The sequence below is a fragment of the Enhydra lutris genome, unplaced genomic scaffold (genome assembly GCF_002288905.1).
Source record: "Enhydra lutris kenyoni isolate GAN:26980312 unplaced genomic scaffold, ASM228890v2 scaffoldscaffold9, whole genome shotgun sequence".
NCBI classification, from domain to species: Eukaryota; Metazoa; Chordata; class Mammalia; order Carnivora; family Mustelidae; genus Enhydra; species Enhydra lutris.
The window spans coordinates 55,451,362-55,523,450 of record NW_019154093.1 but is presented as its reverse complement, the minus strand read 5'-3'; the positions used below and the strand labels follow the sequence as shown (position 1 = coordinate 55,523,450).

At 40.2% G+C, this 72,089-nt stretch overlaps 1 protein-coding gene and 1 pseudogene across 2 annotated transcripts in view; both read left to right on the top strand.

Moving 5' to 3' along the window:
- The window catches only part of LOC111143293 (guanylate-binding protein 6-like), a 20,494-nt gene extending 15,617 nt beyond the window's left edge, over positions 1–4,877 (top strand). For both annotated transcript variants that reach the window (XM_022496935.1, XM_022496936.1), the window contains 5 exons: positions 26–306; positions 1,011–1,223; positions 2,685–2,787; positions 3,092–3,285; positions 4,521–4,877. In XM_022496935.1, the coding sequence (XP_022352643.1) occupies positions 26–306; positions 1,011–1,223; positions 2,685–2,787; positions 3,092–3,285; positions 4,521–4,748 (1,019 nt within the window). In that variant the 3' untranslated portion in view covers positions 4,749–4,877. The remainder of the gene's footprint in view (positions 1–25; positions 307–1,010; positions 1,224–2,684; positions 2,788–3,091; positions 3,286–4,520) is intronic.
- Positions 4,878–19,209: 14,332 nt separating this feature from the next.
- LOC111142915 lies at positions 19,210–64,896 on the top strand (annotated as a pseudogene).
- The last annotated feature ends 7,193 nt before the right edge of the window (positions 64,897–72,089 follow it).

Genomic DNA, 72,089 nt, shown 5'->3' with positions numbered 1-72,089 from the left:
CCTTTCAATATCCTGGTTCATTCAGGGCTGAAGATTCTGGTGGTGACCTATGTGGATACCATCAATACTGGAGCAGTGCCTTGTTTGGAGAATGCAGTGACAACTCTAGCCCAGCTTGAGAACTCTGAGGCCGTGCAGAAGGCAGCCAACCACTACAGTGAGCAGATGTCCCAGCGACTGACACTCCCCACAGACACGCTCCAGGAGCTGCTGGATGTGCATGCAGACTGTGAGAGGGAAGCCATTGCAGTGTTCATGAAGCATTCCTTCAAGGATGACAAGCAGGATTTCCAGAAAACTCTTGTGGTAATGTGTCTTAATATTTATTCTTCAGGACCCTTTCTTTTGAAGAATGAAGCCTAGAAGTGCTTTTATTGACCCATGGGTCATCTCTTACTCAAGGATAAAGAAATCTGGATTCTTATGTGAAAGAGAGTTTCAAAGGACTACATTTCTTTGTTTTTTTTACTCCCCAAACTGAAGCACGTTATCTAGTAATCTCTCTGATCTCTGAAGTAAAATCAATATAGATATCCTCCTGATCTTTTAATACATCAATGAATTCCAAGCCTGCCCACAACACCCAAAAGTCATTCCTAAGCATGGTTGCTTTCTGGAACATACTCCCATTGTCACGAAGCAGATTTTCTCTTATCAGATGCTCATTCCAGGTCATTTTCAACTTATATTGCTCCTTGTTGTATCACTGTATCATTGACGATGAAATCACTGAATGCTCCAGTGGCAAGGAGCCCCAGAGATTAGGCAATACAACTCCAACATTTCAGAAGAACCAGGAAGTTTAAGAAACTTGCCCAGAGTCTTGCAGAGAGCATTCAAGGTTGTGAGTAAATCAAGTCTTGTGATTCCTGTTTTATTCCATGTCCTTCTCCAGAAGAACACTTTTCTCATGAGGACCACAGTTAGACCAATCCTTCTACCAGATTCTTTGGAATAGTACTGTTTCTGTTCCTTTCTTCAGGTGACATTTCTCTGCTTTCCCCTTGTAGGAACTCATAAAGGATAAGCAAGAGCATTTCTTGCAGCAGAATGAAGAGGCATCCCTTAAATACTGCCAGTCCAGGCTTGATGAGATGTCACAGGTCCTAATGGAAAGTATTTCAGCAGGAACTTTCTCTGTTCCTGGGGGATACAAGCTCTACAGGGAAGCAAAAGAAAGTATTGAACGGAAATATTCACAAGTGCCCAGGAAAGGAGTGAAGGTGAGGAATAGGGGAGCATGGGGAGCCTACATAATAGAGTCTAAGCGGTCTCCAAATAATCTGAGAGCACAGCCCCTGTTGTGGGTGACAACAGCATGGGGATATCATGACAGTTTTAGCTTCTGAGGTCCACTATTTGCTCTTTACTCCTGAGAAGAGTGGAAATGCCTATTCCCCCCAAAAGAGTATGGATTTCTGAAATCCACAAGAGACGGAACAGAAATTACTCATTTCTTCATCCAACAACACAGCATTGACTATGCCAAGTGCTGACAATTTACAAGTTAGAGTCATTGTACTTAAGTATGATCAAAAGTAAGAGAGGAAGTCAAATACACAGACAACTGCATACAAAATTATAACTCATATCAACCTGTGATGATGGTCTCCATATGGTGCACTGTTATGCAGCCATAGAAAGGATGTGATCGTGCCATCTGAGACAACATAGATGGACCTAAAGGATATTATGCTAAGTGAAATAAGTCAGACTGAGAAAGAGAAATACCATATGATTTCACTCATAAGTGGAATATTAAAACATACACACACAAATGAATAAGCAAACAAAAAGAATCAGACCAATAAACACAGAGAACAAACAGGTGGTTGCCAAGGGGTGGGGGTTGGTAGAATGGACAAAATGGGTGAAGGGTGGTGAGAGATACAGGTTTCCAGTTATGGAATGAATAAGTCATGAGAATGAAATGCACAGCATAAGGAATACAATCAACAAATTGTGATAGTGATATAGTGAGCTGGATGGTGGCTACACTTGTGGTGAACATAGCATAATGTGAGAACTTTAGAACCACAATGTTGTACACCCCAACCTAACATAACATTGTGCATCAACTATACTCAAATTTTAAAAAGTATAATAGTAAAGAAATAAATAAGAAAAAATGGGCTACATAGGTTGAGGTACAAACATAATAATAAATAATAATGCAACTAATATATATTGGACTCTTATTTCTTATAGGCATAATGTAAAGCTGTTTCCTTAGACTCTTAAGTTTAATCCTTCAAACAACATTAGAAATGTCTATATTTATTGTCAACATTTTATAGATCTGAACTGAGAGGCACAGGCAGGTTAAAATAACTTGCCTAAAGTTAAAGCCAGCAAATGACAGAGGAGAGCAACAGTACAAATTAGAGGCAACATTTCCTAGTGAGAAGCCAAATATATCAAAGAATCAGAGACTGCGGATTTATAGAACTGAACATATTTCTGACTGGTTGGAACCTAGAGTAGGTAGAAGGAAGTAGCAGGAAGGGAGGGAGACAGGAAGCAGGAGCTATGGAGAGTCTCTGGTCACACTAAGGAGCTTGGACACCTTGTAGGGAGCAACTGTAGAATTTTAAGCATGAAGCAAAAATTATATGGACATACTTGTTTTTGCAGCACTAATCTCCATAGTGGAACTCTAAGGTCTTTGCTTCTTGGTTCCTCAGGCGAATGAGGTCCTCCAGAGCTTTCTGCAGTCACAGGCTTCAATAGAGGAATCCATCTGGCAGGCTGATAAAGCCCTCACTGATGGGGAGAAGGCCATAGCAGGTATGGGGCAGGGCTTGGCTCACAATGGGCTGGGTATAGCCCTCAGGCAGGTGTGAGGGCAAAACAAGGAGCTCCCTCTTCTTGGAACAACTCTGCTAAGTCTAAAAACGAGGAAAGTTATGATTGTATGTCAGCTAGACAGGGACTTTCCCAAAATATTCTGAAATGTGGTTCCGATGGTGAGGACATGAATGATTCAGAGGTTTTCCACTTTCCCTTCCAATTTGGTTTTGTCTCTGAACTTAGAAAGATAGATATCAATCTTGCTTAATTTTCTTCCCTCTCTAAACTTTCCTTGGGGCAGAGGAGCGGCTCAGCAAGGAGGCAGCTAAGAGAGAACAGGAGATGCTAAAACAGAAACTGCTGGAGCAGCAACAGCAGATGGAGGTGCAACAGAGGAGTCTCCAGGAAAACATAGTCCAACTGGAAGAGAAGATGAAGAAGGAGAGAGAAAACCTAATTAAAGAACAGAATATGATTTTGGAGCATAAGCTGAAGGTAAGTCTGCCCATGGCCTTGGTAATGCTTGGCAGTCCTTCTTCTGGTACCTCAGGAAAGGATGGGTGAAGGTTACAGGTATGGAGCTCATAGAAGGAAGCACCATTGCCATTAAATGCTTGTGACTTATTAAAACCTTGAGTCCTTTGAATTCTTCTCCCTCTCCCTACCCTTCTGCCTCTCCCTCCTCTCCTCTTCCTCCTCCTCATCCTCTTCCTGCCCTTTCCCCTCCTCCTTCTCCTTCTTTTCTAAAAAAGGCTTTGAATTCCACTCTAAATATGTAGACTCTAGAGAGTTGAGGATGTGTATGGCACCTCCAAGCTCTTGGAGAATATAGATAGCATTTGAATTGCTATTTTGGGGATTTTAAAATGGTTTCATGAGGCTTGAGTAAATAGATATTCCAACCATATGTATTTTTTTTTAATTAACAAATTTTTCCCCAAGTTTAAGAGTCTTTTATGGTTTGTCTCCCTCTCTGGTTTCATAGTTTTATTTTTTCCTCTCTTCCCCTATGGTCCTCTGCCTTGTTTCTTAAATTCTGAAGATCCATATGTATTTAATACAAGCAGCAAGTGGTATGCTTTATCAAGATCACTGACAATTATCAGAAACTCTATGGCTGCCCAAAGACTGTAAGATAGATCTATGCTGACATTTAACTATCAGAAATGTACAGACTTAAAAACACAGGGAAGTGACAGCTTCTAAATTTGCTATATTGTCTCCAGGTGTGGGTGGTTTACTCAAGTTATCAGATGGCACAGGGAGGAATTCTCTCATTATCTTTCAAGACATGTTTATGATAGATTTCTAGAAGAGCTTATAAGTTCCCATCATTTCTACTATTTGGGTGACAATACCAACCCAAGTGGGACGGGACTGAGTGTGATCAAACCAAGGCTACCTTCCAACTGTTGTTTTTTTTTTTTGTTTTTGTTTTTGTTTTTGTTTTTTTTTGATGGAAACATGTTACCTTTGTCCTCATATCAGGCTTAGCATCCTGGAAAACCTTAATGATGTGTGAATTTCAGTAAGTTTTTAAATTATGTTTCTTCTCAATGTTTAGGTCCAAGTCAGGAAATATTCCTCAATACAAAATTCTCCATTCTAGATTTAGCAGAAACAATTTTAGGACTAAAACAAAGATAGTTTGACCACATTTTTATATATGAAGTACAATTCTTGAAAAAAATATGGTAATTTAAAAATTTTACTTCTCACTTTCTGTTTAGGTCCAACGTGATCTGCTCAATGAAGGATTTAGAAAGAAATCTGAAGAGATGAATGAAGAGATAAAGCAGTTGAAATCTAGGGTTGAAGCTACTAAAAATAATGATTCTCCCTGGTTTTCACAAGTCTTGGAGAAATTTGGCAATGAGATTGTTTCAATATTTACTTCTCCTGTTAGAATGTTAGATAATATTGTGCATGGTGTGACCTCATTACTTAAAAAGAATTAGCTCTCCTTTTAAAGAAATTAAAGAATGTGGCTATATATTGTGACCTAATTTTGATGCATATGTTTTTCACTTCTATTCATCAAAGTTTTAAATATAAAAAGTGCTTGGGGGGCTGCCTGGGTGGCTCAGTGGGTTAAGCCTCTGTCTTCAGCTCAGGTCATGATCTCAGGGTCCTGGGATCGAGTCCCACATCAGGCTCTCTGCTAGGCAGGGAGCCTGCTTCCTCCTCTCTCTCTCTCTCTCTACTTGTGATCTCTCTCTGTCAAATAAATAAAATCTTTAAAAAAAAGTGCTTGGGGTGCCTGGGTGGCTCAGTGGGTTAAGCCTCTGCCTTCAGTTCAGTTCATGATCTCAAGGTCCTGGGATCAAGCCCCACAACAGGCTCTCTGCTTAGCAGGGAGCATGCTTCCCCCTCTCTCTGCCTGCCTACTTGTGATCTCTCTCTCTCTCTCTCAAATAAATAAATAAAAATCTTTAAAAAACTATAAAAAGTGTCTACAAGAGGATATTAATGCCTGGCCCACATTAGATAGAATAAACTCATGTACAGTTTGATATAGCATGTTAACTTTCGGGAAATTTAGGGCACCTGGGTGGCTCAGTGGGTTAAAGCCTCTCTGCCTTTGGGTCGGGTCGTGATCCCTGGGTCCTGGGATCGAGCCCCGCATCAGGCTTTCTGCTCGGCAGGGAGTCTCCTTCCTCCTCTCTCTCTCTCTCTGCCTGCCTCTCTGCCTACTTGTGATCTCTGTCAAATAAATAAAATCTTTAAACAAAAACTTTTAGGAAATTTATATGTGCAAAATTGTAAATATTTATAAAATCCACTGAGGCATCACTTTAAATAATGAAAGATTGCTTAATTTGATTGTTTAAGTAACTATCTATATAAAATGGATAATATAAATTGAACATGGGCTAGTATGAACACTGGAATACTATGTAGCCAATAAATAAATTGACAGCAGAACTCTATTTGTACAAATATAGGAAATCTTGAAACTATATTACAAAGCAAAGAAATAAGGAATAAAACTGTGTATAATGTGTTCACTGTAAAAAAATTATTATGTGCAATCATACCTATCTATGTACCCATAAAATATCTCTGGAAAATTTGTTGAAACTAGTATCATTGGTTCCTTCTGAGAAGAACGGAATGGCATCAGGGGTAGGAGGAACACAGCCTCTTCATTATATAATCTTACCTTTTGACTTTTATAGAGAAATCTTGAATTACCATTTTATAATAACAGAAAATATGGAGTAGAATGCCAATAATGATAATCATAAAAAAATATAAAATTGGCTATGAGATAATGAAATTGTTCACTATTTCTAGAAAGGACATTAGCCTACTCAATGAGGGGGTCTAAGACTAAGATCAAAGTACCACGACACATAAAATTCACATCTTAATCTTATATTCATTTTGGCATTGGTTTTAAATCCCTTGTATTTACTTCAAAACTAAGGTATAAGCTTTCATGTTGCCCTCTGAAGTCTCAGCTAGACTAGCCTCTGCTTCCTTTATTTGAGTTACACATTTTAAGATGTTAGAAGTAAATATAACTTATAATGTTTATAATATATAAATGTGTATGAATAAATCACATATTAACATATGGCATCAAAAACAGAATCAATATAATTATGTGATTATAATATTGTTATATTAATTATTATAATCATATTAATATTTTATATACTACATTTTATAAAATGTAATATTATTCAGCCATAAACAAGAATGAAATCTTGCAATTTGCAATGACATGGATGGAACTAGAGAATATAATGTTAAGTGAAATAAGTCAGTCAGAGAAAGACAAATACCATATGATTTCACTCATATGTGGAATTCAAGAAGCAAAACATGAGCAAAGGGAAAAAGAGAGAGAGAGAGACAAACCAAGAAACAGACTCTTAACTCTAGAGAACAAATTGATGGTTACCAGAGAGGAGGTCGGTGGCGGGTTAGGTGAAACAGGCTATGGGGATTAAGGAGTGCACTTGTGGTGATGAGCACCAGGTTATTAAAATATAAACTTTAGGGATGCCTGGGTGGCTCAGTCAGTTAAGCGTCTGCCTTCAGCTCAGGTCATGATCCCAGGGTCCTGGGCTTGAGCTCCCCATCGGGATCCTTGCTCAGTGGGGAGCCTGCTTCTCTCTCTGCCTGCCACTTCCCCTGCTTGTGCTTTCCCTCTCTCTCTCTCTGACAAATAAATAAATAAAATCTTAATCTCAGGAAACAAACTGAGGGTTGCTGGGTGGTGGTGGGGTGTAGGGATAGGGTGGCTGGGTTATGGACATTGGAGAGGTTATGTGCTATGGTGAGTGCTGTGAAACGTGTAAGCCTAATGATTCACAGACCTGTACCCCTGGGGCAAATAATACTTTATATCTTAATAAAAAATAAACAAATAAAATAGCATAAAGTAAAATAAAAACTTAAAAATGAAAATAAAAATACAACATCAAAATTTGTGAAATGCAATGCAAGTTGAAGGAGACTTGTAATATTTTCCTTCATATGTAATCTGACAGTGTGTGAACTAAATTTTGGGAGAGGGACTAAGGAGACACTAAGTATCTGGGTGTTTTTAAAATACATCTAATTGTGTAAAATATCCACTGTTCACAATTAGTCTTCTCAGCCTCAGATAGTTGCTTCTGGGGTCCCTCAAGAGCCCCCAATGGAGGGTTACCTAAAGGTTGAGTGACTATCGAGAGTGGAGGGGCTGGTGTGGGAAGGGAAAAGTCTAACATGGGTGGATTGAAGGCTGGAGTATGTAAGAGTTTTGAAGGGTGACATATTAATAGATTTCAGGTCTTTTAACAGCCAAAATGAAAGTGTTGAATGGTCAATAAGTAGGAAACAGAAGTCCCTTATTTAGTAATTCCTGAATTACTGGCCAGGTCTCTCAAGCCCCTGTTATAAATTATATTGTAGTATCCTGCGGAGTGACATGAATGGATCTTTCTCTACCTATTATGGTGTTCTATCATGGGTTTCCACATCCCATGAATGCCTGATATCAGAATTCCTTGCCCACAAAAAGGAGAAATCCTGTCCACTGGTTGGTTTCAATTTTCAGTAAGATGAGTACTAATACTAAGGGGGTCAGACAAAGACATTAAGGGACACAGGTATAAGGGAGATGAATATGGGGACTTGTGAAGGGAGTCCTTCAAGGTCACAATGAATTCAGTATCCCATCTCATGAAACTTTTGGGATAGTTAGGCTAAGAAGGAAATTGTGTTGATCCTTAAGAGATCCTATAAAGATATGGAGAGACTGGGAGGCAAATTACGAAGAAAAAAATTTTTAATTTAAATTGTACTTACTTAATAACAGTGCAATATTGGTTTCTGGAGAATTCAGTGAATCATCACTTACAAACAACACCCAGTGTTTGTTCCAAAAAGTGCCCTGCTTAATACCCTTCACCCATCTATCTGATCTTTCTTCCTCCATCAACCTTCATTTTGTTCTCTATCATTAAGAGAAGTGTGGTAGGTGCCCTTTGACTCACGAGGATAATATAACCTTGTGAATTTAGAGACAATTAAGGGCATGGAAGGTCTACTTCCTCAGAGCTGAGTTAGTATTCCTCTTGTGAAGAAGGAATGTGGGTCTTTTCCCTCCTTTTGAGGGCTGGCCATCTCCAAACACAATGGCCTTTTTCTTTATAATATCAGCAAACATCCTGGTCAATGGAGGCCTATATTTTGGGGGCCTAAGTTTTTCTAATAGATTTAACTGTAAATCCATGAGTTGGGTTGTGTATTTTCTACTTTTGAAAAATACTATTCTTAGGCACCCGGCTAGCTTAGTCAGTAGAGCATGAGACTCTTAAAAATACTATTCTTACCATGCTAGGCTAATGTCTAAAATTCAAATATCTCAGCATTCTATCAGGAGAATTTCTTCCTTCCTTCCTTCCTTCCTTCTTTCCTTCCTTCCTTCCTCCCTCCCTCCCTTCCTTCCTTCCTTTCTTTTAATAGTGTTATGAAGCACAAGTCAGTTCATTCCAAAAGCCTGTAGTAGAGCAAAGGTTGTTTGCTAATTAAGTTCAAGCCCTGAGTGCTTTTTCAAAGTAGTTTCTAATTGGTGTTGATAATTTGTCACAATTTCATCCTTCAGTTGTTTACAATTTTGAATACATAACCAATTAATAGGATAAAACTCAGAATGGCTTCAAGTAGTTTTTCCTTAGTTTTTTCATTATCTGACTAGCTCATCAGTAGCTTGAGATCCCTTAAAATCTTCCAAGATCTTTCATTTAGCTTTCCTAAACAAAAGAAGGGCATCTCTGGGTCCCACAAATAAATGGATATGTTTATATAAGTTGGGGAGTCTCAGAGAGTAAGCACACAAGACCTCCTAAACTGTTCAATAGATTTCCCTTTCTTTTTTAAAATTTTAAAGATTTTATTTATTTATTTGAGAGAGAGACAGAGAGAGTGAAAGAGAGAGAACAGTAACAGAGTAAGGGACAGAGGAAGGAGCAGTCTTCCCACTGAGTAGGTAGCCCCAGCAGGGCTTGATCCTGGGACTCCAGGATCAGGACTTGTGCCAAAGGAAGACACTTAACTGACTGAGCCACCTAGGCACTCCTAGATTTCCCTTACTTTGGTGGGAACTGGGAGAATCTTTAACCAAGACCAAGGTTTATATGTTACTTCCTCAGTTTGGTCTTTGTTAGGATTAGGTTGTGGGAGTGGCTTGAACATCATGTACAGAAGACAGAGATCCAACAAATTAAGTAGTCAAGGGAAACTGAAGACCAGGAGAGCATTTTGAGAGGGGAAGGAAAAGGGGAAGTGAGGATATGGAGGCACCGGAGGATGGGATCTAGGGGACTGTGTTTGGAGAGGATGAAGAAGGGTCTTAAGGTCTGAATCAGTGACCTTGAGACTTTTTGCTCCAGGGCTCCTCTATGGTGCAAGTAGTCAGCAGGGATTCAAGAAGGGGGGGGAGGGGTCTTCAGTCTACTGCAAAGCTACCATGTTCTAAATCAGTGGTAAAAAAGAATTCTGAGGTTCTAACCTAGTTTCAAGAGTACACTCAGACCCTTAAGAATCAAAATTAATCCTAACCATACTTTAATGGACTATCATCTGAAGCACTGGATCACAAGTCAGACTCACCAATGGATCCCTGATCAGTCAGTCAGGAGTGGAGGAAAAGGTCTAACCGATGTGTTTTTGGAGTCTCAGTTGAGAGTGCTGGAGGGATAATGATGAAGTTGATTTTATCTGAGTTGCAGCACCAGAATATAAAAGAAACATACTCTGACACTTATTAAAATGGTAAGGAGGGCTTTACTCAAGACTATTGCAATAGGTGTCCAGGCTGTTGCAACAGAAGAGAAATACTGAGCTCAATTCCAAATATAGCAAAGCCAGCTAGGAATATATAGCTGACAAATAGAGGGACAGGTTCTACAAATGGAAAGGTACTAAGTAATGAGGGATGGGAGAGTCTTGCCAAACTGGCTTAACAGGATTCTTGTTAAAGACAGCAAGGACTTAGATATTAAGACTCTTAGCCACTTTGAGCTGGTATAACATAAATACCATAGACAATGCATAAACAACAGAAATTTATTTCTCATAGCTGTGAAGGCTAGGAAGTCCAAGATCAAGGTGTCAACAGCTCCCGTGTCTGGTAAGAGCTTGATTCCTAGTTTACAGATAGTTGTTTTTTCATTGTATCATCACATGGCAGAGACAGAGAGAGATTCTGTTTCATCTAATGTTTATAAGGGCATTAATTCCATTCATTAAGGTTCCACTCTCATGACCTAATTACCTCCCAAAATCCCCACCCCCAAATGCTATACATTGAAGATTTAGGTTTCAACATATGAATTTTGGGGAGACACACTCAGTCCATCACATTCTACCCCTGGCTCCCCCAAAGTCATGTCCTTCTCATGTGCAAAATACATTCATTCCATTCCAATAGTCTCAAAGGTCTTAATGCATTCTAGCATAAATTCTGAAGTCCAAAGTCTTGCCTAAATATCATCTAAATCAGATATGAGGGAAATTTGAGGTTAAGATCCATCCTGAAGCAAAATTCCTCACCACCTGTAAACCTATGGAACCAAACAAGTTATATGCTTCCAAAATACAATGGTAGGAGAGGGTAAAGATAGACATTCTGTTTCAAAAGGGAAAAATAGGAAATAAAAAAGGTGTGAGGTCCCAAGCAAGTCTAAAACCTAGCAAGGGAAACTCTATGACATCGTAAATCTCCAGAACAATCCTCTTCTTCTTAATGCTCTGCCTTTTGGATCCCCTGGGGCAGTGGCCTTGCCTCTACAACTCCGCATGGGTGGGAGTGTGTGGCTGTGGTTCAACAGAGTGAGGTCATGTCTCTGCAGACCCTTCACGGGGTATTGCTCCTACCCTTTGAAATCAAGGTAGAGGCAACTATGCTCCCTGCTGCTCCCAGGCCCATGCACTCTGGGCCTGTGATGGGAGTGTCAACCCTGATAGTCTCTGAATCAAATCAGGGTCCTACTCCTCTTGTCTGGAAGAATAGCACCCATTAGCAGGAGAAGAGTGCTATGGTCGTCTGTTGGGTCTAAGATGTCTGAGAAGTGCCTTTTATTGAGATGGCTGTTTACATTTGTGGTTCATACCCACACTGACCTCCTTATCAAATGGCCCATCTGCCACCACACCTTTTCTGTTCTCTTCTGAGAACATTTTCTTATGTTTTTGTAATGTGAAAAGCCTGAGAATTTTCCAAATCTTTAAGTTCTGGTTCCTTTCTGCTTAACAAGTAGTGTTCAATTTCTTTTCCCTTCTCACATTTTACTATAAGCAGTCAGAAGGAACCAAGCTGATCCTTTAATACTTTTCTTAGAATCTCTTCAGTTAAATATCCAATATGATCCACATTCTACAAAGTTCTAGAATGTGAACAGGATTCAGTAAGATTGTCACTTTATGGAAAAGATCATCCTTCCTCCAGTTTCCAATAGCATGTTCCCCATCTCTGTCTGAGTTCTAACGAGAATCACCTTTCCAATTCTCTTCACAGCAATATTGGCATTTTCTTCAAAACATACTTCAAAACTCTTCCAGCCTCTATCCATTATCCAGTTCCAAAGCTGCTACCATGTTTTTAGATATTTTTTAAAGTAGTACCTCCTTTCTTGATAAGCAATTCTTTCTTGGGAGGATGTAAGCATTTAATCCATGCTATTAAGAGCTGGTGATGAGGAATCTTAACAGATAGCAAGGGTGGTAAAATCTCAATAAACTAACTTGGCAAGATTATTACTGAGGTTGGGCTAGGGGCACCTGGGTGACTCAGTCAGTTGAGCGTCCAACTCTTGATCTCAGTTCAGGTCCTGATCTCAGGGTCATGAATTCATGCCCCACATGGAGCCTACTTTAAAAAAAAGAAAAAGAAAAAGTTGGGATAGGCAAGCCAAGGACAGGGACCAAGGTCAAGGCCTGGTTGAGAAGATAAGAGAGCTCAAAGAGACCCTTGTTAGGGTCCATGATCAAAGGAATGAGACTGACACAAAGCAAAAATCAAACAAAGCTTTATTTCACTCCAAGCATCGAAAATCAAACCGACTGGTCGGTGCCATCTCTTACGAAGAGGCGACGACAAAGAGGATGCCACTCCCAATGACAAAGAGGTGATGACAACGAGGACGATAACACTGCTCCAAGGAGGCCGCTCCCCAGACGAGGCCACTCCCCGGATGAGGCCGCTCCCCGGACGAGGCCGCTCCCGACGATGAAGAAGCGACGACGACAGTGAAGACGACGACCCCAACAACACAGACTCTGCTCCCCGTGATGCCACTCTGACAAAGCCGATCCCTGGATGATGCTGCTCTGGACGAGGCTGCTTCCCAGATGAGGCCACTCTGGTGAGGCCACCCGCAGCGGGCTGGGCTCGGAGGCGGGCCTGCTCGTGGCGGGGCCGCTCCCGAGGCACTGCTCCCAACAACTATTACCTGTCGACTATCCTAATGGCTCCCAATGACTATCACTCTGATGACTACCCTAACAGCTATCCCAACGGCTACTCTAATGGCTATCCCAACGGCTGTTCTAACTCCTCTTACTACTCCCCCCACCCCAGCCTCACAGACTAACCTTTATAGAGGCGGTTGAGCCTGGCCCACACACAGGTGGCCAATGAGATTTCAACTCACCACAGTAAATATATGTGCGCCCCACTGATTGGATGTCTCCATCTGGCCTGGCCCACCCCTATATCCGGGGTTTGCAAGTAAATTCCTCTGGAAGGGGCGGGGTCAATCTATGTTTACAACCAAATGGCTCCCTCTGGCTAACCAGGCCCCTACATTTCCCCCTTTTCTTTGGAATTTAGTCAAGTCCTTGAGTTTTCAGCCAGTTCTATGTTTTCCTATTGTAAGGGGTTATATTGAGCATGTAAGACTAACATTTTTATCGCTCCAATTTTCTTTTGTACAAATGACATTAGGGCGCTTATACTGCAGGGGCCAAAAAGTAACAGTAGTGCACAGTCGGCTGATGAGTTAGCCATGCAACACTTTGTATAACCTTTTCCATTTTTCCTAATTCCTTTCATCTAATTTCCCACCTATACTTTACATAAACAGGTAACAATAGGAGCAACAACAAACTCACAGTTTTTTAGTCTTAGCTTTAGTCCATGGTCTGCAGGGTCTGTGGGCTGCAGCTTCCATCTCTGGGGGGGCGTCTTCATCCTCGGCTCATTTGACGTGACCCACATGAATCCAGGCCCTAATGCCTTCTACTTTAACTGCCATGGGGGTGGTCAGGATAACAGTAAACTGTCCCTTCCAGCGAGGCTCCAAGTTTCCCACTTGATAGCGACGTATCCAAACCAAGTCCCCGGGTTGGTAAGGATGTGGTTCCACCTCCATCTCCTTCCCAGTGTGGGCAATCTGGATCCCTGCATGGGCTTTTTTTAAGACAGACTGTAATGTCTGCAGTGACTGGAGTACAGACTGATCAGTCATTTCTGTTAGAGCAACCTCTTGTAGCCAAGGACAGAGTGGGAGGGGGGGTCTCCCAAACATTATTTCAAATGGGGTCACCTTGTTTAAATAGGGTGTACATTGTGCCCTGAGGAGGGCGAAAGGAAGGAGATCCACCCATCCACCGCCAGTCTTCAAAATTAACATTATCAAGGTCTCTTTAAGAGTCCGGTTCATTCTCTCTACTTGCTGGGAACTCTGGGGCCAGTAGGCACAATGTAGTTTCCAATTAGTGCCTACGGCCTTGGCCAATGCCTGTGAGACTGAACTCACAAATGCAGGGCCATCATCTGACCTGATCACGAGAGGCAGCCCAAACCTAGGAATTATTTCCTCTAGTGGCTTTTTGGCTACCACTCCTGCCATCTCGTGTTTGGTGAAAAAGCCTCTACCCAGCCTGAAAAGGTATCTACAAAAACTAACATATACTTGTGCCCATATTTTCTGGGTTTCATCTCTGTAAAATCTGTTTCCCAATAAATTCCTGGTTCCTTACCTCTTTCTCTTTTCCCTCTTCCTATTCTAGTTCTTCCCACATTAACTGCCTGGCATTGAGCACATCTATCAACTATATCCTGAACCATATGCCCTAATTTAGAAACCTGGAACTGCTTGCCTATAAGCTCCTTGAATTTGCGTGTCCCCAAATGAGTACCCTGATGTATCTGGTCTACTAACTTCTTACCTAGTCTTCGAGGAAGAATTATTTTTCCTGTTTTAGTCTTAGCCCAGTCCCCTTCATAGTCCAACTTAACCCATTTTGTAAATACTTTAAATCTTCTTCTGAATAGGTCAGTTTTTCTGGTAGGGCTGGAGCCAGGAGTGTAACCAGTTCTTGCACGGTTTCTCGGGCTGCTTGCTTTGTGGCTTGATCTGCTAAGTGGTTTCCTTTAGAAATCAGATCAGTCCCCTTTTGGTGTCCTGGGCAATGCATAACTGCCACCTCTTTTGGGTCCCAAATAGCCTGGAGGAGAGCCAATATTTCTCCTCTGTTTTTAATTCCTATTCCTTCTGCTGTTAATAGACCCCTTTCTTTATAAATAGCCCCATGTATATGGAGAGTAGCAAAGGCATACCTGCTGTCCTTATAGATGTTGGCAGTTTTACCTTTGGCTATATGCAGTGCCTTAGTGAGTGCAATCAGTTCCACTTTTTGTACCGAGGTTCCGTGTGGCAGGGCTGCTGTCCAGAGTTCCTGCTCAGGGGAAACTACCACAGCCCCCGCATACCTCTTTCCATTGACCATGTAGCTCCTCCCATCTGTGAACAGCTCGGCATCCAGGAGGGGAATGTCTCTGAGATCTGGCCTTATTCCTGCGACTTGGGTTAGGACCTCTCCACAGTCATGTGGATGGTCAGCCAGCTCCTCTGGCAGCAGTGTGGCTAGATTTAGCACTACCAGGGGCTGGAAGGTCACTCTTGGTTCATTGAGGAGGAGGGCCTGATACCCCGTCACTCAGGCGTTTGTCATCCATTGGTCTGGTGGAGTCTGGAGAAGGCCCTTAATAGCATGGGTGGTGGTCAAGATGAGATTTTGACCCAAAGTCAATTTACTTGCGTCCTTGACCAAGAGGGCCGTGGCAGCAATTATGCAGAGGCAGGAGGGGGAACCCAGCTGCTACTGGATCTAGTTTCTTGCTAAGATAGGCTACTGGCCTTTGCCAAGGCCCCAGAGTCTGAGTCAAAACTCCTTTGGCCACCCCTGCTTTTTCATCCACATACAAGTGGAAGGGCTTGGTAACATCTGGGATGGCCAATGCTGGGGCACTTAGTAAGGCTGTTTGTAATTCCTGAAATTCTTATTCTGCCTCAGCTGTCCACTCTACCATAGTGAGCCCTCCTTTTGCCAGTTCGCAGAGAGGTCGGGCAATCTCTGCAAACCATGGTATTCATAGCCTACAGTAGCCCACTGTCCAAGAAACTCCCTCACTTTTAAGGACGTGGTGGGGTGGGGATATAAGGTGATCACCTCTTTCCTGGACTCAGTGAACGCACACCCTCATGGAGATCAAAGCGTAGATAAGTGGCATGGCTCTGACAAAGCTGTGCTTTCTTTGCTGACACCCGATACCCCTATTCCTTCCGAGTCTGTAAGAGAGCACTTGTCCCCCACAAACATGACTCATAGTCCTCAGCGGCTACTAGCAAGTCATCAACATACTGTAACAGAGTGACTCCTGGGTTGGAGGTTCTGTACTCATGCAAATCCTTGTGTAGGGCCTCGTCAAAAAATGGTGGGTGAATTCTTGAATCCTTGGGGAAATCTTGTCCAGGTGAGCTGGCCTTGGAACCCTTCCTGTGGGTCGGACCACTCAAAAGCAAAAAGGGGCTGAGACTCCCTTGCTAAAGATATGCAGAAAAATGCATCCTTGAGATCTAAGATGGTAAAAACAGTTCTTTCGGGGCCCAGGAGGGACAGTAGGGTATAGGGGTTAGGCACCATCGGGTGGATATCTTCAACCCATTTATTAACTTCCCACAAGTCCTTAATGGGTCGGTAATCCCCAGTCTCAGCCTTTTTGATGGACAGCAAAGGTGTGTTCCATGGAGATTTGCAAGGAACTAGGATCCCATCTCCTCGGAGGTGGTTAATGTGTTTTCTGATCCCTTCCTTTGCTTCCCAGGGGAGGGGGTACTGCTGAACATGAACAGCCGTAGCTGTTGCCTTTAATTGTACCACCACTGGAGGTTGTCCCCTGGCCAAGCCAGGGGGCTTCCCTTCTGCCCAGACCTCGAGAAACTCAACCTGTAAGATTTGGAGAAGGCTCCCCCGCTTTGTCTCCTCTGGTTTTGAGACTGGCTTGTAAAGGAAGTATTCATCTACTGCTGCCATAACCACCTGTACAGTGGGTTGTCTCAAGGTTACAGTCATGTCTTCTTCCAAGAACTGAATGCCAGCTCTTAACTTGTGGAGGAGATCTCTTCCCATCAAGTTATGTGGGGCATTAGGGAGGACCAAAAATCGATGTTTAACTACTCCCAAGGCCAAATTTAAAGTCCTTTCTGTTGTCCATTTATGTCTCTCTGTGCCATTTGCTCCTTGTATCTAGACTTCCTCTCCAAGTAGTTTTCCCATAGGTTTAAGTAATGACGAAAATTGGGCTCCCATGTCCACCAAAAAAATCAACTGATTTCCCCTCAACTTTAATTTTTACTCCGGTGGCCAGCATTGCCGTCTTCTTTTGGGGGCACTCCCTGGCCCAATGTCCTTTTTCCTTACAGTAAGTGCACTGATCTGAATCTAAGTCTTCCCTCCTGCCTTCTCTGTGTTTAGGATTTTCCTTCTATTTACTATCCCCTACCTGTCTCCTCCCTGCCTCATGTATTGCCAAAACCTTAACCAGGTTTTTTGTCTGTTTTTCATCCTCTTGTGCATCCCTGTTGTTAAACACCTCTTCTGCTATTCCCACTAACTCAGTCAGATTCTTCCCTTCAAATCCTTTGATTTTCTGAAGTTTTCTCCTTATATCTGGGGCTGACTGACTGACAAATGCAAGATTCATTGCCCTCTGATTTGGGGGTGCCTCAGGGTCGATTGGGCTATACATTTTATAGGCTTAAATTAGCCTTTCTAGAAAAGCTCCTGGGGGCTCATTCTTACCTTGAGTCACCGTACTAATTCTGGTTTAGTCCAAGTGCAACTTTTACTTCTGAAAATTCAGTTATAGGATTTCAACATATCAAAGACTTGTATTTGTTCTGAAAGTCTCCCATATGAATTTCCTTTAAGGCAGAATTCATCTTACAAGAGAATTAAAACAATTACAAATGACAAAAAACTCAGAATAGATATGGTTAAATATCAAATAATGACCCTTATCAAAACATTAAAACTTTAGTAAATGTATAGAACCTCTGGAGTAGTTACAGCATTTACCCAAATGTAACCCAAGGTTTATCATTGATTTAGCAGTACTTCCTGAGTAACTTTGCATATCAGGGAAAAGCCTTATGAGTCAAAGAGATCTCATTTACAATTCTGGGTGGACAAAGAAAACCATTTACATTTTCTTAGAAACATCTCAATCTCTAGTGAAGACTAAATATTAACCAATTTTAAACTGTTGCAATAGCAGTTAAGCACAAAACATGTTTACCAACAGATTTCAAAAGCACAAACCTAGTTCCAGCAACCAGCGCCCTAGCACTTCTTCCCACTTGTCATCCAAGCAAAACTTCAAAGCTTCAGGTTACCAAAGACTCAGAAAGCTACTTTACCAATTACCCATTAAAACCCTGAGACAGACAATTAATCAACAGTTCAGTCATCTCTTTGCTAACAGACCTCACGTTCCACCTGGGCCCATTCCACTTCAGACGCCATGCTTTCCCGCCAGCAAGGGGGAGGGCTAGACAGTCCACGTCAGGCCAGAGAAGGCAAGGAATTCCCTGAAACAAAGGGAGTTTTGGCAGCTGCTTGGGAATATTCCTTAAAGTCTCTGTCCCAAGTTAGACTAACCCCAGTTGGCTCCAGTTATAGCCTTTAACACATGAAATGAGTGAGGAAGAAGCCCCACATCTATTATGAGGAATGGAGAGACGAAAGTCAGAGTCCCCTTACCCTCTGCTTGCCCCATTCCTTCAAGCACAACAAACAACACAACAGACAACAAAAAGACAACACAAAGACAATCGCAGACTCAGCAGTCCTTACCCAGAACCTGCTGCTGGTGGGGATTTTCTCGGTCCCTGGAGACCACTTAGGGGGACTCGAACCCCTGGAGACCAGCCAGGGGGACTTGAACTCCCCGCCAGGCCCCTGACCGCCCAGGGGGACCCGAACCCCCCAGCAGGCCCCTGACTGCCCATGGGAACTCGAACCCCCCAGAAGGCCCCTGACCGCCCACGGGGACTCAAACCCCCTGGCAGGCCCCTAACTGCCCAGGGGGACTCGAACCCCCCATCAATCTACCAGCAGAGGAATGGGGCATCCCCGCATCCACTCCAGCCCTGGGGATCATGGCTGCATCCAGCTTCTCCCCAGTGGGCCATACCCTGGAGCTCCAACCAGACGGGACAAGATCCCAACACCTCTGGAGGCTTTTCCCATAAATTCTGATGCTGGCTCAGGTCTCGTCTTTTGATCCCAGATGAGCCCCCAGTGTTAGGGTCTATCATCAAAGGAACAAGACTTACACAAAGCAAAAATCAAACAAAGCTTTATTTCACTCCAAGCATCAAAAATCAAACCCACCAGTCGGGGCCATCTCTTACGAAGAGGTGACGACGACAAGGATGCCACTCCCAACGACGAAGAGGCGATGACGACGAGGACGATAACGCTGCTCCAACGAGGCCACTCCCCTGCGAGGCCGCTCCCCGGACGACGCTGCTCCTGACAACGAAGAGGCGACGACGATGGCGAGGACGACAACCCCGACAACACAGACTCTGCTCCCCATGACGCCACTCTGACAAGGCCAATCCCCGGACGATGCTGCTCCGGATGAGGCTGCTCCGGACGAGGCTGCTTGCCAATGAGGCTGCTCCCCAAACGAGGCCGCTCCGGTGAGGCCGCTCGCGGCAGGGCCGCGGCTCAGGGTGGTGAGGCTGTTCACGGTGGGCCGCTCCCAGCGAAGCTGCTCCCAACAACTATTACCCGATGACTACCCTAATGGCTCCCGATGACTATCACTCTGATGACTACCCTAACAGCTATCCCAACAGCGACTCTAATGGCTATCCCAACAGCTATTCTAACGGCTATCCCAACAGCTATTCTAACTCCTCCTACTACTCCCCCCACCCCAGCCTCACAGACTGACATTTATAGAATTGGTTGAGCCTGGCCCACACACAGGTGGCCAATGAGATTTCAACTCACCACAGTAAATATATGTGCGCCCCACTGATTGGATGTCTCCATCCAGCCTGGCCCGCCCCTATATCCGGGGTTTGCAAGTAAGTTCCTCTGGGAGGGGTGGGGTCAATCTATGTTTACAACCAAACAGCTCCCTCTGGCTAACCAGGCCCCTACAACCCTCACTAAAGATTAGAGAAGAAAGACATCTTTGTCTATGGGTACAAACTACATGTGCTTTCCACTCAATTTTTCTATGAACCTAAAATTGCTCTAAAAAATACAAAGCTCATGGGCAATTAAATTAATTTTTTTAATTAAAAAACATGGGCAAAATTCTTGAACAGATGCTCCACAAAAGAAGATATACAAATGGCCAATAAGAACATGAAAAAATATTCACATATTTACGTAAGTTAAACTACCATAAGCTAAGAATATATACCCATCAGAAGGGCTAAAATTGAAAACACTACCAAATGTTGGTGAGGTTGTGGAATAAGTGGCACTGTTACATATTGTTGGTGGGAACATAACATACTACCTCTCCTTGGAAAAAATTACGACAGTTTTTTTTTTTTTTAAGATTTTATTTATTTATTTGACAGACAGAGATCACAGGTAGGCAGAGAGGCAGGCAGAGAGAGGAAGTGAAGCAGGCTCCCTGCTGAGCAGAGAGCCTGATGCGGGGCTCCATCCCAGGACCCTGGGATCATGACCTGAGCCGAAGGCAGAGGCTTTAACCCACTGAGCCACCCAGGCGCCCCACGACAGTTTCTTTTAAACTAAACATACACTTACCCTATCACCCAACAATTCAGTTCAAGCTACTTACCCAAGAGAAATAAAAACATGCATCCAAAGAAAAAAATGATAAGGAAATAAAGTGGGACTGGACAAGAGAACCAATATGTTCCTGGAAGAACCTGGCAAAATCCTCACTGAGACTCAAAGAATCCCATAAAATATTGATACAGAAAAAAATAAAAGCAGCTCACACTTAAGTTCACAGTATAAAGATGCACTATGAATAGAAAGGAGCAAAAACAAAGGAAAGTAAGTAGAGACCTTCAAAGTCTTTAGACATAGAATTATCCAAAGCATATTAGGAGCACCTGAGTGGCACAGTCAGTTAAGTGGCTGCCTTTGGTTCAGATCATGGTCCTGGGATCCTGGGATAGGGCCTCAAGTGGGCTCCCGGCTCAGTGGAGAGCCTACTTCTCCCTCTCCCCCTCCCCCACTTGTGTTCACCTATACACTCTCTCTCTCTCTCTCTCTCCCTCTCTCTCTCCAATAAGATGAGTAAAACCTTAAAAAAAAAAAAGCACATTAAAAAAGCTTAAATTCTCTATGCTTAAAGAAATAAAAGACAGGGGTGCCTAGGTGGTTCAGTCAGTTAAGCATCTGACTCGATTTCAGCTCAGGTCATGATCAGTAACCTGATTAAAAAAAAAAATCTTAAGGAAAATAAATAAATAAAAGAAAAACTTCAAAATATCTGCAGGAAATGATGAACTACAAGATTACATAATGTACTTGAAAATGAGCTTATAGAAATTCCAAAGCAAAAATTGAGTAATTTTTCTGAAAAACTCAAAAGATGGCTTTAGCAGATTAGACCCTCTCTCTAGAGAAAATAAAAGTAACATGATCCAACCCACTGATTCCCCCTGTACTTCTTTGGGTCTTTGTTTGTTGTTGCTTTACCAGTGGGTGAGGAAGTGTGTCCTAGTTCATTAAATGTTTTCGGTATTTTGTCCTGTTATTTTTTATTCAGAATAATGTTATGTAAATAACTGAAATCAAAATAAAAATCCCAAACTCTCAGTAATAACATAAAAGAAATCTAAGCGAAATCCCTCAACTGCCTGGGTTTTGTATAATACATTTGTCTCTTGGACAGAGTGGTTTTTTTCTGAGTCACAGACCAATCAAAGCAAGCCTAACGTAGGTGACAGTGATCATGATGATGACAGCAACAAATACAGTGCTGACAAGAGCTCAGCCTCCTCAGTTCATGTACTGTGGACTGACCCTGGATTTTTCATATATTTTTCATATATTTTTTGCAGCAAGCAAAAGGCACTGTGTAATCCTGACTGACACCAAGGTGGGCACTTTTAAAAAGGACTGCATTTAGTCCCTTAGTGACGATGTACTGACCACTTGACCACGTGCTGGGTGCTGTGGAAGGCACTGGGAAGGCATTCTGTGGTTGGCATAATATCTGTGGTCCCTGTGCTCATGCATTTTTTAGTTCAGAAATCAGACATTAAAACAAGTGACACCCACAAATGTAATTCTTGAATGTCTGAGAAGCACTGTAAAGGAATAATACTGGGTGCCTTGAGTAAGTATAGAAGGGAGACCCAATTTAGATTAGTCAGACAGCCGTCTTACCCTGACGAAATGAGGGAAGATTCATTTTTTCACTAAAAGCGGCATTAGGGAAGAAATGAGGGGAGAGATTCCAGGGAGAAGGAGGGTTCGTGTGCAAAATTCCTGATTCCACAAGAGGTGGGTGTGTTCGGTACGTAAATAAAAGTCCATGCCCTAAAGTGGAGAGAATTGTGATGGGAAGAGGAGCCAGCAGCAGGCAGATTGGAGGACACTGTGGTCCCAGAATGACAACCACAAGGTTGTATGAAGAGTGACATGACTTACTTCTTTTACAAAACTCACTATGATGACTGGGTGAAAATGAACTGAACTGAAACTGAAAATGATCCCTGGTCATGCTATCAGCCCTAAAAATAGGCTTTTTAAAATTACTAGCCCCTCTGTAAAAGATTTAAAATGCTAAGTGCCATACACTTGCTTAAAAAGAGAGGTGCAGGAACTCTTAGCCGTAACGTTTTCCCCCTTGCTTCCTCCAAACTGCACACACTTCCAGCCACTACTTTTTTTCCCCAGCTTTAGCAAAATATAATTGACACAGAACATCTTGTAAGTTTAGGGCAAATACTAATTAGGTTTTAAAATGTTCTAATATGAAGGGTTTTTTACCCAGAAAAATAATCTCTGAGGTCTGTTAAGGCCCTTCGAAATGGCATTTGCTGTGAATATAGTTCAGATTGCAACTCAAAGTAACGAAGAGATACTTTCATAACAGACTTCTTTGCAGGAAACCAGGTATCTTTCTGTATGCGCAAAACAAGAGGCTATTTTTTTTGATCATCTGAATCTCTAGCAAAATGTGTTAGAAGTGTTCCGTTAGACCACTGTCCCAAATGTGCTTTTGCGCGCTCTCTTTAGACACCATATTCTTGCACTAAGGCTACCTGCATTTCACTGGCCAGAAGAAATTCATGAACTAAAGGACTGCTGCTTGGCTGGGAACTTCACCAAAACCCCAGAGTGGTGTAATCCAAAACGTGTATTCAATTTAAACTGTAGGGCTCTCTTCTTCTGTGATATATCTTGCTACCGAGTTTCCAAAGCAAAGGTATCTGGGTGCTATCTGAAAGCAGAGCCTTCCGCACACCGCCCTCCTTTCTTGTAACAGAACAGATATAGGATAATATAAAAAGATAAGGATTTATTAAACATCTGATCCTCTTGATAGAGAGACAGATGTGCATTGTAAAAACTCACTGACGTGCCATTGGAGCAGAGGGGGAGAATACAAGGACGTGAAAACCACGCAATAAAAAATGGTGCTAAATTGCTTTGTTAGATAAGTTTTAATTTTTCCTAAAAGCAAGGTAGAGAGTAAACAGAAGAATAAGAAGATGCAGAGGAAGGCAGAGCCAGCAAGGTAGAAAGGGGCTGGGCTTCAGTGAAGTGAAATGTTCATGGTTCCCTTCAAGCTGTGAGAAGCAAAGAAATCTTAGGGAAAAAAGACGTCCTTCCTGATCTTTAGTAAAATCTGTTACAACTCATATGAGCTTCATGGATAGTCTTGCATTTGGCAGTGGGGCTCGCTCTCTGATTGAATTACTATCTAAAAGGAGAGATGTCAGCTTCCCCAAGACGGCAAAAATTATGTTGCCAAGAATCAGACAATGACCCAGTGTGGTCTCTGATAGCCTTTGAAACTACCCAAACATTACAGGAAAATAAAGGGAATCACTCCTTAATATGCTTTCCCCTTTGGGAGTTTGTATAATTTGAGCCAGTAGGTTTGAATTACATAAATGGGTTTTTATTCCAATAAATGATCTTAGCAGAGAGAAGAAGTTTACCATGAACTAGCAAACAAAAAGAGTTCTGAAAGTGAATTCCTAGGGAAGGGAATGGAAGTCCATGCCACATATTCTTGGACTGTTCTAAGTTCTTCACTATATCTAAAACATCAAGACACAATGACCTGGAGACTGGCTTACATGCACAAGATTGGCCCTTGGTGCTAGAAGATAAGCTACAGATTTTGTGCTGCCCGAAACTAGGAGTAGTCTCTGAAAGGGTTGAAAAATTAAAGCAACTAAATGTCTTTCAAGTGGATTTCAATCAAATCCAAAAGTTATATACAAATCTATTTAAGAATCTACTCAAGGATACATTTACTAACACACAAGATCTCAAAAAAATTGTGTGAAAAAAGAAATATTAAAAACATACTATATGACTTCATTTAGTATACTAAATGACTTCATTTTTTAACAAAATCACTAAAGGATATCAGACATTCTATAGACATATGAAAAGATGCTCAATTGTATGAGGCATCAAAATCACAATGTCTTAACAACACACATCTGCCAAAGGAAGGATAAGCCAACAATACCAAGCATGATGAGGATGTAGAGAACATGGAATGAGCTGTGTTGCTAGTGCGAATAGAAATTAGTATGACTATGAAAATAGTAGTATCTGCTAATGTTGAATGGCTTTACAGCAATCTTTTTCTATGTATAGACACAAGAAGAATGTGCATGTAAATGAAAAGATATATAAAATAAAAATTCTTAATAATCAAAAAACTAGACAATGCTCAAATGTCCATCAACACTTGTGTCAATAAATGCAGCAATTCATAGAATGGAATACTAAAAATGGCGATGAGAATAAATGATTGACAGATACACACAAAAATATAGACTTATCTCACAAGCAAATATTGAAAAAGTATACTACTAAAAATTGCATAGTTTATGATTCAACTTGAATATAGTACTACAGCAGGATAGTTGTTATCCTTGGCTGAGAGAGATGTGAGGTGACAGAGCAGACTGGCAGGGTGAGGAAGACTTTGGGAGTCCTGTCATGATGCAATTATTTGTATTTGGGGGCTGGCAATGTGGAGGTGCTTAGTTTGAAAAATTCTTATGTGTACACATGTTTATAAGGTGTGCACTTTTCCTTATATATATTTATACTCAAGAAGATTATTTAAAACATATCCGGGGATCAATCTGACAAACAGATATAAGAACTATACATTGAAAAGTAGAATATTACTGAGAGATTTCACTTTTTTTTTTAAAGGTTTTATTTATTTGACAGAGGGAAAGAGCACAGGCAGGGAAAGAGAGAGAGAGGGAGGGTGAGGCAGACTGCCCGTTGAGCAGGGAGCCAGATCCCAGGGCCCTGTGACTATGACTTGAGCCAAAGACAGACACTCAAGTGACTGAGCCACCCAGGCACACCTACTAAGAGATTTTAAAAGGCCTAATCAATGGTGTAACATAGAAAGAGCATGGAAGACTCATTATTTCTTGATCCCCAAATTTATCTATAGAATCAATGTAACTCCAAACTCCCAAAGATCTATTTGTAAAAAAGGCAAGCTTATTCTAACATCTATATGGAAATGCAAAAAAGCCGAGTACAGGCAAGGCCATTTTGAAGAACAAAATGAGAGAAGTTGCTCTATCTATATAGAAACTTATAAAGTTACAATACCTAAGGTAGCATGGGACACAAAGGAATAATTACACAGGAATATGCAGGAAAAATATGCAGCATAAAGGAATGGATAGAAGCAACAAGCTAGAGAGCTCAGAGACTGACATGGGGACAGAGTGGTGATTCATGTCAACTACTGGGAATACTATAGTCTTTCCAGTGAATGGTGTTAGGTCAATGTTATATCCATTAAAAAACGTTAAACTTTTCACTACATCTGTATCTTTGGGGTAAATACCCAGTAGTGCAATTGCAGGGTCATAGGGAAGTTCTATTTTTAATTTCTTGAGGAATCTCCACACTGTTCTCCAAAGAGGCTGCACCAACTTGCATTCCCACCAACAGTGTAAGAGGGTTCCCCTTTCTCCACATCCCCTCCAACACATGTTGTTTCCTGTCTTGCTAATTTTGGCCATTCTAAGTGGTGTAAGGTGGTATCTCAATGTGGTTTTAATTTGAATCTCCCTGATGGCTAGTGATGATGAACATTTTTTCATGGAGCACTGGGTGTGGTACAAAAACAATGAATACTGTTATGTTGAAAATAAATTTAAAAAATTATTTTAAAAAAACGTTAAACTTGATTCCTATATCCCACTATTCACAAAAGTCATTTTTACATGGTTTGTAGATCTAAATGTGAATGACAATACAATAAAGTTTAGAAAATATTACAGAGATTATTCTGTAATAATAATCTTTATTACAGTCCTCCTGGTTTGGAAATAGGACACAAAAGCACTACCTATAAATTAAAAACTCAGGGGTACCTGAGGGCTCAGTCAGTCGCCCATGGACTCTTGGTTTCAGCTCAGGTCATGATTTCAGGGTCTTGACATCAAGCCCCATATTGGGGTCCCCACTCAGTGGGGAGTCTGCTTCCCTTCTCTCTCTTTCTCTGCCCTTCCTCCCACTTGCATACTCTTGCTTTCTCTAAAATAAATAAAATTTTAAAAAATAAATAATTGAAATGAAATAATTAAAAATTTTAACTACTTAAAATTAAGATCTCCTGTTCATCCAAAGACACCATGAAAGAAAGAAAAGGCAAACCAAAGACTTCTAGTATAAACATGTATGTTTATGTACACGTGTGTGTGTGTATATATATATACATTATTATATATGTTTATATGTACACAAATACAAACACACACAAACTCAACCTCAGAATATATAAAGCCATCACAGGCACCCATCAGTAGGTTAAGCATCTGAAAATTTTTGATTCACGTCATGATCTCCAGGTCATGAGATTGAGCCCAGCTTGGAGTCAGCTTGAGATTCTCTTTCCCCCTCCCACTGCCCCTCCCCCAGCTCTCACTCTCTTGCTCTCTCACTCTCTCTCTAAAATAAATAAAATCTTTAAGAAAATAAAGCAGTCATCAAGTCAAAGGAAAAAAAAAGACACACAACCCATTAGAAAAATACGTAAGACAAAGGCTATCCCAATAAATAGTAGATGTGAATCAACCTCCTATTTATCACTATTAAAGAAAAGTAAATTAAACCTGATTTAAAACTACAAACTCACCAAAATGACTAAAATTTTGAAGTCTGGCATTTCTACATGATGGTGAGTCTATGGAGCACTGGAAATTTATACAATGCTGGTGAGAGTATAAATTGGGACATTTATATTGAAAAATGATTGGATATTATCTATCATAAAATGAACAAATGAACACCACAGGATCAACTAATTTCAGTCTTAAATATATGCCCAACTGAGATGCTTATGTATGTACTGAGTGCCATAAATGACACCCCAAGTTCTCATCAGCAGTAGAATGAGAACATAATTGCAGTACCTTCATCAAATGGAATACTAAACTGCAAAACATATGAATAAATTATTACTGAAACCAACAACTTGAACAAATTATAAATCATAATGTTGAAGAAGCCAACATAAAACAAATCATCCTGTATAATTCAATTTATGTGAAGATACAAACAGGCAATAGTAACGTATGATGCTATAAGTCAGATTAAAGTTTCTGTATTAGTTATCTATTACTACACACAAATTTCCCCAAGCAACTCTTATCACTTCAGAGTTTCTAGAAACCAGGAATCTAGGCATGGTTTAGCCTGGTTCTCTGCTTCAAGGTCTCTCACAAGTTACAATCAGGGTGCTTCCTGGGACCCTAGTCATTTCAAGGCTCAACGGAAGAAGGATCACCTTTTCAAGCTCAGTCACGTGGTTTTTGGTAAAATTCATTTCATCATGGGCTGTTGGACTGAAGGCCGCAGTTCCACACTGGCTGCTGCCTGAAGACTAATCTCAACCCTTACCATTTGGGCCTGTCCACTATAGCAACTTGCTTCATCAAAGTGAGCAAGAAAAGAAGACAAAAGTGCTAGAGATATGGAAATCAGTCCTTTGTAATCATGAAGTGACACTCCATCACTTTTGCCATCTTCTGTTTGTTAGGATAGAGTTAAAGATACCTAATTTAAGCCCACACTCAGGAGAGGCTTACATAAAGGTCTAAATACTGGAAAGCATAGATCATTGTCAAAAGCTGCCTACAGTTTCTTGTGGGAGAACAGAAGGAGTTGAAATTTGGGAGTTGCTAGGCAAGGCTATTTGGGAATTTTGGTAATAATCTATTGCTTGACTTTGGTTATGATAGAAGAACATAGCTACTTTTTGAAAATTATCTACAGGAAGAATATAATTCAGTTACTTTTCTTTACATACATATGATTTATAAATTAATTCTTTTAAAAAAGAAAATCATTGGGCCTAGAATAGAATTTAGGAAGACAAGAGTAAATATACTTGGCAAGTTTAAAGTCCAGTATCAAAACATGAAAACAATACTTTTGAAAATATGAGATGAACTGGGGCTCCTGATGAGAGACTAGCCATGCAAGGAGCTGCTGAATTTGTGGGATGAGAGACTCTGTAAAAATCAATGGAGCCCTTATGGTCACATTATTGATTAGAGAGCATGCTGTTGGTATACGAGTATCAATAAAAAGTCCCTATAGTTTATTGATCAAGGAGTACATGGGATAATCAATGTTTTAAAGGATTATTCTGCCAGTGAAGCGGCAGCAAAGCAAGGCACAATGAAACAGATCATCCAGTTTTCAAATTCTGGGTCTACCACTTACTCACTGTAATTCTGAGGATGGCACTCAGCCTTTCTGAACTTCAATCACCAATTCACAAAGTGGGTATAATATGCCCTAACTTGCAAAGTTCTTGTAAATACCAGTGAGGTCAGGTATGGAAGGAACACACTATAGAACTTAGCACACAGTAGACACTCAATACATAAGAAGCATTATTTCAATTTTATTTTTATGATGGGAGATAATCAATGGAGATTGATAATACCCTGCATTTCATTACAGACATCATCAGAGAATTGGAGAAAGATGGAGGAAGTCCTCTGCTGTTTACCAACTAGCCTACAATTTTGTGCCACAGAAAAATACAGAAGGCCCACCAGACCTCAGCTGGTGTACCTGTGCTTTGGATAATCCTGAGGCATAACATGGACTTGTGATTTTATTTTTCCTGGGAGGTTGTTCTGGTTGTCCATGCTACCATGATATCTAAATCCATGATTAGGACCCTCCTATGTCTGGTGTAAAAGAAGACTGAGCATCTGTTGTGAACCAGAAAGCCTAAAAGATTCTCTACAAGATTTTCCAGGTGGGGCACCTGGGTTGCTCAGTGTGTTAAAGCCTCTGCCTTCAGCTCAGGTCACGATCCCAGGGTCCTGGGATTGAGCTCCGCATCAGGCACTCTGCTCAGCGGGGAGCCTGCTTCCCCCCCTCTCTCTCTGCCTGCCTCTCTGCCTACTTGTGATTTCTGTCAGATAAATAAATAAAATCTTTAAAAAATTAAAAAAAAAAAAAGATTTTCCAGGCTGTGGTGGTTATGGTTATGGCAGAAGTGTGTCATACTAGATAATCCTGTTTGATGAACTGCTTGGAAAGATCCTTGGTGAGTAAAGTCCTGAGGGAAGAGACTCCACATTTCATATTACACAAACCTTTTAATTCCAGTTCTCACCAGCAAAATTGCAATCTTAATTTTTTTTGTCCCTAGAAAGAATGACTATACACACCTCCTTTCTTTTCTTTTTACTCCTCTTCAAGGCAAAAGTATATTATCTCTATTTCCTCTTTTCACTTCTTTTCTTTCCACCTCTTATTTTAGTTGACTGCTCTCTGGCTTTCAACACTGATACTCCACTAAACTGCTCTTGTTATAGCTGCCAATGACTTCCATTTTGTCTGAATAAATGGATGTTTCCTACTATTCATCTTGGTCCCCGGCCTGGAATCATATCTCTTAGATGACTTACCCCTGCTCCTCACCTCTGCTCCTTTCCTTACTTGGCCTCTGTGGCATCATATTCTTCAGGGTTTCTTCCCATCATCTCTTCAGTCACTTTATGAGGTTCCAACTTTTCTTCCAGGCATCTGAATTGTGAACGCTTCTGGGACCTGGCTCTGGGATCTTTATTCTCTTCTATTTATATCCTCTTTTGACGTGATCTCATATAATCCACAGACTTATGCTACCTTTATTCTGATACCTCCCACATTGATATTTCCTGCCTTAATACTCTTCTTGAAAATCAAACTCATAAATCAAATAACACCTGAGTTTTTCTTTTGAAAGTTATCATGTTCACAATAAAAGAAATGATCAAACCCAGCCTTACACCTGCAATGTCTCCTGCTTCTTTACCCACCTGCTCCTTCTCTTCAAGCCTCTGTATAAATGTAGTTCTCAAACAGGTCTTCCCTCACCATCTTGTCTCATCCTGCCCCTCCTCTTTTTATCTCATCTTTTTTGTTTGTTTCATTCCTCAACACAATATTAAATTTTGTTCAACTATATCTTTACTTATTTACTGTCTTCTCATAGTAAGACATAAATCTGTAGAGTAAGAATGCTTATCCGGCTTCTCATCTGCTAGATTTCCAGCAGTAAGAACAAATATGAAACATAGTAGGCATTCAACAAATACTTCTTAATTTCACTAACAGAAAAAAAAATTACCATAATACTTATATCTTGGCCCACAAGATATAAGTTATCACTATGTTTGTGGTTTTAGCTAACCATGAAAAATCTGATTAAGGCACTGTGTCTTGGTGCTGCTGACTGACTGCAGGTTGGCATATCTAAATATCACCAAGCCCATGAGTAAGATTCTGGATAAAGAGCAGGTGCCTCCGGGCCTATAAAAATATTAAGAAAAAACAGAAACAACTTATTGGGTCTCATGGGCAAAAACTGTGAACACAGAAGCAGTAGCACCACCTACCAATGCTCTTCCTCTGCTGATCCAAAGGCAGGGTTCTCAGACCGGGTTACTTCAATATGGGTGAGACTGACAAAAAATGTAAAGTTGATGTTCCTCTCGGAACAGTTCCTGTTAGACCTGCTGCTGAGATCACTTGAATTAGTTGTGATTCAAGCATTTTCAGAAGAAAGAAGAAGTCAGATGCAAGAGCCACAGCCTTCTTATGAGATTCAAAAAACTGTAATTTAAAAAGATCTCTTCATGGGGTGCCTGGGTGGCTCAGTGGGTTAAAGCCTCTACCTTTGGCTCGGGTCATGATCCCAGAGTCCTGGAATCAATCCCCACGTCGGGCTCTCTGCTCAGCAGGGAGCCTGCCTCCTCCTCTCTCTCTGTCTGCCTCTCTGCCTACTTGCGGTCTCTGTCTGTCAAATAAATAAATAAAATTAAAAAAAAAAAAAAGATCTCTTCGCTTCTCCCCATATTCCCATCCAGCAAGAGTCCAGGCTAGAATAAGCATCCTGGAGGAAAAGACATCTAAACTATCGCCTCAGAATCGATGAGAACTACCAGTTACAGTGCATGAGGGTGTTGGGTTTAGAAGTAGGAATCTGAAGCATAAGGTCTCAGTGAAATAATCTATTTAAATAATCTACAGAAAACTTCAGTTACAACAGGAACATTCACAAAAATTTTAGTCCAAATCTCCAGATTTTTGAGGATTAACACTTGACTGACTTCTATAAAGCCTGAAATGGACTCATGAGAAACACTGTAAATAAGACCATTTTTTGGTGTTTTGCTTTTATAGTTTTAGGTGAGATGATTCATTTCTCCCTATTTTACATTAAATAAACTGAAATCAGCAAGAGTATGTTTTTGGCTTCCTTTACTTCTAAAAGAGTTTAAAAATTTTTAATAATAATCTCAGTCTACCCAATATTGGACCAAAAGATTTTGGACCAATCTGGGCCGTGAAAAAAATGTCCAGATTACAATTAATGCTATAACTTCTCAAGGTTCACTACTTATCTTCCTTATCAAATGCTCCTCCTATCTATGGTAAGAAAAAGTGCTAATCAGGGGTGCCTGGGTGGCTCAGTGGGTTAAGCCTCTGCCTTCAGCTCAGGTCATAATCTCAGGGTCCTGGGATCGAGTTCCGCATCGCTTTCCTCCTCTCTCTCTCTCTCTCTCTCTCTCTGCTTGCCTCTCTGCCTACTTGTGATCTCTCTCTGTCAAATAAATAAATAAAATCTTAAAAAAAAAAGAAAAGAAAAAGTGCTAATCAGATTGGAAGTTATTAACTACAACATCACAATGAAATAAAATGACCTAACTTTAAACATATATTACATAGCATATTTTAGTAATACCTGGAGAGTCATACATTTCAGAGAAAGAATAATTTTTATACTTTAAAAGGCCAATAATAGAACATTGGCATCTTCCAATAATATGATCAAATACTTCATTTTACCTTTCTCATGATACTACCTTCATTCTTATAGCCTATCTAATAAAGGTTAACTCAGGTCTGGGGTACCTTCACATTCCAAAGAAAGGTCTAGCCTTTTACTGGCTCCTGGAAGAAAATATATAAGCCCCTGGAATATCTTGCCTAATTAAAATGTTTTGCCTAACTTCTCCAGAGAAGACATACAAATGGCTAACAGACACATGAAAAAATGTTCGACATCATTAGCCATCAGGGAGATTCAAATCAAAACCACATTGAGATACCATCATACACCAGTTAGAATGGCAAAGATTAACAAGACAATAAGCAAGTGTTGGAGAGGATGTGGAGAAAGGGGAACCCTCTTACACTGTTGGTGGGAATGCAAGTTGGTGCAGCCACTTTGGAAAACAGTGTGGAGATTCCTTAAATTAAAAATAGAGCTACCTTATGACCCTGCAATTGCACTACTGGGTATTTACCCCAAAGATACAGAGGTAGTGAAAAGAAGGGCCATCCGTACTCCAGTGTTCATAGCAGCAATGGCTACAGTCGCCAAACTGTGGAAAGAGCCAAGAGGCCCTTCAACACACTAATGGACAAATAAGACATGGATATGATATGAAGATATGATAAGATATGGATAAAGAAGATAATACAACGGAGTATTATGCCTCCATCAGAAAGGATGAATACCCAACTTTTGTATCAACATGGGCTGGACTGAAGGAGATTATGCTGAGTGGAATAAGTCAAGCAGACAGAGTCAATTATCATATGGTTTCACTTACTTGTGGAGCATAAGGAATAATATGGAGGACACTAGAAGAAGGAAAGGAAAAGTGAATTGGGGGAAATCAGAGGGGGAGACAAAGCATGAGAGACTGTGGACTCAGAAACAAACTGAGGGTTTTGGAGGAGAGGGTGGTGGGGGGATGGGTAAGCCTGGAGGTGGGTATTAAGGAGTGCACATTTTGCACGGAGCACTGAGTATGGTACATAAATAATGAATCTTGGAACACTGAAAAAATAAAAATTAAATTAGTAAATTAAAAAAATAATAAAGAAATAAAATGTTTTGTCTATGTTTTGGACTATCACATAAACTGCCAGATTGTTTATGCTGACAATGTGATTTATGGTGAAGGTCTTAGTCTACACTGAATCAATTTGACTTCTAAAGCGGCATCAGGGAAAAAAGGGGGGGGCCTCAGTCTGAGTAACTGAGAACAGCTACATGAGGTCTACATGTCTACCCATGGTTGTCCCTCACAATAATAAAATTGCTAAACACCAAGGCTTGGGTGAGCTTTCCTGGTGGGGAATCGTCAGAAGATTCACACTGTGGATATTCTTGGCATCTAGATCCAAATGTATGAAAATATTAGACACACTCATAAAAGAATACTCAGGTGGTAGAGAAACAGACACACATGCTTAGCTGTGGAAGTCGGTAAATACAAAACCCATACCGTGATAATTGGGGATTTTCAGAAGTGAATTCCTTTTCTCTTTGAGAAGCCCAAGAAGAACTGCTTGATGAAGGATTTAAAAGGAAATCTGAGGAGTAAATAAAGAGATAAATCAACTGAAAGAAAAGAGACTGAGACAACTAAAAGCAATGAAAGCCGAGGGTTTCACAGTTCCTGATGCAGCTGGTAATGTGTTCACTATGGGATATAGTAAGGCTATATGGTATAGGGAAGAAAATTCTGAGCCGGTAAATCAAAGAGGCTCTTAGAACTTCTGTTAAGGAGATTACAAAATGAGGCTTCTTTCTGGTTTGGTAGCATAATGCTGTGGCTCACTTTTGAAATATATGTTATGCTTCCTTTATTTAATAAAAGTTTTAAAAATAAAAATATTTTCCAAAGAATATCAGAACCTGTAACCCAGGAAACATTTGCAAGTTTTTTGAAATAATTCACTTAAATAAATGGGGAAAAAGTCAGAAGATGTAATGGAAGACAGACCAAGTTTGTAATATCATTGAAACAAATAAAATACTATAGAATAAAATCAAGACACATATAATGTTATATGAAGAATTGTTCAAATATTGAGAGAGAAAAAAATTGTAAAAGAGGGTTAGAAATTAAAGTGTCAATCTTTTGAGTTAATGTATACATTTAATAGGATTCAAATGAATATGGCAAAAAGGATTTTTGGGAAGTAGAAAAACTTACCTTAAAGTATATATGTAAAAAGTAAAAGTAAGAATGCAATTCTGGGGGGAAAATGTTTGTAAATGATGGGGGAAAGCGGACTCACTCTAAACATATGTTAAAATATCCCAACAATTTCTACACTGGTACTGACCCCTGAATATTTAAACATCAATAAGACAGTCTTGAAAGCTTAAAAATAGACTCATATTAATACTGAAAATCAACATATGGTGAATTTGGTGTTTTGCATTAATGAAATGATATGGATTTTTCCGTAAATGGTATTTGGACTATAGGGTAGCCATATGCAAAAAAAGTTTGAGTTCCCTTATGCCTTTTACAAAATAAATTTCAGATGAATCAAGTTGAAACATGAAAAATTCAACTAAAATCCTAGGTAATATATTTGAGCTTTAAAAAATAATACTGTAGTGGCACCTGGGTGGCTCAGTCAGTTAAGCATCTGGCTCTTGATTTTGGCTCAGGTCATGATCTCAGCATCGTGAGATCAAGTCCCATGTTGGGCTCCAATCTGGGCTTGGAGCTTGCTTAAGATTCTCTCTTCCCTTCCCTCTGCCCTTCCCCTCAACTCACGTGCTCTCCCTCTCAAATTAAATAAATAAAAATTAGTAAGTAAATATATTAAAAAAACAAAAAATAGTACTGTAATAAAGAGGCCCTTTCTATTTTTCATATTTTTTTTGAGATTTACTTATTTATTTTACAGAGAGAGAGCTTGAGGCACCAGTGGGGGCAGGGGGGAGAGAGGGAGGAGAGAGAATCCTCAAACCAACTCCATACTGAGCACTGAGCCTGGCAAGGGGCTTGATTCCAAGACTCTGAGACTATGACCTGAGCCAAAACCAAAAGTCAGCCTCTTGACTGACATCCAGGCACCCCAAAGAGGCCCTTTTTAGATGTTACATGAAAGAAAGACATAAAATAAAAAATTAATAAATTTACCTACATAAAAATAGTGAAATTATTTATTAAAAATATATAAGCAAAACAAAAAGACAAATGACAAGATGGAAGAAACTGCAATTTATACCAGATAAGGAGATCATTTCTTCAAGCTACAAGGATACCCTCATAAAACAGTAAGAAAAAGAACAATTGCATGAAAAACTGGGCTAAAATAGTAGAAGAAAATAAAGCTGTAGGGGTGATAAGGAGATGTGCAAATTAGAACTTAAAGTTATCTGACTTCTAAAAGCAGCAAGATGGAGGGGATGGGGTAACTGGGTGATGGACATTAAGGAGGGCACGTGATGTAATGAGCACTGGGTGTTATACGCAACTGATGAATCACTGACTTTTACCTCTGAAACTAAGAATATACTATATGTTAATTAACTGAATTTAAATAAAAAAAACATAAAATAAATAAAAGCAGCAAGAGATGACATGTTTGTTGGGACATCAGGTCAGCAAGGGTTTGGGGAAACCGACCATCTCTCATAGTTGCTAGTGACAGTGCAAATTGCCACAATTATATATCAAAACTTCAAGTGCACAAAAACCTCTGACCTGGCAAGTTCATTTTAAGACTATCTTACAGATAACTTTGCCCGAGCGGAAAATGACAAACGTACTAGGATACGTGTTGCAGCATTGCGGTAATGGCAAAAGACTGAAACAACTCTAAAGTCCATCCATCAGACACTGGTAATGTAAACCATGGGACAGATGTATAACAGACACTCTACAGTCATTAAAATAAAAAGGGAAACACCATTTTAACTATCATGAGATAATCTCCAAGAGGTATCATAAAGTTAAAAAAATGATGCAGAAACTGCTCAATTTAAATTATCACATGGATAACATAGTAATTTCTTCCAGTTCCTACCTATTGTTATAAAGTTTTGTCTCCTTATTTGCTCACCAGGATAAAGTATCTTTTCTTTTGTCTCTGCAACTATATCAAATGTTCAGGTTCTATCTAAACCATGGAGGCCACTACTATCTCTCACTCCAGGCAGCTTTTCCTGTCTGACCTAACTTAATACAAACAGCTTCAATGAGCCCAGTTGAGCCCTAATGTGTGACAGTATGGGATGTAGTCAGTGCTTATTAAATACTTCTCTAATAAATATATGACCAATACATGATCATCAGAATTACTCAGATAACACTACTTGAAAGAAAAGACATAATTTTTCAAAATGGAAACTTTTATTATATATGTGTATTTCTATGATAAAAATAATTCACATTCATTGAAGATAAATTTATAAAGCACACAAGACTATAAAAATAACAAAAATAAACTTTAATCTCTTTGGCAACCTAGACTTACAAGTATTTTTTTTTCTTTTTTTTTCCAATTTATTTTATTTTATTTCTTTTCAGTGTTTTTTTTTAAATAGACTGCAACTGTATGTACCACAAATTAAATTATTCTAAAATGAACTTTTCCAAGTTCATTTGCATACAACAAATAACTCATTTATATGGAAAGGGATCTGGAGGATGGGCAAGAAATTCAGTTTGCCAAGTTTACAAAAACATTCAGTTGCTTCTGGAACTCTTTTTGGTTTCCTGACATGAAGACTTTTATTGGCCCCCAGAAAAAGCAGCCAATTTCTCAGCATTTGTCTGATTTCAAAGATGCCTTGCCCTACTTTCACTTTCAGTCCCCTTATAGTAATAGAAAATAAAATGTTAGATTCTGTCCTGAAGACAACACCAGAATTTTGCATCCGTGAAGAAGGTAAGGGTAAACTTTAGACCTTATCATTTACAAAATATGAAGCAGGCCAACAGAAAGTTAGGGAGGGTCAGAAGAGAAACAGGGAGAGTTGGTGAGTTCTCTGTTTCTCTGAGTTCCATAGAGTCCCCAATTCTACTGACATGCTGGTCACTTTCTCAGCCTATATTCCTGATAGCTTGGATAAGAATCTGAATTTTAGGTCAGGCATTAAATCGTTCATATTTACCACAAATGTGTGGATTACATGTGTTACCGGTGCCATAAAAGAGGCAAAAGTGCTTTTCTTTTTCTTTTCTTCCACCTTCCCTCACTCCCTCTATCCCCTTCTCCCTCCCTCTCTTTTTCTTTTCTCTTTTGTTTTTGAGGCAGAGTATTTACAATGAAATGTCCTAAGTAGCCTTTTTACTAGTGTAAGAACTTTAGCAGTAACTTTTAAGCCTTCAAATTAAAGCCTAATGTAGAAACAGAAAAGTGCTCAGCTCCAAAGTATGTAGTAGGTGAAACACAAAATAAATCCATCCCTGTATTTACTATTTAGGTTAAAAATAGGGAGTACTCCCAATACCCTAAAAACTTTCTTGTGATCCTTCCACTCAAGAACTCCTCCAACCAGCTCAAAGATATTCGCTCTCTTTACTTTTCACATCAGAGACTAAGTTTGTTCATTTGTGAATTTTATGTAAGTGGAATCAATGTTTTTTGCTGTGTTGTTGGGTTTAACTGCAGTTTGATTATTTTCATTACTGTAAGACATTCTGTTGTACCAAGAGGCCAGTGTTTAGCTATTTTCTGTGGACAGACATTTGGGTTACCTTCAGTTTGGAGTTACTACACATATTGCTGCTATGATCATTCTATATATGTTCTTTATGCACGTGTACTCATGTATCTGCTGGACATAACACTTAGAAGTGAAATGGCCAGGTCATAGGAACTTTTTGTCAGCTTAAGTAAGCTTAAGTTCCAGTTCTCTGAGTGCATTGTAAGTCACCCTGAATTTTACAATGGTTTCTGAAAAAGAAACAGATTTTCAAGAAGAGAGTTCCAAGTCTGCAACAATTTGTATATATTTAATGATTCTACCTTTTCATGGTGGCAGATAAATTAAACAAATATACTTTATATTGGCTTGGAAGTAAGTTACCTATGACAATGAGCAAAATGTGTGGAATAAACTGTGCTGTAAATAGAAGTTTCTGATTCAATAGGCTCTGTACACCACTTCAAGAAGCAAGAGGAGTAAGATGGGGGGAAAGAAGGGAGGGGAAGAAGACAAGACAAAGGGAAGAAAAGAGATGGATTTTAAAACGAAAGAAAGAAAAGAAAGAATGCTGATCATGCAAAACTTTGGTGAAAAATACCAGATATACACATTCAGCAAAAACTGGGCATCAATGTAAAGATAACAGCTCTCCTTGGTTATAAGGACTTGATGTCCTTCTTCAGGTTTGGTCACTATTCCTACAGTTTGGAAAGGATATTTCCTGGGGAGCTGGGCCACACACTGACCTAACTCTGGTGTTCCAGTTGGGGCTGGAGCACTCCAAGTTACAGGGAGGAAGCCCACCTACACCCAGAACCCACAGTCCTGAGACCTTGGACCCTTCAGAGAGTGCTCAGGATAAGCCTATATCAGAGAATTCTGTGCACTTCTTCACGTGAGCCTTTTTCTTAGTTCATGCTACCTCTACTAGGTGACGTTCATCAACACAGATGCTGATTTTGAAGCCCTTGGGGGGATAATGAGTGACAAGTAGTGCCAATGTAAATTAGCAAGTTTGCCGCTTCCTAAGAAGAGTGAGACACAAACAAGTCAGCTGCAAGAGAAAGGGAGCTGGGGAACAACAGTAGAAAAGACTGCTGCCACGAACGACTCCTCAGTCCCATTTTTTTTTTTTAAAGATTTTATTTATATATCTGACAGAGAGAGAGATCACAAGTAGACAGAGAGGCAGGCAGAGAGATAGAGAGAGAGGGAAGCAGGCTCCCTGCTGAGCAGAGAGCCCGATGCGGGACTCGATCCCAGGACCCTGAGATCATGACCTGAGCCGAAGGCAGCGGCTTAACCCACTGAGCCACCCAGGCGCCCCTCCTCAGTCCCATTTTTATTAGATATAGACAGTAATCAACAAAGCAGCCGAAGAAGGTTACACATTAATCATATGCCTTATAGATAAACAAGAAGGAGGGCAAAATATTTCTGGTCAAGCAGTATAAAGTTAATAGTCGAGCAAGCACATTCAAAGGGCTCATCCAATTAGCCACAAGTGCTCTCAGGGGGAAAGGGGAAATAATGGAAAAATGAAGCAGGGGGCGTTCCCCTCTGAACGAGCTGGGCATCCCCTGCTGCTCGGCTTCAAGGACGTATATCGTCCTCTCCCCTAGAGGCCTGTTGCCAGTATATGTTTTTTCTTAAGGCTGTATCTAAACATGCCTGGTAACTAGTATAATTTCTCATGGGTCATATTTTAAGTAATACATTGTTCTGAGGGACAGTTACGTAAGTTCAACCAGCAGAGTCTGACTGATGTGATACCAAAGTCACATATTTTAAAAAAGGTTTTTTAAAATTTTATTTCCAGGGTAGTTAACGTACAGTGTTGCTTTAGCTTCAGGTGTATAATATAGTGATCCAGCAATCCCGTCTATTATTCAGTGCTCATCAAGATAAGTGGATTCCCGGGGCACCTGGGTGGCTCAGTGGGTTAAAGCCTCTGCCTTCGGCTCAGGTCAGGATCCTGGGGTCCTGGGATCGAGCCCCGCATCGGGCTCTCTGCTCGGCAGGGAGCCTGCTTCCTCCTCTCTCTCTGCCTCCTTGTGATCTTTGTCTGTCAAATAAATAAATAAAAATCTTAAAAAAAAAAAAAAAAGATAAGTGGATTCCCAATCCTCTTCACCCATCTCACCCATACCTCCACCCCCGCCCCCTCTGGGAATTATCGGTTTGTTCTCTATAGTTACGAATCTGTTTCTTAGTTTGTCTCTTTCTTAACTTTGCTTGTCTTGTTTCTTAAATTCTACATATAAGTAAGATTATATGGTATTTGTCTTTCTCACTGGCTTATTTCACTCAGTATTATACTCTAGCTACATCCTTGTCATTGTAAATGGCAAGATTTCATTCTTTTTCATGGATGAGTAAAATTCCATTAAGATAGAACGATTGATTGATCTTACATCTTCTTAATCCATTCATCTATCAATGGGCATTTGGGCTGCTTCCATAGTTTGGCTACTGTAAATCATGTTACTATAATCATAGGAGTGCATGTACCCCACTGAATTTTTGTTCTCATATATTTTGGGTAATCCAGTAGGGTGATACTGGATCAGAGGGTAGTTCTATTTTTAGTTTTATGAGGAATATCCAAACTGTCTTTCACAGTGGCTGGCCCAGTTTGCATTCCCACCAACATTGCAAGTGGTTTCCTTTTTCTCCTTGCCAACACTTGTTGTTTCTTGTATTTTAAATTTTAGCCATTCTGACAGGTGTGAGGCGATATGTCATTGTAGTTTGGTTTATATGTCCCTGATGATGAGTGATGTTGAGCATCTTCTCATGTTTGTGTTGGCCATCTGTGTGTCATCTTTGGAGAAATGACTGCTCATGTCTTCTGCCCCCCCCTTTTTTTTTGAAAGAGAGAGACAAAGAGAGAGAGAAAGAGCAAGGGTGTGCACAAATGGGGAGCGGCAGAGGGAGAGAAGCGAAAATCTTTAGCAGGTTCTGTGTTCAGTGCAGACCTGATGTGGGGCTCAATCTCACAATCCTGAGATCATGACCTGAGCTGAAACCAAGAGTCAGACATTTAACAGACTGAGTCACTTAGGTGCCCCTCTTCTGCCCATTTTCTAGCTGAATTATTTGGTTTTTTGGTATTGAGTTGTATCAGTTCTTTATACATTTTGGATGCTAGCCTTTTATCAGCTATGTCATTTGCAAATATATTCTCCCATTCAATAGGTTGTCTCTTAGTTTTGTTGGTTGTTTCCTTAGCTGTGCATCAGACTTTTATTTCGATGTAGTATCAAATTTATTTTGGCTTTTGTTTCCTTTGCCTCAGGAGACATATCTAGAAAAATGTTACAGCCGATGTCAGAGAGACTCCTCCCTATGCGCTTTCTAGGACTTTCATGTTTTCAGGTCTCAAATTCAGATCCTTAATTCATTTTGAAACTCAATTGATAAATTCAAATTGAGTTTATTTTTGTATATCGTATAAGAAAGTGATCCAGTTTGATTCCTTTCACGTAACTGTCCAGATTTCCCAAAACCGTTTGTGGAAGAGATAGTCTTTTTTCCATTGTATTTTCTTGACTCCTTTGTTGAGGATTCATTAACCAAAAAACATGGGTTTATTTCTGGATTTTCTATTCTGTTCCATTGATCTATGTGTCTTTTTCTGTGCCAGCACCATATTGTTTTGATTATTGCACCTTTATAGTATATCTTGAAATCTGGGATTGTGATACCTCTTCTTTTTATTTTTTTTAAAGATTTTATTTATTTATTTGACAGAGAGAGATATCACAAGTATGCAGAGAGACAGAGAGAGAGGGGAGGAAGCAGGATCCCCGTGGAGCAGAGAACCTGATGCGGGGCTCGATCCCAGGACCCTGAAGATCATGACCTGAGTCAAAGGCAGAGGCTTTAACCCACTGAGCCACCCAGGTGCCCCATACCTCTTCTTTTTAAAGATAGCTTTGAGGGCACCTGGGGGCTCAGTTGGTTAATGTCTGCCTTCAGCTCAGGTCATGATCCCACAGTCCTGGGATCGAACCCACACTGGGCTCCCTGCTCATTAGGAAGCCTGCTTCTCCCTCGCCCTCTGCCTACCACTTTCCCTGCCTGTGCTCTCTCTTTCTCTCTCTTTCTCTCTCTCTCTCTCTCCCCCCCCTTAAATAATAAAATAAATAAAATCTTTAAAAACAATAAAGATAGCTTTGGCTTTTTGAGGTCTTTTGTAGTTTTATATAAGTTTTAGGATTGTTTGCTGCTAGGTCTGTGAAAAATCCTTTTGGTATTCTGATAGGGATTGCACTAAATGTGTAGGTTGCTTTGGGTAACATAGACATTTTAATGATGCTTGTTATTCCAATCCATAAGCATGGAATGCTTTTCTATTTCTTTGTGTCCTCTTCAATTTCTTTCATAAGGTATTGTTGGATTCAGTTTGCTAGTATTAGGTTGAGGATTTTTGCCTCTATGTTCATTGAAGATATTGGCCTGTAGTTGCTTTTTTTTTTTTTTTTTTTTTTTGTAGTGTCTTTATCTCATTTTGCTATCAGGGTAATGCTGACAACATAGAATAAATTTGGAAATTTCCCTTCCTTTTCTATTTTTCTAGAATAGTTAGAGAAGAATGGATATTAACTATTTAAATGTTTGACAGAATCCACCTGTGAAGTCTTCTGATCCTGAACTTCTGTTTGTTGGGAGTTTTTTTAAATTATTGATTCAATTTCATTGCTGGTAATTGGTCTACTCAAATTTTCTATTTCTTGCTGATTTATTTGTGGGATAATATATGTTTCTAGACATTTATCCATTTCTTCTAGGCTGCCCAATTTGTTGGCATATAGTTTTTCATAATATTCTCTTATAATCCTTTGTATTTCTGTGGTGTTATTTATTATTTCTGCTCTTTTATTTCTGATTTTATTTGAGTTCTCTCTTGATTTTTGATGAGTTCAGCCAAAGTTTCATCATTTTTGTTGATCTTTTCAAAGAACCAGCTCAAGCTTCATTGATCTGTTCAATTGTACTTTAAGTTTCTATTTTGTTTATTTCTGCTCTAATCTTTATTATTTCCTTCCTTCTACTGGTTTGGTGTTTTGTTTGTTCTTTTTCTAGTTCCTTTAGGTATAAGGCTAAGTTTTTTAAGGTTTTTTTCATTCTCAAGGTAGGCCTGTGTTGCTATAAATTTCTCTCTTAAACCACTTTTGGGGGGTGCCTGGGAGGCTCAGTAGGTTAAGTGTCTACCTTTGGCTCAAGTCCTGCAGTGGGTTTCCTGCTCTGCGGGGAATCTGCCTCCCCCCACTTTTCCTCTGTCCCCTCCTTTCTGTTTCTGTGCGCTCTCTCTCAAATAAATAAATACAATCTTAAAAAAGTAAAAAACCACCTTTGCTGCATCTCAAAGATTTTGGACTGTTGTGCTTTCGTTTTCATTATTTTTATAATTTTCCTTTTGGTTTCATGCTTGACCCACTCATTATTTAGTAGTTGTTATTTAATCTCTATGTATTTGTGTTCTTTCTAGACTTTTTTCCTGTGGTTGATTTCTAGTTTTATAGTGTTGTGGTCAGAAAAGATGCATGGTCTGCCTTCGAAATTTTTGAATTTGTTGAGACTTGTTTTATGGATTAAGAAGTGATCTCTTCTGGAGAATGTTCTGTGTGCACTTGAAAAGACTACCTATTTTGCTGTTTTAAGATGGAATGCTCTGAATATACCTGTTAAGTCCATTTGATGCAATATGTCATTCAAAGCTACTGTTTCCTTGTTGATTTTCTGTCTGAATGATGTCTCCATTGTTGCAAGTGGGGAGTTAAAGTCCCCTACTATTATTGTATTACTATCGATTACTTCCTTTATGTTTGTTATTAACCACTTTATGTACTTGGGTGCTGTGTTGGTTGCATAAATTCTTGTAATTGTTATATCTTCTTATTGGATTGTCCTCCTTATGATTCTGTAGTGTCCTTCTTTGTCTCTTATTACACTCTTCATTTTAAAGTCCTTTTTGTCTGATAAAAGTATTGCTATCCTAGCTTTCTTTTCACATTCATTTAATGATAAATGTTTCTCCATGGATCCCTTAACTTTTGTCTGGGAAACTCTTTATTTCTCCTTCTATTCTGAATGATACCCTATAAGGTAGAGTTGGTTGTAGATTTTTCCCTTCCAGCACTTTAAATGTATGATGCCTCCATCTTCTGACCTTCAAAGTTCATACTGAAAAATCTGCTGACAGCTTATTAGGATCCCTTGTATGTAACTGTTTTCTCTTGTCACTTTTAAAATTCTTTCTTTATCACTACTTTGTGCCATTATAATTACTCTGTGTCTTGGTGTGGACCTCCATGGATTGATTTTGTTGAGGGAATCTCTGTGCCTTCTTGGATCTGGATTTCTGTTTCCTTCCCCAGATTTGGGAAATTTCCAGCTATTATTTCTTGAAATAAAGAGTCTGTTCCTTTTTCTGTCTCTTCTGCTTTTAGGATCCCTATAATGCCAATGTTATTATTTTTGATTGAGTCACTGAGTTCCCTAGGTTTATTCTCATTTTGCATAGTTTTTCTTTTTTACTCTTACCTACTCAGCATAATTATTTTCCATTACTCTTCTTCCAGGTTGCTGATTTGTTCTTCTGCTTCCTCTAGTCTGCTATTTATTCCATCTATTTTAAATTTCACTTATTGTGTTATCTTTGATTGCTTTTTAAAAAAATCTTTTAAAGGTCTCACTGATGTCCTCTACTCTTAAGTTCAGTGAGTATCTTTTGATCATTACTTTAAATTCTTTATCAGGAATATTAGTTATTTCTGTTTCACTTAGGTCTCTTGCTATGATTTTATCTTATTCTTTAATTTGGGACACATTCATCTGTCTCTTCATTTTATCTAACTCTGTTTCTGTGTGTTAGGAAATTCAGCTGCATCTCCTGCTCTCAGGGGTATCTCCTATGTGTGTTGTGTGTGCCCTAATGTTGTGCCTAAGCCACTTTTTCCTTAAATCTGGCCATCTCCAGTGGCTCTCTTTGACTGTTTTGGGCAGTGGTGGGTCTTTGTGGTGTTAGCAGACCCAGTCTGAGGCTCCCTTGAGCTTGAATTGAGTCAGACCAGGCATTTGCCAGAGATACAGTTGCACCAAACTGAAGGGAGTGTTCCTTTTGTTGTCCCCTGAGAAGCTTCCCTTCTCAGTGGGACTTGCAGTCAGATGGTGGGTGGGACTTGCAGTCAGATCAACTGTCTGCCCCAAGCCCACTACTGGGGTCACAGTCTGAGATGTATGTGATTACTTTTCCCTCTCCCGTGGGTAGGAGTCATGTTGGAGTGGTGCTGGCCCTTGTTGGTGTTGCTTACACATGACCAGACTTGTGACCCCAGTTTGGATGGGCTCTGGCTAAGAGTAAATTGGAGGGGGCACATCCATAATGTGTGCAGGGGCAGGCTGCACAATTTCAGCAATGTTTGCATGTTGGTCCTCTGTGAGCTGTATCACTGCCACCAGGACCAAGCTGGTGGGTGGGAGGGCACGAATCTGAAATGTGCACAGGTAGGGAGATGAGTGTTAGCAAGACCACCTTGGTCCATAGGGTGGGGACGACAGTGCTGGGAATGAGGCAGGCCTGGCTGGAGAGGTAGGGTGCTGTTGTTAGCCAGGCAGATAGAGAGTGTTGGTGCCACGCTGGTTTGTGCAGGTGGCCATGCATTTATGCTGCAGAGCAGGAGCAGGAAATGGCCCTTCTCAGAGAAGTCTCCCCCAGATTTCTGTCCCTCTGGGTCATGTTCTAATACTAGTAAACAGAACTCCTTCCTGTGCGTCCCAGGTATTTTTCCAACTGCTGCTGCTATGCCATACCTCTCTGGGCTATGTGCTCTGTTGTCTCTTTCAGGGTGGGCACTCAGTTTCCTCTCACCCTCTTGACTCTCCCAGAGCTGAGTCCACTGATTTTTAAAATTCTGCTGGTTGTAAGAACTCACAGAATTTGGACACTCTGGTTTTCAAAGTCAACTGTTATGGGGAATTGTCTTCCCCGTGCCAGCTACCCAGTGTGATAGTCTGTTTCTCTCCCTTCTCTGTGCCAGTGACAGTCCTCCATGTCCATTTATTTTCCCCCACCACATTTGTGTCGTTCTACCCTCTTCAATGTGGCCTGTTTTCCACATTTCATTGTGGAGTTTGTTCTGCCAGTCTCCAGATTGTTTTCTGGGTTATTTACACTGATGTGAGTGTTACTTAGCTGTAACCTTGGGAGGAAGTAAGCTTAGGGTCCTCCTACTCCACCATCTTCCCAGCAATCTATTAAAATTAATCTAAAATGAACTGTCCTTGAAACGTTTTGAACACATGTATTAAGGGGCATATCCAGCCATGGAGATTAACAACAATCTGCTTGCATATATATTCACCATCACCAACCAGATGTCACAGGTACTGGAAGGAGGCCAACCTAGCTAACTGCTTTAATTTCACAGCCTGGAGCTTGAGCTCAAGGGTGAAGATACTCATTCCAACTGGTCTCACTTGCAAGGCACCAAGTCTGTTCCCTGGGGAATAGGGTTACAGCAAGATGAGGAATGACCAAGAATCTGAGCTACACCCTGGATACCTGGTCACCGTCAATGAAATGCCCTAAAACAAGTATGTTCAGTGAGGAGTAGAAGGAGGCAGAAGGCGCAACTGGCTGAACCTAAAATAAAGGACATAAAATAGAGGGAACACCAGGACTTCTCAGGGAGTGGCACAAGAGGCCCTTTTCTTTTTTGTGAAGGTCATAAATACAAAATACTAGCATCCACTACTCTGTTCTTAGAGGAAGCTGCTTTCTTCTTTCAAGTGTATTTTCTAAAAATATTAAATTCTCCTAAACTTTTGTTTCCAGTCTGCTCCTCAGGGCCTAGGCACAATAACTGCTGAACCGAGAACAGACTTTCAGTCACTCACAGTATCAATTCCCGTTCCTTTTTTCTATAGTTCTCCATGCCAGCAATACACACAGTGTTCATTCCATTGTTTTCAGCTTTATGTCACAGTAGCTACTGCCTTTTTCCCCTGTTTATGAATTCTAAAGCCTATAAACCTTGACTCTAAAAATATTTCTTTCCTTTATTCCCAGACTTCCTTAGTTGAGAAATTTCATAAAAACATTGCTGACCTGAAACTGCTTAATGTATGTGTTTGCAGGAAGCCCACACGAATCTGAATGTCATCAGGTTTGTGCTCCTTCTTCTTATGTTTCATGATTCCTGTCTAGGATTGTCCGCTGAAGTCCCCACAACTGCAAACATTAGGTGCCAAACAACACTTCATTTCTAGGCAAGGTGCTCAAATAATTTTTCAGAGTTGGAAATTCATTAATTCATGGAACATGAAAAACTATTATTCCAATTCAACCAAACTTATTATTTATTAACCCGTATCAGTTTAGGACAAGCTTCTCATTACGATTCCCTTACTAATGGATTCTTACCAATACACCAATGCCCTCCTCTGTAATTAGACTTACTGAACAGCACATTACATAGATTCATGAGGAGAAGCTCCATATAGGTCAACAGTAATGATGTTTTTGCTATCTGATGTGAATTGAGCTATATGAATATGAATATTGCCCCACAATGTTCAGAAGCAGATATACATGAGGGAGAAGGAGGGGAGAAATAAATGTTTAAATGTGACGAGTCAGTCTCCCAAACAGCAGATATGAAAAATTTTAAGGAGAGTATTTGGTTGTCATCTTTGTTCATCTACAAATGATGGTTTCTGGTTGTTTTATAAAAACATTGATTATTTATCAAACTGAATATTTTATTTTTTTTTTTAAGATTTTATTTATTTGTCAGAGAGAGAGAGAGCACAAGTAGGGGGAGCAGCAGGCAAAGCAGGTAAAGGGAGAAACAGGCTCCCCGCCGAGCAAAGAGCCCAATGTAGGACTGGATTCCAGGACCCTGGGATCATGACCTGAGCCAAAGGCAGCTGTTTAATCAACTGAGCCACCCAGGTATCCCTAAACTGAATATTTTAAATGTTTTTTTTTTAAGATTTTATTTATTTATTTGACAGACAAAGATCACAAATAGGCAGAGAGACAGGCAGAGAGAGAGGGGGAAGCAGGCTCCCTGCCAAGCAGAGAGCCTGATGCGGGGCTCGATCCCAGGACCCTGAGATCATGACCTGAGCCGAAGGCAGAGGCTTTAACCCACTGAGCCACGCGGGCGCCCCTAAACTGAATATTTTAAAAAGAACAAGTAAAACAATTGAAACTTCTCTGACTAAGGTATTATCTAAGAAATCCCTCCTAAGAAATAAGCTGTTGAAATCATTGGAATACATTCTTTATCATGTGTGGGAAGGACACTGAAGTTAGTGGGAAGAGGTGTGTGAAGAAATGTGTGAAACTCTTCCAGGATCAGAGTTGGAGGGAAAATAGGCAAGTAGATGGTCTTCGGATTCCTGAAGGCTGAGTAGGGAGAAAATGTGGATTTTCCAAGCCCCTTTCACTCACAGATATTCTGCAGTCCACTAATATCCACATGATGTCCTAGGTAGTTCAGAGCAGCTAGGTTTACTTTTACTTTTGACTCTGATACCCTCCTCAGATTCCCTGAGTATGTGACTATTATATCCAGCTTTGATCCTGTTTCAAGAAGAGACTTGTGCCCCTGTTGACTTTGTTGAACAGAGCCTCAATACCAGTCCTGGATTGCTTATCAAAGGACTTCCAAGTAAAAGGTTAAAAGTAAATAAATAAATAAATAAATAAATAAAATAAAAATTTCATCTTCTTTAATCCTTGCTTTGCTGGATCTTTTCTATTACTCAAAGATGAGTAACAGTGAACCTAATTTTGAATGAATCTAACTCTTGCTGTTATAATTTCTAAGAAAGGTTGAAGACAAGGACTATCTTGTTCATATTTTTGACTTCAGAATTGAGCACAATGTCTGACCACAATAGGTGTTCATCAAATATCTGATGAGCAGTAGAATAAAAATAACAAGTTGGGCTGGATGTCATAAAATGTGAGATGAACTGAATTCCTTGATGAGGTGTTAAAAAATGAAGATTTGTCTAGAAACACTTTAGAGGTTGTGCAATGAATGACAGACACTGCAGAAATAACACCTCCTTGGTTTATACTAGCATACTATAAACCTGCTATGTGATAATCAAAACAGTATACCCATACATCATTTACAAGGGGCTTATAGGATTAAAAAAATGGTAAGAAAGTTAATTTTGGGACATCTGGGTGCTTTCAGCTCAGGTCATGATCCCCGTGTCCTGGGATAGAGTCTTGCATCGGGCTTCTTGCTCAGCAGGGAGCCTGCTTCTCCTTCTCCCTTTGTCTGCTGCTCCTCCTGCCTGTTTGCTCATGCTCACTCTCTCTCTGTCAAATAAATAAATAGAATCTTAAAAAAAAAAGAAACTTAATTTCAAGTAAGTTGTTGCTTCACCAAGTGTAACGAGAGACAGAGAGACCAGTATTTATTTCTGGATTCTGTCTCCCACTATACAATTTTTGGCAAATCTGTCAGCCTTAATATACTATATTTATGTACAAAGGAAAAATAAATATCTTTAACCTTAAGGGTTCTTGCAAGAGTCAGTAAGATCATGTGATTAAGACATTTGGACCAGGGCTGGACACAGTAAGGGATTCAATAAAGATTAAGCAGCACTAGAATGCTATTACAGAAGTAAATCCTTGGAGACTGGTAATACCCCACGAGTCATCATGAGCAAGTAAGGCCATGTTAAAGAAAGAGCGGTGCCATCTGCCAATGCTAGTCTTCGTAGTGAGAAGACACAAGTTGTCTCTTTCCCCACTGGGTCAACATGCAGGATGACCCTGAGTCAGGGGATGACTTGTGGTCTAGTAGCCTCTTTGGAGACTCTTTTATTTACTGGAGTCTGGCTCGCTTGTATCCCTTGAAAAAATTCAGCAGTGGTCAGTGAATTAGGAAGCATTAAAGAATTTCTACCAGATTCTCAACTATCTCACGGAGACATTAATTTGCATTTTCTTCACTATAAATAAAACAGTACCTTTTCCTGTTCATCTGCTATTTTGTTTTCCCGTGAAATCCCTGTAGATGTCTCTCTTGAGCAGTCTGTCTTTTTCATCTTGATTTTTAAGAATGTTTTTATATATATTTTAGATATGAGTTTTTATTGCTTAGGTGATTGCAAATGTCATCTATTCTGTGACTGCCTTTTAACACTTTTAAGAGTGCTTTCCACAAAAAATGTACTTAGTTTTGATATAGTCAAACTTAATATTTTATTTTATGGAGGTGGTGGTAGGATGTGTGTGTGTTCTGTAAGAAATATTTTTCTCATCTAAGATCATGGCTTTACTTATATATGTGAAATAGTTTTTCCCCCATTCATATGGTTAAATTGTATTGGAAAAATTGTACCCGCCTCTAAAAATATACTTTAGATCACCTGAAACTATCAATTCTCAGTGAATTATAGATCTAAAAGTGAAAGGTAAAATAACAAATATTTTAGAAAATAACACAGGTAAATAACACAATGACTCTGGATGACAAAAATTCTTACAGAACACACACACCACCACCATAATAATTTATAAATAATAACAGTTTTCTTTGATTATTTTCAATCCTTATACTTTTTTCCTCATTTTACTTGCACACTGAAATGGACAGACCATCCCATACTGTGACATCAGCTTCGCTTTGAAGATGTCTTTATTTTTCATTCTTTTTTGAAAAATTTTTACTGGGTAGAGAATTCTGGTTGCACATTCTTTTTCATTCAGTACTTTATACATGTTATTCCACTTTCTTCCTACTTGCATAGATTTTAGGAAGAAGTCTTCTGACATTACTATTTTTGGTCTTCTGTGGTAGTGCTGTTTTTTTCTCTAGCTGTCTTTAAGATTTTTTCTGAATAATTGGATTTCATGAATTAGACGATGGTGTGCATAGGTGTGTTTTTGCTTGTTATTTATTCTTCATGGGGTTGGTTCTCTAAACCTCTGAATACGTTGTTTCTTGTCTTTTATTAATTTGGGGGAAATTACATATTCCTTTCTCATCCTCTTCTACTTTTGCTATTCCAATTACATGTATATTAAATACTTTGATATCATTCTATGGGATGCCCTTTGAGTATCTCTAAGAGATAATCTTCCCTCCCACACTCCACTTCAAGTTTTTTTAAAGATTTATTTAATTTTTTTTTGGAGAGAGAGAGCAAGAACAGGGGGAGGGGCAGTAGTAGAGGCAGAGAGAATCCTTAAGCAGACTCCCCTCTGAGCATAGAGCCTGATATGGGGACTAATCCCAGGACCCTCATGTCATGACCTGAGCTGAAATCCAGAGTCAGTCATTCAACTGGCTGAGCCACCCAGATGCCCCTCCCTTTCCAATTTTAAAGTCTCCCCACTTTATGTGAACTCTCTAATACCAAAGAAATTGTAGAAAGGAAATACTGAGCCAGGAATAACTTTTTTCTCTTTATAAATGGGACCTGAAAAGGCCTTAGAGTGAGTCAAACAGTGAGATGTGAAACCTAAAGTCGAAAACTTGGAATATCTTTTTAATAACCTACATATAATTTAAATGGAACAGCCCTTACAAGTGTTGCAAATGTGTAAAGGGGGTATTTCTTGAGGTGTGGCCCAACACAGTCCACTCACATATGTTTTCACACCAAAACAGATGTGGTGGGACATGGACAGGCCACACCAGCTGACTGTTGTGAAGGTGTTTTCTAATTGAGTCTCTGGGACAAGGACAAGATGCTTTTTCACATCAGGCCCATTTGTAAGTCACTGAACTGTTGAAGTCAGGGCAGTGTCTATGAAGGGTACTCCTGGAAGAAAGAATGGCCAGGTACCTGGAGCTGGGCTCCAGGAAGTGCTTGTGGCCATCATCAGTGATGTGGCACAAGGCTTAGTCTTACCTCAGTTAAGAGTGGATGCACCCTTAAAGGCACCACAGGTTTGAAAAGACTAGAGAAGGGGCACAATGAACCTGTCAGGGCCTCTCGTTGCAGAAAGTGGCATGAGGGAAACTGGATTTTTATACGTTCATATGGAATTCTAGTATTCCAGTATCTAGGAGGTCTTACCAGAGGCTCTATCTTCCACTATTCAACTTATAAATTAAAAACCTCTGTAATTTCAGTTTTCCTTTTAATTTGAAGCTCCATGTTCCAGGTACGGGAAGAACAAACAGGGGGTGTATTCTGTCTCTCTAGTGATGTAATATTATTTCAGCTTGTCAGCAAAGCCATATATTTACACAGCCAATCCACCAAGCAATGTCCATGCCTTACATTTTGTGTAATTCTGAAAGCCTAGCCTTTTATTCTGTTTCTATGCCTAGCAATATCCAATGTACTGTTTAGTTTTGCTTTGTTTTTATTGTTTTTCACAGCAGGCTTCTCCAGTTTTAGGATTTCCAGGCCTATAAATTTTGTCCCCAAAGGGCCATTATTCCTTTGTACCTATACTTCTTTCAGTTGAAAAACTGCACTCAACAGAAATCTAAACCAAAACCGCCTCAAGTTTGCGCTTGTCTGGAAGATCCAGCACACCCACAGCTTTTTGGCTTTCTACCAAGCTTTGTGTACGAGATATTAAAATGAGACTCCTCCTGCCCGAGAGTTTCCACTAGGCCCCAAAGCAGCGTACACTTTGTGCCAAATAAGCACACTTTCGAGAAAAAGATGACAGATCATCTTATCTGGAGTTAGCAAAATATGAAGAAATTTCATTTCAGTTAAATCAAGCCTCATTAACCTACTTTAGTTTACAAAATCATGTTAATAATTCTTCATTTACCAGTATTATACTTTTGTAACTCAGACTTACAGAATATATTTTTAAAATATTTTTTTCTTGCAACAATTTCCCAACATGGAAGCAGGGTGAAAGACTCTGAATGTATTTTTCAACAATAACAACAACAATACTAAGTTAAAAATAATATTAAAAGTAAGTTAATGGTAAATGTTAAAATATGATTAAAATAACAATAATAAAATATTGATTGAAAGGTTAAAAGGACTAGCTAGCCTTATATTCTTCATCTCTAGAGTCGTACTTTTGTATTATAGTGTCATAGAACAAAATAAAAAGCAAAAATGAAAGGAAGAGACAGACAGACACACAGACAGCTAAGGGGCTATTTTGATCCAGTTGGTGAGGAAGGACCCTTCTCTGGGGTTTGGGGCAGTGCCCAATCCTCATTCTGTACCAATCTCTGCATCTCAGTAGGTACATGGTCACTATACTTAGCCCAGTGTAGATTCAACTCTAGAAATTGCTCTGTTTAGTTTCAGGTCTTTTTAAAAAGCTGTCTCTGACATCGTTGCATACTTTTAGAGCTATGATGGAATTTTCAGCTCTGAATGTTATATGATTCTATTTTATAAGATGAGCTCATGGCAACTCAGGTAGAGGTCATATTTTTCTAGATGCTCTTGCACTAGAAAAAAGAAGAAAAAACTAAACTCAAAGCTAGCAGAGGGAAACGTATAAGAAGAATTAGAGATAAATGAAATAGAGAATAGAACAACCATAGCGAAAATCAATTACCATCCTTCCCTTCTCCTTCACTAATAGAATACCTGCCTGTTTGCTATGTATGTGTGTTCCTGCATAGGTGGCTAAGCATATGATAGGAGTGTCCTGGACCCCAATCTTGTGAAACACTTATCTATCCTGACAGTTATGGACTACTGATCCTAGAATTTACATAATACAGTAACATCTTTAATATATTTAGTAGTATATTTGTTTATGAGTCTTCTTCTTTTTATCTGTTTCTGTTTCTGTTTCTTTTTTTTCTGATTCTGTTAGAATCAGCAAAACCTGATTCTAACTGATATGGTTACTCTAGTTTTACTTTGAGGGCAGAGGCCATGGTTCATAAATGATTTTGTCCTGGGAAACAAGCGGTTTCAGGTACATGATAGATGCTCATTCAATATATTCCAATAAATAAAAACACAGTATTGATAGGACTGGATATCAAGGAATGAAAACATGACAGTATACCATTCAAAAATACTAGGTGATCTGGAGATCTTGATGAGACACTGGTCATGCAGAGAAAGAGCCTGGAATTGAAATTGCTGGTGTATGGGATAAGAAGTATGAGGAACCTGGTTTGGGGATCAGGGTAATGCTGGCTTCATAGAAAGAGTCTGGAAGTTTTCCTTCTGCTTCAATTTTTTGAAACAGCTTCAGGAGAATAGGTGTTATTTCTTCTTTGAAAGTTTGGTAGAATTCCCCAGGGAATCCGTCAGGTCCTGGGCTCTTGTTTTTTGGGAGGTTTTTGATCACTGCTTCAATCTCGTTACTAGATATTGGTCTATTTAGGTTGTCGATTTCTTCCTGGTTCAATTTCGGGAGTTTACAGTTTTCCAGGAATGCATCCATTTCATCTAGGTTGCTTAGCTTATTGGAATATAACTGTTGATAATAACTTCTGATGATTGTTTCTACTTCCTTGGTGTTAGTTGTGATCTCTCCCTTTTCATTCATAATTTTATTAATTTGGGCTTTCTCTCTTTTCTTTTGGATTAGTGTGGCCAATGGTTTATCGATCTTATTGATTCTTTCAAAAAACCAGCTTCTAGTTTCATTGATACGTTCTACTGTATCTCTGGTTTCTACCTCATTGATCTCAGCTCTAATCTTGATTATTTCCCTTCTTATGTGTGGAGTTGGTTTGATTTGTTGTTGATTCTCCAGTTCTTTAAGGTGTAGAGACAGCTGCTGTGTTCTGGATTTTTCAATTTTTTTGAGGGAGGCTTGGATGGCTATGTATTTCCCCCTTAGGACTGCCTTTGCTGTATCCCATAGGTTTTGGACCAAAGTGTCTTCATTCTCATTGGTTTCCATGAATTGTTTCAGTTCTTCTTTGATCTCCTGGTTGATCCAAGCATTCTTAAGCAAGGTGGTCTTTAGCTTCCGGGTGTTTGAGTTCCTTCTGAACTTCTCCTTGTGATTGAGCTCCAGTTTCAAAGCATTGTGATCTGAGAATATGCAGGGAATAATCTCAGTCTTTTGGTATTGGTTGAGTCCTGATTTGTGACCCAGTATGTGGTCTATTCTGGAGAAGGTTCCATGTTGCACTTGAGAAGAATGAGTATTCTGTTGTTTTAGCGTGGAATGTTCTGTATATATCTATGAGGTCCATCTGGTCCAATGTGTCATTCAATGCTCTTGTTGGAGGGGATGTGGAGAAAGGGGAACCCTCTTACACTGTTGGTGGGTATGCAAGTTGGTGCAGCCTCTTTGGAGAACAGTGTGGAGATTCCTCAAGAAATTAAAAATAGAGCTTCCCTATGACCCTGCAATTGCATTACTGGGTATTTACCCCAAAGATACTGATGTAGTGAAAAGAAGGGCCATCTGTACCCCAATGTTTATAGCAGCAATGGCCACGGTCGCCAAACTGTGGAAAGAACCAAGATGCCCTTCAACGGACGAATGGATAAGGAAGATGTGGTCCATATACACTATGGAGTATTATGCCTCCATCAGAAAGGATGAATACCCAACTTTTGTAGCAACATGGACGGGACTGGAAGAGATTATGCTGAGTGAAATAAGTCAAGCAGAGAGAGTCAATTATCATATGGTTTCACTTATTTGTGGAGCATAACAAATAGCATGGAGGACATGGGGAGTTAGGAGAAGGCAGTTGGGGGAAATTGGAAGGGGAGGTGAACCATGAGAGACTATGGACTCTGAAAAACAATCTGAAGGATTTGAAGAGATGGGGGGGTGAGAGGTTGGGGGAACCAGGTGGTGGGTATTAGAGAGGGCACGGACTGCATGGAGCACTGGGTGTGGTACAAAAACAGTGAATACTGTTATGCTGAAAATAAATTTAAAAAATGATTAATAAAAAAATGAAAAAAAAAAGGAAGTATGAGGAACCCATCTCATCTTACTAAATCCATTAGACAATGCATTATTGGTATAGGAAAGCAATAGAAAGCCCCTGTATAGGGAGTACATGGAGTAATCAGTGTTGCTGAGAAAGATTATTCTGCAGGATAAGTGGCTACAAAGCATGGCATAATGAAACAGACTTCACTGGTTTCAAATCCTGGCTCTGCCACTTATTCATATGTAAATCTGAGCAAATTTCTCAGTCTTTCTGAACTCCACTTACTACATATGCAAAATGAGCATAATAAGCCCAAACTTGCAAGGTTCTTACAAACACAAGTAGGTCAGGTTCTGTCAATGCACTTGTTACAGAGCTCAGTGCAAGGCAGATTCTCAATACATGATAAGCATTGCTTGAGTTTTATTTTTATTATGGAAATAAAACTTGGAGGGCTGACATTATCTGCTGTTTCTTCACTACCATCATCTGAGATTATTGTGGGGGAAACTCTCTGTAGTCTGCTAATGCCATCCTCCATTTTATATCACAGAAAAATACAAAGGTCCCCAGCCCCCGGCTGATGCACACAAATTTTGATTAATCCTGAGACAGAAAATCAATTTGTGATCTTATTTCTACAGAGAGTTTTGGGGTTTGCACATTGCCATGGTATCTATATCCATCATGTTTGTTCTCATATGTTTGGTGGAAAACAAGAATGAGCAGCTGCTCATTCACAGTTGGTGAAACAGAAAGCCTTAAAGATTCTTTACAAGATTTCTCAACTTGGCAGTGGTTGTGGCTAGCACTGGGCTGCATCATACAGGCAAATCCTACTTGATGTACTAATGTCTTGCAAGAGAAAACCGTGGTGAGTGAAGTTCTATGACAGAAGCTGTTTGCTTAATTCCAAGTGAATCTCTGTTTCTTTTTTTTTTTTTCTTATTTATTTGACAGAGAGAGAGAGAGAGAGAGAGAGATCACAAGTAGGCAGAGAGGCAGGCAGAGAGAGGAGGAAGCAGGTTCACCGCTGAGCAGAGAGCCCGATGCGGGGCTCGATCCCAGGACCCTGAGATCATGACCCGAGCCGAAGGCAGAGGCTTAACCCACTGAGCCATCCAGGCGCCCCTGAATCTCTGTTTCTTACCACTCCTCCAGAGTGAAGGGAGATTCCAAATTTCTTACGAAACACATCTAACTAATTCTCACCAGCAAAATTGCAACCCAAACTTTTTCTGTTCCAAATTTCTACTCCAGTTGTTCTGCTTCCTGTAAAAGAAAATTCCCTCATACTGGTGTTCTCAAAGCCATCTTTTCTGACCTGTCATGCATGGAGCTCTTGCAATTATGTCTCCCATATCATATTTTGTTTGCTCTACTGGAGTATTCTTATTAACTAATCAATGTGCTTCAATAACTATTATCTTAAAAATTCTCCCTGGACTCTACATCTCATTATGACTATCACCCCATATTGTGTTTTTACTCCTCTTCATGCAAAAATATATAGTCTCAATTTCCTTTTCTCACCTCTGTCTTCAATGAATTCTTCTCTGGTTTTAACCCAACACTTCACTGAATGCTACCAATGACCTCCATTTTCTCTGAGTCAGTTGGTGTCTCTTTGCATCTATCTTACTCCCCTTCTTCTCCCTGCTCCCCTGAAATTCTTTCCTTCCTTGCCTTCCAAGTCACCACACTACTCTGGCTTTCTTCCTATCCCTGTGTTTAGCTCCATTCAGTCTTCCTACCAGACTCTGATTTTCATCTGGTCATCTGAATTGTAGGTCTCTCCAGGATGTGGATTCTTTTCTCCTCCATTTATCCCCTCTCAAAATGATCTTATCCAATCTCTGGACTTTCAATGTCACTTTTATTCTGATACCTCTTAAATTGATATTTCTTGCCTTGATATCTCTTCTGAAATTCACATGCATAGATCAAATAACAACCTGATTTCTTTACTTCTTTGCAAGCTGTTCATTTCAAGTTATCATGTTCACAATATAAGTCTTGATCACTCCTAAACCCAAATGAAACCAAGTAAAACAAAGCAAAATTAAAGCATATTTCTTGCTTTCTCATTCGTCTTCTCAATAGTGTGCCACCAGCCTGAGGGTTTAAGCCCCAAACCCTATATCCCTCGCTTAGTTTATTTCCCACACCTAATACATCAGTCCTCTTGTTACTCTTGTTTAATATAGCTCAAAGCTGTCTCTTTCTCTCGTTTTTATTTTACCATCCTAGGCTGGATCACCCTCCTCTTTTGCCTGAAATACTTGTTTTTGTCCCCCAGTGTCCTTCTTGGTTTCACTTTGACACTCTCTAATAAATTCTCTTCAAAACAACCAGAGTGATCATTAATTCAGTTGTTTTTAATACCCTCCTTAAGCTTGCATTATAACATAAGATTCATACTCCTCAAAGGCACACCATGACCCAGTATTTCTTATTTCTCCAAGCTCATCTATTATATTATCTCTGCCATGGTCACACCATAGCCACCCTTGCCTCCTTTTTAGCTTGCAAACTGCAATTCCTTTCCTATCTCCAGGTTTTTGCATGCATGGTTCCCTCTGCCTACAATGCTTGTTGCTCCCTCACCTGGTGGCTCCTTTTTTTTTTTTTCAAGGCTCTACATAAATGTCAGTTCTCAAAGAGGTCTTCCTTGTCCATCCTGTCTCAGGTTGCCCCTCCATGTAAACTTAACACAATATGATATTTACTTATAACTTTATTTATTGTTTTTCTTCTTCTTCTATTAACATTAAAATCTATAGAGGAAGAAATCCTACCTTTGCTGATTCTTTGCTGCCAATTTCCAGCAACAAGGACAGTATGTAGAATACAGTAGGCACACAATAATTTCTTCCTTACCTGAATTTAAAAAACAAAAAGGCAAATCAGATTATTTATCTATGAACTCACTGGCTCTACCTAGCTTTCATGAAAATTCTAATTAGACCAAAGTATCTTGGTGTTGCAGAATAGCTTATAGACTAGCATATCCAGATCCTACAAAGTCAATGAGTAAGGTTTAATGTAGAGCATTCTGATGCTGAGTATGTACAAAACGTCATAAGAAAAAGAGGACACCTTAGTTAATTTCAAAGGCAGAAAATGACAACATAGTATCAACCACCCATCCCCACTTCTACCTGATTCTTTGCAGGGATCTCAGAAATTCTGTTCCCCTTCAGCACAGGGAAAATAGGTGGGAATGCATGTGAGGTTAATGTTCCTCTTAGAAAATATTTTAACTGCAGCTGAGATCCCTTGAATTAGCTATGATTCATGGCATCTTCAAAACAAGCAAGAAGTGAGATGCAGTCGCAAACTTTTTTTTAAGATTTTATTTATTTATCTGACAGACAGAGATCATAAAAAGGCAGAGAGGCAGGCAGACACAGGGAGCGGGGAGGAGGAGGCTCCCCGCCAAGCAGAGAGCTCGATTTGGGGCTTGATCCCAGGACCCTGGGATCATGACCTGAGCCAAAGGCAGAGGCTTTAACACACTGAGCCACCCAGGTGCCCCTAATGAAGGCTTCTAAAAGTATGTTTAGTTATGTTTTACCCATTCCTTTCTCCCAATACTTCTTCCATTAAGACCAAATTCCGCCTGCCTGGCCATAGTTGGTTATACATTAGCAGTCTTAGCACTTATCAGCTATATGACTCCAAAGGGCATTGTCTATTTTAGTCACTGATGTATCTTCTTAGCCTTGACCATAGCCCCAATGCCAGGCACATAATAGGTACTTAATGATTATTTAATAAGTTATCTGTCTATTCCTCAGACTATTTTAAGGTCTTGACCTAATTACAATGCCGTCAACTAGCTTAATTTCTTTAGGGAGTCATGATCATTGAAAATCAAAAATCAAATCAAACCTATAATGAAATATCATCTCATACCTGTCAGAATGGCTAAAATAAAAAACACAAGAAATAAGTGTTGGTGAGGATGTAGAGAAAAGGGAACCCTCATGCACCACTGGTGGGAATGCAAGCTAGTGAAGCCACTGTGGAAAAAGGGATGAAGTTTCCTCAAAAAATTAAAAATAGAATTACCAGATGATCTAGTGCTTCCACTACTGGGTATTTACTCAAAGAAAATGAAAACACTAATTTGAAAAGATGCATGCACCCCTATGTTTACTGCAGCATTATTTATAATAGCCAAGATATGGAAGCAACCCAAGTGTCCACTGATAGATAAATGGATAGAGAAATTGTGGTGAGTGGGATATTACTTGGCCATAAAAAAAGAATGAGATCTTGCCATTTGCAACCACATGAATGGACCTAGTACTATAATACTACGTAAAATAAGTCAGTCAGAGAAAGACAAATACCATGTGATTTCATTCCTATGTGTAATTTAAGGAACAAAACAAATGAACAAATTAAGAAGAAACAAACAAAATCCCCAGACTCTTAAATATAGAGAACAAATGTGGTTGCAAGAAGAGAGGTGGGGGGGCTAGTGAAATAGGTTAAGGAGATTAGGAATACAATTCCTGTGATGAGCACTAGTAATGTATAGAACTGTTGAATCATTACATTCTACATTTGAAACTAATATACACTGTATGTTAGACTTGAATTAAAATTTTTTTCTAAATTCCTCTCCAGTGATATGTCACTCACATGAGTTTAATTTGCCATTTGTACAAATATGTTAAAGAAGTTCTGAGTTTAGAAGACTCCAAAGATTGAAAATTCCCACTAATAAAAAGCTTTAGCTGCCTTGTCCCAAGAGCGTGCTTAATGTAACTGCTTTCTCTCTTCCTCAGGTTAGAATCCTAAAGCTAAAAATTCCAACATACCCAGGGAATGTAAAGGTTATAAGGTTTTCTTTCCCCAAACAGAGTTGCTTTGTCTTTGAGCAACCAAAACATGAAAAGGAACTCCTAGCCCATACTGAGGATATTTCAGAAAACCAACTGGATCCTGAATTCCAGTAACAATCAAATAATTTCTGTTCTTATATCTGTACCCATTCAAGGGTTAAGGCTAGAACCCTTGGGAAAGAACTCAAGGTCACTGAGAATAGTGAGTCTCCTTGTCCAAAATCATATTTCTCTGTGGCCTGATATGTGCTAATTATGTGTTCTTCAATAGTTTTGTATCATTTTATATATACATGTGTACTTATAAATATTCATACCCAGAGAGAAATTTGTATGTGTGACCTATGTGGATGCCATCAATCAGGAAACAGTGTCTTACTTGGAGAACACAGTAACGACACTGAGCCAGTGTGAGATCTCAGTGGCCATGCAGAAGGCAGCTGACCACTACAGCAAGCAGATGGCCCAGCCAGTGAGGCTCCCCACAGACATGCTCCAGGAGCTGCTGGATGTCCATGCAGACTGTAAGAGGGAAGCCATTGCAGTGTTCATGGAGCACTCTTCCGAGGATGACCAACAGGAGTTCCAGAAGAAGCTTGTGGTACTTTTTCTTAGTATTCAACCTTCCTCATTCTTGTCCTTCTAAAATTATGCTTGAAGTTTTACATATTCAATCTATAGCTCATCTCCTACTTAGGGTAAAGTAGAATGGATCCTCACGATAGAATTCTAGAGGACTCTATTTCCATCTTTCCCCTCAAAGCCTGAGAAATTTATTTAGGATTTTTGTTATCTCTCAAGCAAAATCAGCAATGATTTCTCCTTTAGTGAACTATGGCATGGTTTCAAAACTCTCCCAAGTCACTCCTGAGCTAGAAGCTCTCTATGTACAGTCACTCTGGTTCACAGACACTTAATTTCCTGGGACAGACTCTCTAAGCAGGTTGTTCATTATATTTATTTTTGTTTCAGTTGTGTAATTTTATTATTGCAGGTAGAATCACAGGATCCTACAGCTTCTAGGAACTATAGAGAATAGATTATGCAACTTCAACATTTCATAGATGAAGAACCTGAGAAACGCAGGGAGGTTTGGAAGCTTTAGGAAGGTCTTGCAAGTTTTCAGAGCTGGCAGTAAATCTCTTGGTTCTAGTTGCATTGCTTATGCTGTTTCACTAAGATGCTTTTCTTAAGAGGACTGCAGTTAGACCACCCATCTAGTAGATTCTTGGGAATTTGATCTCCTCTGCTCCTTTCTTGTGGTGACATCCCAGTGCATTTCCCTTGCAGAAAGTCAGAAAGGATAAGGCGGAGGATTTCTTGCTTTAGAACAAAGAGGCCTCTGTTAAATACTGCCAAGCTAAACTTGATCAGCTTTCAAAGGCCTGAACAGAAGGCATTTCTGCAGAAACCTTCTCTGTCCCTGGAGGGCTCAAGCTCTACAGCCAAGACTGACTGGAACTATTTGCAGGTACCCAGGAAAGGAATGAGGAAGGGGAACATGGGGACCCTACAGAATAGAGTCACAGGGGTCTCCAGATAATCTGAGAGCACAACACCAGTTGTGGGTGATAAGACAGCATGGGGATATCATGATGGCTTTAGCTTTTAAGGCCCACTATTTGCTATTTACTCCTGAGGAGAGTGGAAATGCCTATTCCCAAATAAACAGTATGGATTTCTGAAATCCACGAGAGACAGAACAGAAATTATTTATTTCTTTACCCAACAATATGACAGTCATTGTGCCAAGGGCTGAGGATCTATGATGTATTTAGAATCCTTGCACTCAAGGCTGATCAAAGTGAGAGAGTCAAATAAATAGACAACTGGACAGAGAGGGATAAGGTTTATTCCTGGGCTGTGCTGGTGGTAGTAATAAACAAAACAATCATACACCACCGTAAACTGAAGTGTTACTGCCTACAGTCATAGTGTTAAGCTCTTTCTCTAGATATTTTAATTTAACCCTCTGGAAAATGTTAGTAAGTATCAACTCTTATTACCCACATTTTCTAGATATGAACTAAAAAGCATAGGCAGGTTACAGAATTTGCCAAAAGCTATACATCTAGCAGGTAGCAAGGGAGAACATCAGCATGGATTAGAGTCTACATCTTATACTGGGCATATGATCTAGAAAAATATACCCAGAGAGGAGGGGGATGTAAATTTTGAAGTATTTGTACCTGTTTTCTGGGTTGAGATGCTACCCAAAGGGAAGAGCCCTAGCTAAACATGCAAATACATGAAAGCACCAGAGACTGTGGGTTTGTAGAGCTGTATGGCATTCTGACTGGCTGAAGCCTGAGTGGGGAGAGGGAAGGAGACTGGGGGAACACTTGGATTCTCGCCCTTCTCATAAGGCAAGTTGGACACTTAGTAGGGGTCTCAAGGAGCATTTTAAGTAGAAAGTAAAAATTATCTAGATGGCCTTGTGTGTATAGAACAAATCACCTGAGAGGACATCTAGGTCCTTTGCTCCTTCTTGATTCCTCAGGCAAATGAGGTCCTTCAGGGCTTTTTGGAGTCATAGGCAGCAATAAAGAAATCCATCCTGTAGACAGAAAAAGCTCTCACCTCTGGGGACAAGGCCATAGAAGGCAAGAGCAGGGCTCTGCTCTTGGGTGGGTTAGATCCTACAGTGTCCAGAGGGATCAAAGAACTTTCCAGAATGACGAGCTTCCCCTTCTTCTGTGGAATGCATACTCTTTTAAAACTGAAACTCATCAGCAGAGCTATAGCTGTACGTCAGCCAGACGGTCAGGGCCTTTCCCATCATATTTGCAGACTTGCTCTTGAAGATGGGGCCACCCTCTCTTTCAAATTTGATTTGGTCTCTGATTTCAAGAGGGTAAATCTCAGGCCTGACCTTTGACTTTCTTCTCTTTCTCAAATCTGTGTGGGGTGGTGGAGCAAGGCAGAAAGGAGGTGGCTGAGAAGGAACAGGCATGGCTGAGACAAAAAATGGGAGCAGCAACAGCAGATGGAGGCTCCAGAAAGAAGCCTCAAGGAAAACAACGTCCAACTAAGCAAGAAGCTGGAGAGGGAAACAGACAATGATCTGCGAGTGTAGACAAGGATACTGGAGCACCAGAACAATAATGCAAACCTGGCAGGAACCGCAGTTCCTGGGAGCCACCGCCCTGGCACATCAGGAAAGAATGGGTGAAAGCTAAAGCAAAATGGCAAAGAGAAGCATTACTGCCATTCGTTGCATTTGATCCACTGAAAGTATTGAATCCTGGCTTTTCATGAGGTCTTTGAGTTGTGCTCTGCACTGAGACCCTGGGGATGATCTTGGCCCTTCCAAGTCCCTGGAGAAGATAAATAACCTCTCCAAGGTACCATACTGGTGGGATTCTGGAATGGTCTCATGGAACCCCAATTAAACAGGGTTTCATGGATTATCAAGTAGATAATCCAACCAGGTGTTTTTTTTTTTGTTTGTTTTTTGTTTTTTTTGTTTTTTAAGACAGAGAGAGAGAGAGCAGGAAAGTAGAGGTGTTGTGGCAGGGTGTAGAAGAGAGGGAAAGAGAGAATCTTAAGCAGGTTCCATGCCCAGCATGGAGCCCAACATGGGGCTTGAACTCATGACCCTGAGATCATGAATCTGAGTTGAAATCAGAGTCTGAGTCTGACGTTTCACTGATGGAGTTATCCAGGCACCCCAACCAGGTGTTTTTAATATAAGCAGGAACAGGGTGCTTTACCAAGATCACTGTCAATTATCAGAAACCCTTTTACCACCAACGATACTGACATGGATCCATGATGACTTAAAAGTATCAGATATGTCCAGGCTTAGAAATACAGGGGGAGCTGCTACCTTCTAAACTTGCTGCACAACTTGACTAAGTCACTGCATGGCACCAGGGGAATTCTCTCTTTTCCCATTTAGAAGTGTTTGTATCAGATTTCTTTATCAGCTTATAAGATCCCATTACTTCTATGATACAGGTGACCATGCTATCCTGCCCATGCTGAAAATACACACATGTGAACTAATAACTCCCTCCCAACCCGCGGTTTCGGTTGGAACATGGTATTGCATTTGTCCCCATTCCTGGATTAGCACCCTTAGCAAAATGCTAATGATGTGCGTGCATATGGGTAAGGTTGGGAAATGTCATCCTCTGACTGCCCAGGTCGAACTCAGAAGATATTCTGTCCCAATATAACCTCTGATGATCCAATAAGAAATAACAGCTTTATCATAAAAGAGAGACAATTTACAAAGTTCTTAAATATACAATTTGTTAAAAAAAAAAAAAAGGTGGATTTTTGAAAGTTGACTTTTTCCTTTCCCCACAACCCTTTGCTTTAGATCCTAAAGGATTTCTTTAATGAAGGATTTAGGAAGAAATCTGAGGAGATCATGCAGAAATAGATTGTCCCCGATATGTGAGATAACTAGAAAGGATAAAACTCCCTGGATTCCACAGAACCTGGACACACTTGCCACTGAAGCAGCCCACAGTTCTGCCTGTTCCTGCTAGACTTGTTGGTCAGAGTCTAAAGAGCCCGAGCTCACTGTTTAATTAGGATTAACTTTTCTCTCACAAAATTAAAGAACGTGGATACATGCTCCGCCTTATTTTGGATCGGTATGCTTTTTAAAAGTTTCACTCGGGCACACGTTAGACATAAAAAGTGCCTACTACAAGATACATCAGTGCCTGACACACATTAGATAGATTAAATGTTGGTTTTATTAGTTAGTTTGAAGAAAAACAACTTTTTACAACAGACATTGGCAAACCTTAGCCTACAAGCCAAATCTGCCTGTTTTCCGAAATAAAGTTTTATTGGAACGGCACCACACTTACTCAATTACATACTGTCTGTGGCTCCTTTAATGCCATAACAGAACACTTGAGTAGTTGCAACAAATACTCTATGACTCACAAAACCTAAAATATTTCCTTTGCAGCCCTTTACAGAAAAAGGTTGCCAACTGCTTGTTTAGGAGATGAACCAAATTTGCAATCGAGGTAAAAAAAAAATACCTTGAAACTTATCAAGGTATTCTGAAATCACAAGGTATTCTGAAATCACAAAATAAGAAAATAATATACATACATATTTCAAGTCAATTCTCCCCTAATAGATTTATAAATGTAATGTGTTCTGGGGTTTAAAAAAAAAAAAAAAGTTTTCGTGACAATAGGTAGGCTACTACCTTTATAGAAGTCTAAATGGAAATGCTTACAATGCTTTAAGAAATTGTCAGGGTAATACAGAAGAAGTGTAACAAAAAAGAACAGTATTTGCTCTGTATGAAAACCTCTTCTAGAGCTGCAGTAATTAGACCAGTGTAGCACCAGGTCCTAACAAGACAGACAAAGCTGTAGAATACAGTCCAGAGATAGAAACAAATACTTTTAGGAACTATTTATCGGAAAGGCTTTCAAGTCTGTGGGAAATAACGAACTGTCCAATAAATTGTCAAGGCAACTTGCTAACCACTTAGAGAACACAGAGATTAGGTAGCAAAGTAAATTCCAGATGTACTATAGATTTAAACATGAAGATTGAAACCATAAAATTTGGAGATCCAAAATCTTTTTTAAAAATCTTAAAATGTGGAGTTCTTTCTAAGCATGACATAAAACCCAGAAGACAGAGACGTATACAAAAGTACATAAAGCTGAAATAAATCTTTTACGTAAAAAAAAAAAAAGTCACTTATTTGTGAAGCATAACAAATAGCATGGAGGACAAGGGGAGATGGAGAGGAGAAGGGAGTTGAGGGAAATTGGAAGGGGAGGTGAACCATGAGAGACTATGGACTCTGAAAAACAATCTGAGGGTTTTGAAGGGGTGGGGGTTGGAAGGTTGGGGGAACCAAGTAGTGGGTATCAGAGAGGGTACGGATTGCATGGAGCACTGGGTGTGGTGCAAAAACAATGAATACTGTTACGCTGAAAAGAAATTTTAAAAAAAAGAATACAAAAAAGTCAAAAGACAAACAACACTCTGAAAATATATTTTCAACTGGTATGTTTCTATGCTACAATATAAAAGAAATAAAACTCAGCATGTGAGTAGTTAATAGAAAATAAAACAAACAGAAAAATACATGATATTCAGCTTTACTCACAATTACAGAAGTGAAACTAAAACCGCTGGCTATAATCTTTCACTTCTCAGATTGAAAGTTAAAGGAAAAGAGTCTCTCTCACATGGGAATGCAAACTGTATAACTTCTATTGAAAGGCTGTCCTAATATTTCTTATATTTTAATGCAGTTGTGCCTTGATATAGCATATTCATTTTTAGAAAAATACATGTGCAAAGTTACATACACACACAAACACAAATGAGATCCACTGTGGCACTGCTCTTAATGGAAAGACCGGTAATATAAATGTAAATTTTTATAAATATAAGTGGTAGTATAAAGTAGTACATATATGGAGTAGAATTCTGCGTGTGTTAGGGTCCGTGATCAAAGGAACGAGATTGATATAAGGTGAAAACCAAACAAAGCTTTATTTCACGTCAAGCATCAAAAATCAAACTGACCGGTCAGGGCTATCATCGACGACGATGATTCCGACAAGGTCACTCCCAAGAAGGCCACTCCGGACAAGGCTGCTCCGCAGATGAGGCCGCTCCCCGGTTGGAGCCGCTCCCAAGAAGAGGCCACTCCCAAGAAGGCAGCTGCTGGTGAGGTCCCTCCCCCGACAGGGCCGCTCCCAAGAAGAGGCCACTCTGGAGGAAGCCGCTCCCAGGAGGAGGCCGCTCCCAATGACGAAGAGGCGATGACGACAGCAACGATGAAAAGGAGGACAACACCGATGACACAGACTCTGCTCCCCATGACACCACTCTGACAAGGCTGCTCTGGCGAGGCCACTCCCCAGACAAGTCTGCTCCGGCGAGGCCACTCTGGAGGAAGCCTCTTTCCTGACGATGCTGCTCCCGCAGGGCCACTCACCGAGGAGGCCTCTTCCCAGACGAAGCCGCTCACCAGAATGACACAGCTCCAGCGAGGCAGCGGCTCAGGGTTTCCGGGGAGGTTGCTGCCGTCTAGGCCGTTCCCTGTGGTGCCGCTGCCGAGGGTCACAGTGTGTGGGCGGGGCCGCTGGCGTCGAGGCCACTGGTGTCTCGGTGCCACAGGCATCTCAGGGCCGCAGGCATCAGGGCACTGGTGGCACGGGACCGCCGGCGGCGCGGGACCGCTGGCGGCTCAGGGCTGCTGGCGGCTGAACTGCTGGCGTCTGGACCGCCGGCGGCTCGGGGCCGGGCCGCTGGCGGCTCGGGACCGCCGGCAGCACGGGACTGCTGGCGGTAGGACTGCTGGTAGCTCAGGGCCACAGGACCGCTGGCGGCTCGGAACCACCAGCGGCGTGGGGCCGCAGGACTGCTGGCAGCTCAGGGCTGCCAGTGGCGGGGCCGCTGGCAGCACAGGGCTGCCGGTGGCCAAACCGCTGGTGTACGGACTGCCGGCAGCGCTTATAGCTCTTACAAGAGCTGCTACAGCTCTTCTTTTGCTCCCGCCAACTCTTCTGCTGCTGCTGCTCCTTCTGCTTCTTTTTCTTCTTCTGACAGCTCTCCTTCTTCTCCCCTCGACAGCCTCACAGACCAACCTTTATGGGGGTGGTTGAGCCCCACCCCTACACAGGCGGCCAATTGAATCCCAATTCACCCCAGTGGATATACGCGCGCCCCACCGATTGGACGTCTCCACCCGGCCTGCCCTGCCCCTACATCTGGGGTCCACAAGCCAGTTCCTATGGGAGGGGCAGGCCCTTACAGCGTGGTTATTAAATAATCTGACAACAGAGTTTACATATACTAACAGAACAATCTTCTAAAGCTATACTTTAAGGCGAAAAAAATGAGATGCAATATCATATGTATAGATAGTATGGTTTCTATGGAAAAAAAATTCATGAGAAATAGTAAAAGTGGTTCCTTCTGGGGAGAACTGCATGGGATTAAGAATGAGAGGAAAACATAAATTTTGTAAAGGAAGCTTACATTACCTATTCATAAATAAGAAAAGAAAAGTATACTATAATACTACTTCTAAAAACTAATAGGAATGTGAAATTGACCACTAATGATAACTTGCTCATTGCTCCTAGAAGTCACATCAGGCAATCCAATGAGGGGCTTAAGACTAAGAATCAGAGTAGTGGAAGACACCAAAATTGCATCCTAATCTTGTTTTCACTTTGGCTTTGGTTTTTTAATCCCTCTATTCACTTTAAAACAAAGTTATCAAGTTCCTGGTGACCCTCTGAAATCTCAGCTAGAGTGGCTTCTATTTTCCATCCCTGAATTACACCTTTAAGGTGTTATAAGCAGAATTACCAGAAAATGAGAACATGTGGGTAAGAGGGATCCCACCCCCCCCCCTTAAAACATTCAGTAGTGGCATTTCTCCCATATTCAGGGAAGATGGGACAACCTGCTATTGCAGAACTGGAATTCCAGTAGTGCCGGGGATGAGGCACCCTGACACATGGAGGACAGGTGTTGGCTCTTGAGCATCAGAAGTCAAGCTGATACAGGAAGAGCTGAGCAGCAAGGTTAGAGGGACAGCCTGATAGACCTGACCATGAAGAATTCAGAAGGTGATGAGTAGAAGACAATGGTCAAGAGGGATAGAGAGAAAAAATCAATGAAGTCAGTTTATGAGGAAGCTGTTGATTTATAGACCCATTCAAGTGTGACAACCCCCAGCCGTGATGTGAGCCAGTTTCATACCCTGAATTCATCACCTGGGGGAAAGCCAGGTCCTCAGGAGGAAGGGCCCTGAAATTTCAGGTCAAGAATAATGAAAATGATTTCTTCTTCCCTCCCTCTAGCAGACCCTGGGCCATTTACTCAGGTACACAAGCCTGGGGAGATGGGGATACCGAAACATTTAAAAACTTTTGACTTGAGATCCAAATTGGCATGGATACCAAGATACAGTATTTGCTTCCAATTAGACAATCAAGTTCATCTGAGTACAGGGAACATTTTTCTGTGCATCCCCTCAGAGTATGTTCAGGAGTCAAATGTGCTAAATTAGCTTTTAAAAAGACCAAAGGATGATGCATAGTAAATTTCAGTTGTAAGAATTACAGTGTAATAGCTACTTTGCATTTTAGACTAAGAGACCAGACTAAGGTCTCCAAGGCAATTTAAAGACTGGTGGAACCAAAGAAATATTTCTGGTGAATTCTCCTCCCCTGTGACCTTAGATGTCACAGTAGCTGTGCTTCTATGAGGATGTTAACACATCTGCTCTAGAGATTTTTCAACTGCTTTATCCAGCTATGACTTCAAGTGTTCAGAATGAAGAGTAAGAGATTTCTCTCTTAAAAGAGGCGACAGTAATGAACATGTGGCCAGTAAGTTGGAGACTTGGAAAAGCAAGCTATTCTATAGAATTTCCTGCCCCAGTGAGAGCGTGAATCAAAGAGATGTTCCAATCCCTTAGACTAGAGGCAACCTATGTGGTGGGGCTGAATAATGACTCACCAAAGATGTTACCATATAATTTCCAGAACTTGTAAATAGATTCCCACGGTAAAAGGACTTTGCAGATGTAATTAAATTAAGGATTTTGAGATGGTCCATGATTCAGATGGGCCCAGTGTAATCACAAGGTCCTTTAAGAGGGAGAGTAAAAGTCAGGAAAAAGTGAGATGACTATAGAGAGTTTGGGAGGGACTACCCCTTGTCTTTGAAAATGCAGGTTGAGCCAAAGAATAAAATGTACCTTCAGAGGCTGCAAAAGGTAAGGAGAGACTCTCCCTGAGAGCTTCAAGAGGGAAAGCATCCCTGTCAACCCACATTTGACTTCTGATTCTCAGAACTGTAAAAGAATAAATTTGTGTTATTTTAAGCCACTAATTTTGTGATAATTTTTGCAGCAGCAATAGGAAACCAATACACCATGAATTAAAGAACAAAAAGAAAAAAATGCTTTGGGGGTTCCTGGGTGGTTCAGTAGGTTAAGTGTCTGACTTTGGCTCATGTCATGATCCCAGGGTCCTGGGACAGAGCCCTGTGTCCTTGGGCTCCCTGCTCAGTGGGAAGCCTGCTTCTCCCTTTCCCTCTGCCCCTCCCCTTGTTCACGCTTGTGCTCTCGCTCTCTCTCTCTCTCAAATAAATAAATAAAATCTTTGAAAGAAAAAAAATAAAAATGTTTTTAATATTTTTAATGAATAATTTTATACATGTAATTTTCATATGCTTTAACTATTCCTTTATTTGGACTGTCTGCTTAGCTCTCATTCTATACTAATCATTGTCTGATCCCTAGAAAGAAAGAAATATGATAGCTAAAGTTCTTTTTTTCATGAAGCTTACACTATATAGGGACTTTAAAATAGAGGATGCTATCTAGCAGTAAGAAGTGAATTTTTTTTTTCTTTTCTGGCTAGTGATTATCTGTTGGAATAGGAACCAAGTTTTTCCTTACATTTTGCTTCAATCTAATTTATATTTCCTGGAAATAAAATTACATGCTTCTTCAAGAGATATTCATTTTTGAGTCCTAAGAACCTAACACATTAACATGAAAGCGTAGTAAAACCCAAGGTGCATGGTGATTGAAAGAATGAATAAAGAGATGAACGGTTGCTTGAATGAGTAAGGGTAATACTTGTTTATCATTTCAAGGGGTAATAAATATCTTTCCTGTAACTCATTGTCAAGAAAGTAGACTTTTACTGAAAATGTGTTCTTGGATCTCATGGGAAAAAACCACAGAGAGGTTCCCAAGTAGTAGGATGACATTGACTAGACATTGACTAGGATGCATCAGACTAGTCTGATGCAAGGCTCTATATGACTGGATTGGGGGAAGCAAGTACAATATGCATTTTCCCTCACAGAGCAGGGCTTGGGCCTGATAGTTCTGAATCCCAGAGTCCCAGAGTAAGGCTAGCACAACAGGTTTCTGACCTTAAGTAAACACTCCAAGCAGCTTTCCATCTTAAGTCTTAGTGATTATCTTGCTTGCTTCAGTTAATATCTGGAAGCAGGGTCATCTTCTCCAAGCTCCAACTCCCAGAAGACGGGCCCTGTGTGGTATCACTCTGCCTTCAGGCCCAGGTCTCTGGGCTTCCCATCACCATCTTATCACTTGTTTCTCTAGCCTTCTCCATGCAGTTGACTTAGCCTTGGGTTGCTTCATGAGGCCCTGCTTTTGGTCTCAGGTCCTCTGTCAATTCTGCAAATGAATTATGTTTCAACAAATGAAATTTGTTTTCATGACTACTGACTGATATACCAATTCTGGAATGTTCTTGGAAGTGTGGCTTCAAAACTGTTATTGAATTGAGTTCTTCTTACATCAGATGATATAATCTTATCTCTTGACACTTTTTTAGTGTGTGTGCCCACTTGCACCAGGCTAGACTGAATATAGTGCCCACTCTTAGCCCCATTGACTGATCAAGGAAAAGTCCTTGATCAGACATGAATTAATGAATCCCTTCCCTAATATATTTGGACTAGAAAAGGCCCCAATCTCCATCTGTTCCTGTTGTCTCTTTGAATACATGAAATGCAGATTGTCGTAAATAAATAAATAAATTTTAAATAAAATAAAGATTTTATTTATTTGAGAGA